This window comes from Drosophila nasuta, unplaced genomic scaffold, assembly GCF_023558535.2.
Source record: "Drosophila nasuta strain 15112-1781.00 unplaced genomic scaffold, ASM2355853v1 ctg28_pilon, whole genome shotgun sequence".
NCBI classification, from domain to species: Eukaryota; Metazoa; Arthropoda; class Insecta; order Diptera; family Drosophilidae; genus Drosophila; species Drosophila nasuta.
The window spans coordinates 5,302-70,517 of record NW_026869488.1 but is presented as its reverse complement, the minus strand read 5'-3'; the positions used below and the strand labels follow the sequence as shown (position 1 = coordinate 70,517).

General features: G+C 38.5%; 2 long non-coding RNA genes and 1 pseudogene across 6 annotated transcripts; 2 read left to right on the top strand and 1 right to left on the bottom strand.

Moving 5' to 3' along the window:
- The first annotated feature begins 7,869 nt into the window (after positions 1–7,869).
- Positions 7,870–42,079, top strand: LOC132797858 (uncharacterized). 3 transcript variants are annotated; one of them, XR_009633803.1, is made up of 5 exons: positions 7,870–7,905; positions 35,126–35,258; positions 35,320–35,742; positions 35,802–36,021; positions 41,724–42,079. It is a non-coding gene; the product is annotated as an uncharacterized LOC132797858 (long non-coding RNA). The 3 variants fall into 3 exon arrangements; XR_009633804.1 differs by lacking the exon at positions 7,870–7,905 and having other exon boundaries at positions 34,047–35,258; positions 35,320–35,388; positions 35,454–35,742; XR_009633802.1 differs by lacking the exon at positions 7,870–7,905 and having other exon boundaries at positions 34,047–35,258.
- LOC132797853 (probable ATP-dependent RNA helicase spindle-E) lies at positions 9,843–15,954 on the bottom strand (annotated as a pseudogene).
- LOC132797855 (uncharacterized) lies at positions 16,365–18,164 on the top strand. 3 transcript variants are annotated; one of them, XR_009633797.1, is made up of 5 exons: positions 16,371–16,602; positions 16,697–17,232; positions 17,295–17,439; positions 17,539–17,893; positions 17,963–18,164. It is a non-coding gene; the product is annotated as an uncharacterized LOC132797855 (long non-coding RNA). The 3 variants fall into 3 exon arrangements; XR_009633796.1 differs by having other exon boundaries at positions 16,365–16,472; positions 17,295–17,893; XR_009633795.1 differs by having other exon boundaries at positions 16,372–16,602; positions 17,295–17,893; positions 17,963–18,163.
- Positions 42,080–65,216: the final 23,137 nt, after the last annotated feature.

Below are 65,216 nucleotides of genomic sequence, written 5' to 3'. Positions count from 1 at the left end.
TTTCCTTTTTGCTTCGGACGACCTTTTCTGCGTTTATCCTATATACATTCATTTATAATAAAATATTATTATATTTTTGTTCCGCCAATCGCGTACGTATGTATGCATGTGTGTTTATTTTTTGTAAGCGCAAGTGCATATTAGTGAAAAGTAAAAATTATTAAGAGAGCTACTAAAGTGCAAATATTATATATTGTATATTCCATACATATATAAACATACATAATAACTAAAATCCAAGCTGTGTGTACAAGCATTTCGTATTGCTTTTAATTCTTGTCCGTTTTATGTTTTGTATGTCGCGATAATCGCCGACATACATACATACACACATACTTTGTGCACTCTCTTGTCCGCAAGCGCTCCGGCTTGCAGCCGCGCTTGCTCTCGCTCTCTTCACACACGCACATACCTTTGTGCACTCTCTCTTGTTCGCAAGCGCACCGGCTTGCAGCAGCACTTGCTCTCTCTCTCCGAATACAAACATACGTGCACTTCGTCTGCTCAAACGTTTGACAGCGCAGTGCAGACATACATACATACTGCAAGTACTTCTGCGAGTGAAGTAATAGATTGGCAGGGCAGCGGTAGTCGCACTCGACATACCCTACCCTTTCCTTGATTTTTTTTGCCAAGTGATATATTTAGTGTGTGTATTTGAGAGCAACTCCCAGCTCAAGTGTCGGTGTATAGGCTACCTCCAGCCAGTGTCCCACATACATAGACATACACACACACATATACACACCTACATATAATCACAATTATACTTCCACCACATTTCCATATTTAAATATATAAATAATTTTTTTTGTTGTTTTTTTGTGACAATTATTTATTGTTTTTTCCATCCAGCACATTTTTAACCACATTTGTGTTTTTTCCAGCAAATTGTGTTTTTTGGTATTTTTCCGTGTTTTTTTTGTTCTTGTTTTCGACAATCATTTGCTTGATTGTCGCGGGAGTTTCCCCGGCCCCCTTTGCGTTCGTTGCCTGTGTCCGCAGTCCGTACCCATTTGGGTACAAAATACCTCAGCACTACCTGTGGTATTTTTTCTAGTATTTTTTGGTATATTTTCTACTAGTTACATCCATTCCTTCCGTCCCGATCCACAAGATGGCACAAAACAAAGTAGACACAGCGTTGATTTAGGCTTCATCGCCGCGACTGATCGTATCAGTCACTTTGCGGCGAGAGTCAACAATCTTTCGGCTGATAGCCCATCCCTATATACGTGCCAAGTCCGAAGGGACCAGATGCGTTCCTTATGGGAAAAGGTCGAGAATGAGTATGAGGCTTGCTCTTGCGTCATGTCTGAGGAGATGACCACAGAAGAGCTCCCTACTGTTCAGGCCAAGTACGAGTACTGCTATGCTGCCTACGAGCAGTGTGCAGCTCTGTTAGGTGAGCAAATAGCCAACGCATCCCAGGCGCTCACCCCCCGTACACCCGTACAACCACAAGCTGTGCAATCCATGCCCACAGGGTGTCGATTACCTCCGTGCGACACCGAAGTTTTCGGAGGCGATTACACTCGCTGGCCCACCTTCCGGGATTTATTCACAGCCCTCTATATACAGAACCCGAGACTGTCGGAAGTTGAGAAACTTTTCTATCTCAACTCCAAGACCAGCGGTGAAGCCCATGCCATTGTGTCAAAATCTCCTTTGACAAATGAAGGGTTCCAGTCGGCGTGGTCCAGCTTGACTGAGCGTTTCGAGAACAAACGGTTGCTCGTAAACAGTCATCTGAGAATTTTGTTCAATTTGCCCGTCATTGGGCAAGAGTCGGGTTCCTCTATTCAAGAGTTGCAGGGTGTCTGACAGCCTTAGAGCACTCGAAAATCGACACAGAGAATTGGGATTGCATCCTGGTTTTCTTGTGTTCTTCGAGGCTCCCAAGTTGACCCTTTCTCTTTGGGAACAGTCAATCCAAAACAAGAGCGATATTCCAACGTGGGTTGACATGAACGCTTTTCTTCTAGAGCGGCTTCGCACCCTAGAAGCGATAGCGGAGGTGTCATCCAGCACGAACGCTCCGACGGTTCCAAGAGCCTCACCCAAGAAGGCCCCCGTCTCCAGGCAGGTCAACTCTTTTGAGAGTAGGGTGACCATTAAGACCCAGACCTGCAATTTCTGTTCCCGGGAGAATCATCCGATTCGATTGTGCCCTCGCTTCCTCCAGATGGGTGTCAATGAAAGGGTCAACCATATTAAGCAGCAGAAGCTGTGCTTAAATTGTTTCGCACGAGGTCATGTACTGGCCGAGTGCACAAGTGCGCACAGCTGTTTTACGTGCAAGGGTCGTCATCATACACTCTTGCATCGAGTCAACCCGACGCCGACAGTCACTAATCCCACTTCTAATATACAGTCCACTCCTTCCCAGTCAGCTAATGTGCAATCATTTCTGGCAGTTAACACACAAGGTGTTCTGCTGAGTACAGCTGTTGTACATATTTGCCATCACGGCGTTCGGCACACAGCACGGGCTCTGATCGATTCCGGATCAGAGGCTACCTTCATTTCTGAACGATTGTTCAAGCGCTTGAGGATGCCAAGCCCACGTCTCTGGGCTGACTCAAGTTGTAGCAGCCCAGCCCCGAAAGCATTGCCAATTCCTAATTGGCTCCCCGTTGCGACCAGATCTGCAGATTGAGGCATCGGCTTTCGTCCTTCCTCAATTGGCAGGAAAACTGCCCTCATGCTCTGTCCCACAAACCATCCTCGACAATCTGCCAAGCATTCCGCTGGCCGACCCCAAGTTCTATGAGAGTTCGCAGATAGACGTGCTTTTAGGCGCGGATATCCTCCCATCCGTTCTTCTCGGCGGCTCTCGTCCGAACGTTTGTGGGACCCTCATTGGTCAAGAGACCATTTTCGGTTGATCCTGACCGGCCCAGTGTCGGGATCCACTTCTAACTCCATCTCGTCCTTTTCGACTCGACTGTCCGTCGATCGAACTCCTACGATCGGTCCTGTGACAGGACCCCCCTCCAAATCTATTTCAGTTTTTTCGACTCGACTGTCCGTCGAACGAATCCTTAAGAATGGTCCTGTGATAGGACCCTCCTCTACATATATTTCAGCTTTGAATGGTCCTGTGACGGGACCCCACTCTGATCCTTCTCCGGTTCGACTGTCCGTCGAACGATCCTCTACACGCAAGCCTGTGTTAGGCCCCAACTCAAAATCTGTTTCAACATCTTCGGCTCGACTGTCCGTCGACCGAACCTTTACAATTGGTCCTGTGACAGGACCCCATTCGAGACCTCTTTCAGCTCGACTTTCAGCTCGGGTTTCCGTGCCTCCCGGCACAACCTCGCGCCAGCTCAGGAGCCGACGCGACCACCCGGCACCCTCCAGAGAAGAACCACCAAAGACGTCCCGTGTCCACGTTTCCCAGGCCGGCATCCACAGGCCCACTCACCCACGCACCAGGCCCGTGCCTAGCTCCCCCAGACGGCACTTTCCAGTGCAAAGGAGTGAGCGTACTCCCTACCGCGGCGGTCGGGCTACACATGGGGACAGCGGCTTTCGAAGCGCGAGTTGGTTCCGTGTTGTCCCGTAAGCCGCATCAGCGAGTCGATGCCAGGGGTCTTGGGCCTCTCCATCACTCGCATGGGCGCTGAAGGAGTCTGCACGGCGTCGTTGCGCTCCAAGACACACCCACTCTATCCTGATATTGTCCTGCCGGGTATCCTCCCAAGTTTTATATTTTTTGCAATCCCAATATTGCAAGGGGGGGAGAATGTTGATGCGAGCGCATTGTAGGTGAGGGGCACACCTCCGTCCCGCCGACCGAAAGGCACTCAAAGCCTTTTCGCTCACCAACAATGCGCTCAGTGCGTAAGAATGCACTCAAGCTCCAGTGCTCTCAGCTTCTCTCTCCCACAACTCACCACCGCTGAGCCGCGCTCAGCACAATAGATCGACGAAATGCCGTCGGCATTTTCTCTATTGGGAGTTCTAATTTTCGTCTCTTTTGCTACGGTATAATTACCCCCCAATTGTGCGTTTTCAACAACCCGAAAAGTTTGCAATAAATACATATTTGTTATAAGAAAAAACCGCGAGTGTTTTTATTTCGGAAAAGGAAGAACTTGGATATTTTCAGCGCCCCCACGTAAACATATACCAAATGATATGTTTGGTATATCGATATAGTACACCATTCAAAATATACCATAGGCGGCCCAATGTACCAGATTGTCAGCCAAAGCAACTCAGACCCATAGTAAGTAGGCGTTTTTGCCCATACAAAAGTATTTCTTTAATATCTTCCACAATTTTTATTCGATGGCAACCAAATTTTCAGGAATCATAACTACTATAGATATTATTGTATATACCAAAATTCGTAACTCTAACTTTAAAATTAGGCTTGTTATTCAATTTTTTTGATTTGTTGGGCGGACGTGGGCGTGGCAAAAATTTGAAACAAACTTGATCTGCGTGCAAACATAACAAATGCTGTTGGAAAAAAATTATAGCTCTTTCTCTTATAGTCTCTGAGATCCAGTGTTTCATACGGACGAACGGACAGACACACAGACACACAGACACACAGACACACAGACGGACAGACGGACATGGCTATATCGTCACGGCTGTTGACGCTGATCAAGAATAAATATACTTTATAGGGTCGGAGATGCCTCCTTCTACCTGTTACATACATTTCCTGCCGGCACAAAGTTACAATACCCTTCTACCCTATGGGTAGCGGGTATAAAAACGGAATTGGCGTGTGTGAAAAATTTTCGCTGATCTTCGCTTTGCCAATGCATATACACAAAGCAAAAAAAGTCTGCGTACAAACTCAACGCGCAACTTTGATATTAAATAAAAATAGTTGTATTGAAGATATTGGCTTCATTTTGTTTTAAATTAACAACATATGTATCTATTATGAAACAAGTAAGAAAGCTACAGTCGAGTGTGCTCGACTGTGAGATACCCGCTACCCATTTTTAATAAAGGCAAAATATTGCGGTATCATTTTCAAAATATACCGAATATATTGCAAAAATACTAAAAATATACCAAATGGTATATTTGGTATATCGATATAGTACACCATTCAAAATATACCATAGACGGCACAGTGTACCAGATTGTCGGCCAAAGCAACTCAGACCCTAGTAAGTAGGCGCTTTTGCCCATACAAAAGTATTTCTTTAATAACTTCCACAATTTTTATCTGATCGTAACCAAATTTTCAGGAATCATAACTACTATAGTAATTATTGTATACACCTGTGTTGCGCTGAAGAAGATTCTCGTATCACCCGTCAGTAAAGCGAAGCGCTTTGAAATGCATCCAAGAGCCTTTAGCCTTTTGGAACAAAGTTCTTTTCAATTATTGGAGCAATTTGACATAAAAGGTCGAAAATTTGAGTGGCGCAAACCTGGCACAGCCCTTGATGTGCATAACCTTGCGCCAACAGTTAAGTACGGCGGTGGCAGCGTGAGCAACACAGGCATGAAAGTCCTACTTTTTGGAAATTTTTCGGATTGTTTTATCATGTAAATCCTTCTTATAGTTCTCCTTTATGTCCTGACCAATTTTTGCGGCAGTTGACCCAGGATTACGCCTCACCGACATCAAAATCTCCCGCTCTTCTCGATCGGTCAGCTTTGGAGGCCTACCAGAATGTGGCTTTGATTGAACTGTGCCGGTTTGATTCCATTTTTTTTGGACTTTTTTAATCATAGAATGCGTTTTAAAAACAAATTCGACAATTTCCCGCTGAGATTTCCCTTTTTGGTCCAGTTTGACGAACGGTTTCCTCCCTCGGGAGCAATTTTGGATGAGTGGATCGAAATACCACCAGAATTCACCAAAAATTGGTTTAATCAATGCCAAAACGCTTGATTGGCACAATAAACCTTCCTATTTATCCTACCTCGTACTAATTTTTGTAATGTTTTATTAATAAATGGCTTTTTTTTAAACTAATTTAAGTTTGTACGCAGACTTTTTCTGATTCGAAAACAGGTGTATTTTTTGTTTTTTGATTTTAATTAAAAAAGTTGCTGATGGAAATAATTGGAGACTGGTTATATTTTTTCATAATAGATATGTTGTTAATTTAAAAAAAAAAATGAAGCCAATATCTTCAATACAACTATTTTTATTTAACATCAAAGTTGCGCGTTAAGTTTGTACGCAGACTTTTTTTGCTTAGTGTATATGCATTTGCAAAGTGAAGATCAGCGAAAATTTTTCGCACACGCCAATTCCGTTATTTCTAGTACATTGAATAAATTTCTATAAATATATTGCCGCTGAACTGAATAGGATCATCATATGTGTGGTTGAAATGTATCTATAATTCCTAATCCAGTTTTCAGATTTACATAATTTTTTTTTCTTTAATTCTTAAATCATATCAAAATTAAAATTTGAAAAGGTTTTTTTCAAAAACATATTATTTATTCCTTATTTATTTTTTTTTTAAAGCTTAACAAAATCAATGATTTATTTTTTTTTTAAAGCTTAACAAAATCAATGATTTATTTTCGTTCATCTGAATGGGTTCAACCTGAAAAAATTCAAATTATATTTTCATATTTTTGGCACTAGGCTTATGCTTAAGTACATTTCTAATGTAATTTTTAATAAGTTTAATAATGAGTGAAACCGCCGTTTTTCGATATAACTTCATATAAACGATCGGGAAGCGAGCTATACAAATTTTGCAGTATTTGCAGCGAAATTGTTGTCCAGGCCGTTTGATTGCCGCAACTAAAGTTGTTTTGCTATCAAATTGCCTGCCTCCATCATATACCTTGCGCGATAGCAACCCCCATACGTTTTCCATTATATAATATTAAGGTCAGGTGAATATGGGGGCCATTCGAGCAAGTCCACATTTTGATCCTTAATCCATTCTTTTACCACCTTAGTTTATGAATAGGAGCGTTATCTTGCTGGTAAGTCCATTAAATAACTTGAAAAATATTGGAGTAATAAGGAAACGCTATCTGTATTATAGATTTGTAGGTTTCTGCCCTCATTTTGGAAGTAACAAATTGCAGGTCACAAGTGCTAAAGACTGCCCCCAAACCATTACGCCTCCTTCACAGCTAAGGCGACGGTTCAGGAAATGCTCTTCCTTTCGAAGATCGTGATAGTAATAATTGTATCCATCGGGGCCGTTCAAATTAATTTTTTCGTCGGAAAAACTTTCTGCCATTCGCTCGTCTAGCTCATGTGCTCACGCGCAAAGAGCAGTCGTGAAGCTTTATGTGCATCATTTAACGGTGTTTTTTTTAAGTTTCACTCGTTTTAGATGATCAGCCGACAAAATCATGCTTTTAACTGTTGACACACTAGCTTTAATTTTGGGTGCTGAGAGATGCGAGTTGGTCGCAGCTCGCACAATATGCCTCCTGTCTGCCGCAGAGGCGTGTTTGACTCCGCCTTTCATGTTTTTGCCATATTCTAATTTGTTTCTCAAAAAATTACTCACAACATTTTGGCTTCGTCCAATTTGTTGAGCGATTTTGCGATGGCTAATACCACTTTCATGAGAGGCTTCGATTTGGCTTCTTTCATATTCCGATAATTGTTCTCCGCGTCCCATTTTAAGAAATATATTAATTTAAAGAAAATATTGTTATTTACTCCAAGTGACCCACAAATTTACTTAAAAAATAAACAATTAAAATGATGAATGAATGATATTGCATATGTGTGCCATTTAAAGGATTGTAAAGCACGGGTTTATTTAAGTGCAGATAAGGCTCGCGGTTTTTCCAATCCTGAGAAAATAAATCATATTCATGGACCACAAGGCCATGAAATGGAAAAAATCGATGTGCTGTCGGAAATAAAAAATAAAATTGTTAAACTAATTCCGACGACACCAAAAAAATATTTAATGATGTTCTCGCGAGGTAAGTACACATACACGTTCGCATACATACAAGAATTAGTATTCATATGTATATGTGGTATGTTTTATGTATGTATGTACATTTATTCAAAAACATGACGGTGTGTGTGTATGTTTTATTCAGGAATTGATATACATATTTCAATTTAATATTTTTTGTTTCGTTTTATAATAATTAAAAAAAAAAAAACAAACGGTGAAACGCACTCTACAAAGAAAAACACAACCCTTTCTTCCAAAATCACCAATTACTCCAGAGGATGTGCGCGATGCTTTTAATGATGAAAATATCATGAACCGTTAGATTAGTAAGAATAATTCTGTCAGAGAATTGTCCATATGTATAATATAATATAAGTTGAATTGATTTATATACAAATTAATAAAAATAATAATACATATGGGTAATTCCATGACGAAATTTTTGTCCCGTGCGAGACTCTTTACATTGAAAATAACATAAACTGAAACAATTTTAAAAATAATAAGAAAAGGTTACTCTTATAGCTCTAGATTAGTACTTTAATTAGAGCTAAGAATGGTTTTTGAATTTTCTTTCTGTTTTGTTTTCTTTTCTGATAATTGCATAACGAATTTATATATTTTATCGTAAGACAGAACAAGTACCTCAAATCAATCTTAGCTCTAAATATAGTGCTTATCTAATACTTTAAGAATAACATTCACTTATTTTTAAAATTGTTTCAACTTATGTTATTTTCACTGCAGTGCACTGTAAAGAGTCTCGCACGGGACAAATTCCGTCATGGAATTACCCATATACTAAATAAAGACTTGTGGGAAACTGCGTTTTTAAGGAATTGATTATATTATCGTTAAGTTATTAAGATTTTCCATTCAACTTTCAGTATGAAATTAATTTAAAACAAGTAAGAAAGTTACAGTCGAGTGTGCTCGACTGTGAGATACCCGCTACCCATTTTTAATAAAGGCAAAATATTGCGGTATCATTTTGAAAATATACCGAAAATACTTAAAAAATACTAAAAATATACCAAATGGTATATTTGGTATACCAATATAGTACCGCATTCAAAATATACCATAGACGGCTCAATATACCAGATTGTCAGCCAAAGTAACTAAGACCCTTATAAGTAGGCGTTTTTGCCCATACAAAAGTATTTCTTTTATAACTTCGACAATTTTTATCTGATCGCAACCAAATTTTCAGGAATCATAACTACTATAGTTATTATTATATATACCAAACTCTAGCTATAAAATTACGCTTGTTATTCGATTTTTTGATTTGCGGGGCGGACGTGGGCGTGGCAAAATTTGAAACAAACTTGATCTGCGTGCAAACATAACAAATGCTGTCGAAAAAAAAATATAGCTCTATCTCGTAGTCTTTGAGATCTAGGTGTTCATACGGTTAGACGGACGGACACACAGACACACAGACGGACAGACGGACATGGCTAGATCGTCTCGGCTGTTGACGCTGATCATGAATATATATACTCCTTTTACCTGTTACATACATTTCCTGTCGGCACAAAGTTATAATACCCTTCTACCCTATGGGTAGCGGGTATAAACACATTAAATTTATTCTATTGGAAGGTGGAAGATCGGCGGAGATGTAACTTTTCATAGAGACATACATAACTCCGCGCGGAGTTATGGCGCTTTTAAAACGACATATCTCCGCCGAACAAAAAAAAACGACATATCTCCGCAAAAAAAAAACGACATAACTCCGCTCGAAAATTTTAGCCAGCGGAGATATATCGATATGCCATTGCTGATCTTATTTGCAGCGGGAGACATATCATTAAATGTTAGTTTTAAGAATTTGGTGAAGTTGAGAAAACACAATAACATTAACTAACACATAGGCATATTAAATCAACGCTGGCTAGTACTAGTACTATAGAACTCTTGGTGTCCCAATGAAAGTTTAAGATTCAGATTTTCTTGCATACTCAAAATGTGTTTATTAATTGTAGTTGTTTTACATCACTAAAGAATTTTTGTAAAACTCAAATGACCTTACATACTCAAATGACCTACATATGCAAATAAAAATAATGATTATATAATTAAAGCACATATTTTGCAATAAAACTGCTTTAATTCTAGAAGGCACATTTTTAGATCAGATCGTAATTTAAATTATACAAAGGTCCATAATGGATGAACCTCAAATTAAATTTAATAAACTGCATTTTACAGAGGTTTCCATCCGATCTGCTTTTCCCGATCGCGATGTAGTTGGTAAGCAAGTGCAAGCGCAATTGAGTGACGCTTTCTAACATTACGTTACACAATTTGCATTGCAGCATTGACATATCTCTTCGACTACAAAATAATAATAAATAATAATAATAATTAATATGTTATATAATTATATAAATATTCAAGGCGTATAAATACTTACAAGTTGCGCCACTCGTAAAGTTGTTTGCAATTCGCTTGTAAGGCCAACAAGTTACTCATATTCTCGATTTCGAGTTCGTAATAGCAATGTATAGGCAATATGGCTCGCTTGCCAAACGGTTCGGCGGCAGGTTCCAAATCAGACATGTCCTCCCAAACATAATCAGAATTTGACAGGTTACGTTCAATAAAACTCCGATCTTTGTTCAGAAGCCTACAAAATAAAGAAATTAAAAAGAATCGCAACAATTGATAGTTATTTATAAAGACCGTGTAAGCAAAGATTGCAGTTGATTAAAAATAGTAGCACGACCCTCATCTCTAGCGGTGGGCAGTTGATTAGGGTCGCTGTGGAAGAACAACATGTCGATATTGTAACGCATTTGATTGATCTAAAATATAAGTTTCAAAATTTTAAAATTAAATCAATTATATTGCAAAATAATATTTACAATACGAATATCGTCCTCAAGAACTGCGACATCCAAATTAACGATCATGTCGTGCTCTTCAAAATGAGATTGCATAGTTTTTGGATTAAAGCCAAGTCCAGCTAAAATACACACGTATTTCGTACGTTCCTTATTGCATTTGATTTGCATGGAGGGACAAAAGAGCATAGTCATCAATGCAGAAAAGCCGTGAATATTTGGCATAAGAGTAGTGCCTCGAGCAGTCAACTTATCACCATCGGTTTCACTGACAGACGCTGCCACCACCATTTGATTATGGCGATCTTGTGGGTCGGAATCTAGAAGAACACCATTAACTGATTCTCGCTCAATAACCACAGTCTTAAATAAGCCGACGCGTAGCATTGAACACATAGATGTTTCAAGTGGACTGTATGGCCCTTTAAGCATTATAGTTTGATTGCATTTATCCAGAGGCGGTGGCTTCAAGTTTTGGTCAGTTGGGTTCTGAGCAGAACGTAAATAATCCTCGTTGATGTGATGTTTTTCCTCATGGCTTACATGGCACTCAACCTCTTGCTTGCGTATGCGAAAGTCATGATCCTTACGCGACATATAATCTTCATCTGCTCGACGAGCCAATTGTCGTTCCACAAGTTTGTCATTGAGTAGTCCATCACGCATATGCAGTAATACAGCAGCGACGTTGTTGACCAATGAGTATATCTCCAATTCAATAGTTCCGCACTTTGATACTGTAGTCAACATTTCGACTGCCTCATTATCCCAACGGTTATAGTTGCTAACCAATGACGATGGCTGTATCAAAGCCAGCCGGCATTCAAGCATACGCGGTGGCAGTTGATCTAATTTATATTTCAGCTCATATGGCATCATTCGCAGCTGATCTATAGCCAATAATGCTGTATTACCGTAATCAATGAAGCGCACACTAAACTTTGGATTCCCATTTGCTTGAGTTTCGACCCTGATGACAGTTGCGCGCTGAAAGTGTTGCTTATGCATTGCCAGAAGCTCCAGGCCCGTTGTAATAAGGCTTGGATTCTTCACATGACAGCTAAGGTGCTGTGGTGAATTAATTAGTTCAGTCATGCTGTCGATGCGATCCAACAATTCATTTGGTTGAAAGTAAAACTTGCTACAATTTACAATCTACAAAAACAAAAATGATTCATATTTATTAGTTAAAAACTGTGTCGTTTATTTATATATCGGGATTTTGCACTTACATGCGATATTTTGCCTGCCACAATCTTGTCAAAAACAGATGGTAGAGGAAGTAGCTCAACATTCCATTTCTTGCATGGTGGCACCCAGGTGCTGTCACTGACAACTCCAATCCCGTGTTGTTCAACATACTTAAGAGCACTGGTTTTTCTGAAAAAAAAATCATCAAAAATTTAATGATTAAAGAATCGAAACCTTAGAAATATAGCTAACATTTTCATGAAAAATGGACATTCCATTTAGAAAATATTATCAATTAAAGCGAATTGTACTGTTATCTTACTCTATAACGTGAAGAGGGCGATATGCATTATTTAGACGCATTCGAACAGCCTTGTAAACCTCGGTCGCGACGCGTCCCGGCACATGAATGGGATTCATGTAATTATATTCATCGTCATCCTCTTTGAATGTTACAAATATCTTTTCAGAACCATGCGAAAATGTAACATCCATTTTCTTGGCCGGAATTTTTGCCTCTAAAAATAATTCCTTAATCCGTCGAGTATATAATTCACCCATATACCGTGGCTCAAATTTAGTAAAGTAGACAGTGCGACAAGGATCGTTGCCATTAATAGCTCGGTATATGTTGCTATCGTAGTCCTCGTTTGCTTTATCGGCACGCATGAAATAATTGGGATAAAATGCGCCGGCAATGATTACTTTCAAAACTATGGATTTTTTGACGATCATTCCAAGACTTGCAAGCACTAGATGGCATGTTTTGTAGATACATAGAAGTACAGCGTTGCTGCAGGTCTTGTACCATCAAATGCATCTCTCGAAGAGAACGCAAACAAACACAAAACCGCCGAGCCCATTGGTGTTCCGAATCTTTTTGCATTCTGTCCTGACATATGTTCAGATACATCTAAAAAGATCCCAGTCAAATACTTTGAGTGTATATTAAGAGACTTTACTAACTTTGTACATGCGATATACAGCAATCATGTCCGACCCAGAACCATCGGAGAAAGCGTAGCGCATCCAAAAAGCTTCATTTTGTCCTCGTCTTTCAGTGAGAAACAATCCACGAACAGACATGCCAGCAGCTATGGGACAAATTCGGACAAGACCTTGTTTCTCAAATCTTCAATAAAATGTGACCTTTCGTGACTTACCCATGATAATAGCCTCGTCGAGGCAATTAAATACGTAACCAAGTATAATAAGGCGGCTCAAACGCACGTCTAGGGGGAGACGTGTCATAATGCGACCCCAATGGGTGATATCGCCGTCGAGATCCTCGTAAACTCCATCAACCGTTGTAAAAAAGGGCTCCAACTTCCTTCAGCAAGAGGACCGTGTTGTGTATGTCGAATAGATTTGGTGGCGACATCGCTAGGGCCAGAATTTCAGTTGGGCTACCCATGTCAAGTTCCTTGGCTTTTAGTATCGAATTCTCAAGTGGCGATCGAAGCATCTCGGGGACTCCAAACTCTTTCATTTCATTTAAATAAAAGTCCTTTGTGACCATACGATAAACACGACCACTTCGTAAACGTCCAACACGTCCAGCTCGTTGGCGACAATTCACTTTGGAGGCCCACTCCAAGCGAAGGCTTTTAAAATTCGATGCAGAGTTGGTATGTAGCACTTTGGTTAGGCAAAAGTCAATGACATAGGATACATCTGGCACGGTTATAGAGCTCTCCGAAATATTTGTAGTCAGTATCACCTTGCGATGGCCAACGGGAGGTGGTTGAAAGACTTCTGCTTGAGCCTCGGGCGACAACAACGAATGGCATCGCACAATTGTAATTTCAGTACTGGGACTGTGAATGTGAAATCAATCAGTTAACGGATAATAAAATATTAAGTTAATTTATTTACTTTTCTCCCATTACTTGTTTAATATGCTCGGCCATAGTATCAATCTCATGGATGCCTGGCAAAAAAAATGAGCACTGCTCCTGTGCGCTTCGACTCCTCATAGGTTTGTCGGGATGTCCCAACCGCCTTGCGTTCCATGTTGTCAATCACCAAAAGTATTTTAATGGCATCGCCATAGCGATCTGGTGATATACCTGGTTCCCGCTGTTGGGGCTCATCCTTGCAATGAATATTCTTGAACTGATCTCTATAGAATTTAACTAGCGGATATTTGCGGCCATGACTAGCAGTAACCACGGGTGGTATCCACGAAGTGCTAGCAAAATACTTGCAGAACTCGTTAGCATCAATAGTGGCAGACATCAGGATGACTTTGACATGACGTGAATTCAGTGCCAGCAGTCGGCGTACAACAATCATCAAAAAAGTCCATGTCCTCATCCCGCTCATGTACCTCATCCAAGATAATGTGAGTGTAGTGTGTGAGTGTCTTTTGATTAATGAGATTATTCAACAATACACCTGTGGTACAATACAATAAGCGAGTGTCCTCCATATTAGCGGGACGGTGTAGGCCAACTTGATATCCACACACAGTTCCTGGTTGCCATTGCCGTTCCTGACAAACACGATTGGCAATCGATATGGCAGCGATACGTCGTGGCTGTGTTACAACAATTTTACAGAATTCGCGCCTCTTGAAAGCTTCATCCAATATGTACTGCGGCACCTGTTGGAAAAAAAAACAAATTAAACTCCCGACACCTATTATTAATACAAGCAAAACACTGCAATATATATACTTAATACGGTTACACACATTTTCTGTATAAACGAAGATACTCTACAGTATGTAATGGTTAAAAAAATCTTAGAAATTTAAAATAAAAATTCATGAAATTAATGTCAGTTGTTGCAAGTTCCAACGTCTTGGACGGTACCAATGACAAGTTGAAGCTGTTCTGAAGCTGTAAAAAAAAACAATCAAAACACATGTACTCAGTGCAGACCAACCACATCGAGATGATTGAGACAACATTGGCGGTGTTGCATCTTACGGAAGAGAGTTGCCTGCTGATGGCGAGCTAACGGTGAAGGAAACTCAACGAATTGCATGCATATAATTTATTCCATTCATCTCAAACTTGGGACCCGCTTGTCTGTTTTGTCAAGAAACTATGTATATCACGCACCCTTTGAGTAGCACAACTCTCAAAGAAGCTTTTACTTTTAGCAATTCGTACAAGACAATGCATTTCTTGGTGCTTGTGAAATTTTGGAAAACCCTGAAGACAGCAAAAGCAATGGACTCCAATAACATCAATTGAAGCCAAAGAGAGTCAATCTCAACGAAGAGCTTAACTGCCTAGCGATTTATAAGCAACTCTGCCGACTTGAGGAATCTTACGACACGCATATGATACGGCATACGCACTTCATTTGCGCCCACAAAGATCTTTATTGATATTCAGATTATTTTCGTTAAAATCAGAGGTCTGCATAGAATATTTAATCCATATATAAATTAAAAAGCATACCTGTGTAGTTTTACCACAGCCCGTCTCTCCTATTAATATAACCACCGGATTATCATTAATGGCGGCCATAATTTCTCCACAATGTGCATATATGGGCAAATTCTTGTCCCGATTTAAATCGAAGTGGTATTTCTCATAGTAGGCTTCATCAGAGCGCACGCGAGGCTGCTCTTCCATTTCGCCGTCATCGTCGTCACTATCCAAATCATTAAGTGTTTTATTGCGCACTGAATAGTTGTTCTTGTCATCATCCATCTGTAAAGTCAACATACATATATATAAATGTACATATATTCTTGAAAGATGTCTCAAATTCCCATTCATTTACTTCGCCGTACCCACACTCATTCAATTTTAACATACATACATACACACATCGTGTATAAACTTTTTTTCTTACTTTCTTCATGAGTTCTTTTTCTTTCTCGACGATTTCATTCACATAATCCGTGCCAACCATTTTGCGTTTGATCGGATTGGAGTCTTTAGTCTCCACGGCTAGAATTTTGGGATCGCCAGTTATACACCCTTGTAAAGCGGTTCCTCGCTTGAATTCCTTTGAAAAATCGAAAAGTCCATTATATCGGAGTCCATGCTGACATTAAGTTTCAGCGTTCACTTCAAATAAAACTAGTATGCAACAGAGCGGTTAAGCGGTAAATGAAAAAAGCACCTCAAAATATCGATATATTCATTAGTTAGACAGCGTTTACCAACACAGACTAAAATATTCGCAGTAAACGGACTAGCTGTCTACAAACTATCGATTTTTTTCGCTCCAATATCTAAATATTTTTAATTCTATTAAAATTAATTTAAATTTTGACGATATATTTAAAAAATGTGTAACGCTTTTGCTACTGAAAATACTATTTTTATAATTTGAAACTATTTTGTAAATGGAAACTTATCGCTGTTAATAACAGCTGGCAAAATGTTAATTCGTTGGATGGCAAACACAGCATAACATACAAATTCATTGAACGTGACAGTACTCAATTCAGAATTATTTTTCCATTTGATGTTAACAAATAAATAAAAATACAAAATCTAGAATTGATGTTCTCATTCATTCTATTGTTGTACAGTGAGGATTCTGTCAATGTAGTTTTGCTTTTGGAATCAAAGTAAACATTCCAATATTTATATAATTTCATTAGTATTTTATATTTTTCAATATAAATCGGTTAAAAATACTAGCAACTAGTTATGTGTATATGTATGTGGTGCGCTTCTAACCTATACCCTCGTTTCGATGTTAGTAAATGCATTGCTGCATGTACACATGTACACATGCTTGCATATAAAAATCGAAAGTTTATTTCAACCTTTATTAATTTATTACTTTCAGGCGGAAATCAACGTGACCTGGCACGAGATAAAAATCAAAAGAAGCAGGCTGAACAGACAAAGACCAAATTAACTGATGGAATGGCAGTGGAACAATTTAAATCCAAGAAAAAGGGATATCACAAGAACTGCAAAAAATGTATAATGTCATCTGATAATTTAGGGACGTTGAATTATGCCAGAAAAACAGAAGAAAAAGGATAAATAGTCTGTTGATACTGCTGGACGGAGCAAATAAAAACGCTTACATGTAGAGACGGCAGAGATTAACGTACTGTCTTGCTTGGAGAGAAAACATATGAGATCAAGCGTAAAACTTGGAGCAAAAATCACAATCTGGGAGTGGTATCTATTCTTCTGGATATTAAATTTTTAATCACAAATAAGTAGCTAATAAGCTGCCAAATAGCAACATCTAAACACTCATCTCACAAGAATCCTGACAGAGCCGCTCGTCTTCACCATGCTTGGCATGCTTTCCTAGGACAGTAAAAGCCGGAGAGCGGTCCCAAAGTCAAATTTGCAGCAAGCGTTTGCGTAAGTAATGACATGGAACAAACTATAATCCATTACGTTTCTTCTTTTTTGTTTTGCATCAGCCATAGGAACATGCCTTTACTCTTTCAATAAGAATTGGCTTGACCTCGGACATTGGCTTTTGTCCAAGTACTGTATACGCAGAAACGCAGAGACATGGATTTTAAATAATGTAATGGAAAATACATTATCAGATTGGAAATTAACGTATGTTCAATAAAAATAGTCCTTTTTGGGTGTACACCTGGTTCGAGTTCCGGTCAACGCGTTTACATCATTTGGTTTTCACTCTTTCTACTCATAAAGGTGACAGCTTGCCATTATATTGATGTAACAATAAATACATACTCTGCATAATAACTGTTGGTTGAATTCGGATGTTCTTGTACAAGTTGGACTCTAAGTTTGATATGAATTTGCATTCGATTCTGGGCGTTCATGGTCGGGGATTTATGGTTAATTCATTCAATCGTTAATCTCGGCAAGTTTATTACAAAACCGGATTGCCTGACTACTGGATTGCTCGTCCGTTCCTAAAATGAACGGCGGTCGCCTGGCCAGTAACCAGCATATTGATGAGGTCCCCATACTTTCTTGAATCGTTCTCAGACGCATCATGATGTGCGCCAATATCGATGATAGATAGTGATTATGTATTCCGGTGAGTAAGCAATGCAATTCCACGTGAGTTGTTCGCTTCATAATCTATCCATGGCTCCTTCTACTTCAGTGTTAAACTTAACGAGCAAAATCAATTGATCATCGAATGCACTAAACAAAGACTCAAAACTTTGTTCGACAAAATTCAAATTTAAGGACTTTTTAGTAAGCCCCTAAATCGCATGCCCTACTACACGTTATGTGAGTCGGAAATGAGAATGTTGAACTAGTTGAACTACGACAATGGTTGTAGATAACTTATCTAACATATGTAGGCGTAAATAAAAATAATATACGTTAACCGAATACAATAACAAAAAAGTAAAATTAACTTGAAAACTTAGTTCTGAGTACATGTAGTTTACCGGTCAACCTCCAACACAACATAACCCAAAGAAGAGGCTATCTATCTATAAATTAAAGTTTCATTAAATTTGAATATTGAAAATAAATATATACATATATATTTTCATTTTGTCAGCAAAGTTTCCATTGATGGTCATGTTGAGGAAGACCACGAAACGCCTTTCCAGCAGTTTTGTGTTTGGTATTTCAATGGCTTGATATTTGTAACTGCGTCAAAGTCGGCATGTAGTGAATGTAGATGAGATGCTGACCCCTCATTTTTGCCTTTGGTTGTTGAAGTAATTTGTTAGTAATAAACTCACATATGGGCATATACAGGATCGCATGTGTGATATTCAAACATCTTTAAACGAACAAAATTATGTTAAAAATATACATTCTGCAAAATGTATGTACATTGCAAAAATTTTTGAAAATAAGACTAGCCTCCAATAGTTGTCGTTTTCGAATTATTAATAAAAACACAAGACATTTGACTTTGTCTTGAAAAATGTGTAAGTCGGCGAAATGAAGTAATGTATCCGATAGCAAAAATCTTATAAAACAACATTTTAACCTTAAACAAACAAGAAAAAGACCAAATCTAATTAGAAACGCTGCCGTGCATTGTTTTTAGCAACTATTTCCTGGAAATGACGATATATAATGCTCTTTGTTCTGCCTGGTGACTAGCTTAAAAAGGAGCCCCGAGAAAGTTATTTCTTTCAAACTAAATTTAAAAAAAATGCATAAGTCCACAATTAGAAGCGGTCTTTTCAGTTCAGTTTATTAACACTTCCATTTTCCAATATGCATGTTTGCTTTTGTTTTGCAGACTTCAAACATCAATTAACTTGCGTTGCATTCGTTGAAATGAGAGTTCTACGTTAATATTGCTTCGGGGTAGCAACATATCTCCGCGCGACATAATTCCGCCAAACAAAAAAACGACATAACTCCGCGCGGAGATATGTTCTGTTTATGTTATGTTTTGTTCGGTGGAGATTTGTCGTTTTAAAACCGCCATAACTCCGCGAGGAGCTATGACGTTACGAAAACGACATATCTTCGCCGATTTATTAGCGACTCATCTTACACTTGAATGAATTATGTATTATGTATAATAGATAATATATATGTACATATACATATGTTATTAACATATGTTAGTATATATATATGTACATACGTAGTAACATACACAATGTGTATATTTTTGTTCAAATTAACAACGCGCTTTAACCATTAGCACTAACCATACAATACATAGATGCGTCACTTCATACAACCAAAAGGCATCATTAAAAAACAGTATTATTGCCGCCCCAGTCGGGCCGTGCGCTGCGATTCGAACACCGAGCCTCTTCGGCTCATTCGAAAATTCGAAGTTCTAACGCAGCGCGCAGCGTTAAGTTCAGTCGCAGATCAAATGCGGAGCGATGAGCACGGGCGCATTTCGTTGCGCTCTGCTTTCGTTTCTATGTATGCGTGTATGTATCTACATCCTCGGTTATATCAGTATGTGTATGCATGTGAAGTTTTGCAACGTGCAGTTGCCTCACTGGCAAGCAGCTAGCGCACGTCAATTTTGTTTTGCCGCGACGAAAGTCTCGAAGAAGAGGACAACAACAATTGCTCGCGTTCTATATGTTTGCAGTTAAATGGCACTTGCACAAGGGCCGCGTTGGCTCTGCTGGTGGTTTGCAAGCCAAACGTGTTGTGGGTCCGGGTTTCCCGATCGAGAATATGTGCATATTTTGTTTTTTTTAGTGCGACTTAAATTTTTTCATTCCCTTTCAAGTTTACTGACAGAAGTAAAATCTAGTCGCGCATTAATTTTTAATGACTTACAGTTTTGTAATTTTAAATAATAAAATAAAGTCGTAATTCTTTTTGCAAGCAATATTTAAAACTCAATTTTAAAAAGTTTGAACTTTAAAATTTTGTTTTTACATTTTAAGATAACAATAACATTTCAGAAAATTAGAGAAATTATTATTATTATAAGTTTAATTTTTTGTTGTTTTAATAAATACATTTTTGTAAATCATATAATAATACAATTTAACAATACAAAAAATTACAGAAAAATATTAAAAACATAATTACAATAAAATATTAATTACATATGTTTTCAATACTTATATTTAATATTTTTACCATTTTTAATTTTAATTCATTAGAAAATTTTCTAGCGAAAATTAAAATTAAAACTAAATTACAAAAATGTATTTATCTTTTAAAAAAAGATTGAACTTTTAATAATAATAATTGTATTATTTATATTTTCTTTTATTTTCTGAAATGTTTATGTTATCTGAATAATGTAAAAAACAAAATTTTAAAGTTCAAACTTTTTAAAATTTAGTTTTAAAAAGTGTTTGCAAAAAGGAATTTGAAAATCATCAAAAATCAATGCGCGATTAGTTCTTATTCTGTCAGTAAACTTGAAATGGAATAAAAAAAATGTAAATCGCATTAAAAAAAACAAAATACACACATATTCTCGATCGGGAGTTGAACCCGGACCCACAACACGTTTGGCTTGCAAACCACCAGCAGAGCCAACGCGGCCCTTGTGCAAGTGCCATTTAACTGCAAACATATAGAACGCGAGCAATTGTTGTTGTCCTCTTCTTCGAGACTTTCGTCGCGGCAAAACAAAATTGACGTGCGCTAGCTGCTTGTTTGCGAGGCAACCGCACGTTGCAAAACTTCACATGCATACACATACTGATATAAGCGAGGATGTAGATACATACACGCATACATAGAAACGAAAGCAGAGCGCAACGAAATGCGCCCGTGCTCATCGCTCCGCATTTGATCTGCGACTGAACTCAACCAGTGTTGCCAACTTGGCTATTTTCTAGCCAGATTTGGCTATTTTGCATGACCTAAAACTAGAAACCACTCAATTTTGCTAGAGCCTGTTATGTTGGCTATTTCACAAAAAAAATTTGCTATTTTTTAGCTATTTTAAATTATTTCTAATATTTGATTATATTTATTTATTTAAAGTCGACTAAAAAAAAGTGGACCTTCAAATTTAATTTTCGGAAATCGTATATTGGCAATAGAGACGTTGTTTGTGGCTATCGATATATACACACCACGCTTACCGCCCAGCGTGACCGAAATGTGTATTTTAAATACTAAAATATTATTTACCCCTTTGTAGCTTTTGGGTACTTGGTATTTTCTCAACATCGTTTCGCGCTCGCAATGCTACCATCTCTAATTCAAATTCACTGATTATTGTGTTTGTGCGGTTGTTTCTTAAATTGTATAGACAAATAGTTCGCGATGCTTAGTTGGAGGATCTCCAACTTAAGGACTGTATTGCAAAAGATTTAACTAACAAATCAAAAGCATTTTGCAAATATTGCAAATGCACATTAAATGCAAAGTTGTGGGACTTGAAATCGCCCGTTGAAACTAAAAAACACAAGGCAAACCTTGAAGTACGGCGAGGTAACCAAACAATAGAGTTTCCCAAAACATCTACAGAGACATTCTCAAAGGAATCTCTGCTTGTTTGTGGCTCAACACTGTTCAATCAGTTCGGTTGACCACCTTAATAATTTGTGCGCGCAAATCTTTAAGAAACGCCAGATAAAAATTCATCGAACAATGTGCATGGCAGTTATAAACAAGTAAGAAAGCTACAGTCGAGTGTACTCGACTGTGAGATACCCGCTACCCATTTTGAATAAAAGAAACATATTTTGCGGTATTTTCTCAAAATATACCAAATATACTGCAAAAATACTAAAAAATACCAAATGGTATATTTGGTTTATCGACATAGTACCGCATTCAAAATATACCATAGACGGCACAATATACCAGATTGTCAGCCAAAGCAACTAAGACCCCTTGTAAGTAGGCGTTTTTGCCCAAACAAAAGTATTTCTTTAATAACTTCGACAATTTTTATCTGATCGCAACCAAATTTTCAGGAATCATAACTACTATAGTAAATATTGTATATACCAAAATTCGCAACTCTAGCTTTAAAATTACGCTTGTTATTCAATTTTTTTGATTTGCGAGGGCGGAAGTGGGCGTGGCAAAAATTTGAAACAAACTTGATCTGCGTGCAAACATAACAAATGCTGTCGAAAAAAAATTATAGCTCTATCTCTTATAGTCTCTGAGATCCAGTGTTTCATACGGACAGACGGACAGACACACAGACGGACAGACGGACATGGCTAGATCGTCTCGGCTGTTGACGCTGATCAAGAATATATATACTTTATAGGGTCGGAGATGCCTCCTTCTACATGTTACATACATTTCCTGCCGGCACAAAGTTATAATACCCTTCTACCCTATGGGTAGCGGGTATAAAAATGTGCTGTCGCCACATTTCCAGGAATGTCTGCAAAACGCCATGCAAATTCAAAATTTAGCTTATTGATTGATGAATCGACAGATATAAGCTTTACAAAAATACTTGATGAGTTTACCGCATTTTTCTAATATATTGGTTCCGAGGAGGTGGAAATTGCGCAAGTTTTAAACAATTTGCTTATCGAGGAAGAATCATTAGATTTGTACACTGAATGTACAAAAATATAAGATTTTGTTATTGAAAACTAACGGCTATTTTAATTTACTATTTTTTAAGAAATCTTGCTATTTTTGGCTATTTTTTTATGCTTTCACTGCTATAAACGACCACTAAGAGTTGGCAACACTGAACTCAACGCTGCGCGCTGCGTTAGAACTTTGAATTTTCGAATGAGCCGAAGAGGCTCGGTGTTCGAATCGCAGCGCACGGCCCGACTGGGGCGGCAATAATACAGTTTTTAATGATGCCTTTTGGTTGTATGAAGTGACGCATCTATGTATTGTATGGTTAGTGCCATTAGGCTTGTTTCCAAGCTCGATTACCGATATACGTTCTGATTTCGCCTCTTGTTAACGAGTTTAGCCTATTTCCACTGCGACTCAGTTCTTTTACGTTCGAACCGACATTTGTTTCTTATGAGAAACGAAAAAAACCGAGGTTTTTTAGTGCAGTGGAAATAGGCTATTACTCTATTATTGCTTACTCTGGTCACATCTGGTGGCAGCACTGATGAGTACATATGAGTGGGAACGCCCAAAATTGCAAAATTCTTGGTATCCCATTATTCGCTAGTATGTGAGGTACACTTTTAAAAAATTTGGGGAATATACATATGGGCACGGGACATTCGTACGCGTTCAAAGTAAAAACACGGTAAAAAGGAAACATTTTTTTCAAATGAAAAGCTTAATGTATAGCATTTTATTAGCTCTTCATTGGTGCAAAGATTGATGTGGGGTATTTTTTCATTTAGAAGATAATTGCAGAAGTCAAGCGATTCGCACGGGACACAAAACGGAAGTGGTTTAAGAGGTCCACCAATTCAAACGCAAATTTCAGCGAATCCAGAGGCAATATTTTAATGCAACTAATTTTAAACTTTTGTGCATTGATGCCTCTTTAAGAAGGTTATAATTTTTTCAAAAACGACTTGTATTTTTTTTAATTAAATTTGAAGTAAATTCGCACGGGACATCGCGCACGGGACATTTTTTACCGCCACTATTTTTATGTTCTTGTCATTGCTGTTGTTGAGAAATATTTGAAAAATACATCGAAAAAACATTTTTAAATTAACAAAAATAGTGAATTTATTTATTTTTACAAAAGAAGAAACTTAAGAAATACTTTAATAAATTGTTGTGTTTTTTTAAATCGAAAAAGTTTAACTTCAATGATATTTACATTAAATTAATTGTAATATAGATTGTTGTATTAATTTATTATTTATGTTATTTTAATATTATAAATTTATTTAATACAAAGAATAGTATCTTGCAAGGAATAAGCAGTCCTCGCTGCTTTTACCTCGTTATAAGACGACGAAAAAAAGTGGAACTTAGATATACCAGGTATATTTCTTACCTCTTTCCATTTTTCGTCTAAGTTGTATTTCAAAATATCTTTGTTAATTTCATCTGTTGACAAAAAAATTAGTTGTACACCTTTAACATATTGGAGTGCACACTGATAAAAAGAGAATGCATCAGGTAAAACCATACTTTTTGATTTTGTCATTTGCCAAACTTTTCGTTTTACTACTGCTCCAACACCATCAACAGCTCCTTTCCCATGAGAGCTAGCAAAAAAATTCCTCTCCAATGTTGAACATTCTATTAATGCTGCTATATCATCTAGGCTTGACAATATGAATTTATTTTTAAACTGCGAACAGCAGCCATCAGAAAAATTAATATTTTTGAAAAACTTCCATATGTCTTAATATTTTTCAAAATCTCCACCAAAAAAACGAAAACATCGAGCTTATTGTGCGTTAACTTGTCACTGATAACAGCAAACGACTTTTAACGCCTCGCAGCCAAGCTACACAAGTAAAAATGGTTACCTGCCGATAATTAAAATGAGCACTTTGTATCTCATTTTGACTTGTGAGCCTATAATTTTCGGCAAAATCAATTTGAATCACCAATTCAGTTGAAGTTGATGTGTTTTCTTTTGCTTCATCAAAATATTTTTGCTGGGCTCTTTTGTCAAAAAAATGAGTTTTAAAAGAGGGCAATGCCATTTCCAACTCAACAATAAGATCCGATAGAGTTGCATCGGTTGTTGAAAGGGCCATGGTGTTATTAATTTTGCGTTAATGCTGCCAACTTACTTCATCATTCATATTGTGTAAATATGAGAGAGGAATAAGTTGGTATCTTAAATCGTTTAAGCACTTCTTACAATTGCTTGTCATGCAATTTTCACTAAGTATATTGCAGCAAACAGTTTTAAGAAAGCTTTCGAAATTGCTGGGGAAAAATGGCATAATTTTTGCACAGCTTTTCAGCAAATAACCGAAGTTAGCATGGTACATGCAAACACACATATTGTGCGGCGTTTTATTTATTAATTGCACATGACGTGGCCGCATCTTAAAAATAGGACTTACAAATTTTACGGTGGGATTGTCTTTTTTGAAGAGCTCATATGCTTCACGCACTGTCGTCATCATGAAGCGTTTGGCAACTACCTCGCCTGCTGTCAAAATTGTGTCCCTTTTTCCTGAGGCCTGGACACTAATATTGTCATTAGTATAAAACTCTTTAATTGAGCTAACTAAGCTCTCTGGTAGGGTCTTTTCGAATTCAGTTTTCGTAATCTTTTTTGGGGAATTTCTTTAAATTTGTTTAACAAAATTTCAAGTACTCTTACTTTTTTTTCTATGTCTCTTGGCAGAGCATTCTCAACCTTTTTTACTGCTTTCCTCAAGGTTTGCTTGCATTTGTAGGGATTTTTCTTTTTTGCAGCATCGTTTTCTGCTTCTATTTTTCTGCATCTCTCTTTTCTGCTAGCCTTTGCCGATATTGGCTCTTTCGTATTCGCTCAATCTGTCTCCTGTTGTCCACTACTTCATTAATTCCATTTGTCGCCGTTTTGCAGTTTAGCCTAGTGTTCCGCATTCTTTCCTTGTTCTTTAATTTATAATTTTCCCATTTTATTGGGTCTTCCTTCAACTTTTCTCTCCACCGTTTACAAGTTTCTCTTCTTTTTTGGCAACTCGTTACACTCATCTACATTTAAATAATTTAAAATTTTATATAGTTTACAAAAAGTTTGCGAGGGCGGAAGTGGGCGTGGCAAAAATTTGAAACAAACTTGATCTGCGTGCAAACATAACAAATGCTGTCGAAAAAAAATTATAGCTCTATCTCTTATAGTCTCTGAGATCCAGTGTTTCATACGGACAGACGGACAGACACACAGACGGACAGACGGACATGGCTAGATCGTCTCGGCTGTTGACGCTGATCAAGAATATATATACTTTATAGGGTCGGAGATGCCTCCTTCTACATGTTACATACATTTCCTGCCGGCACAAAGTTATAATACCCTTCTACCCTATGGGTAGCGGGTATAAAAATGTGCTGTCGCCACATTTCCAGGAATGTCTGCAAAACGCCATGCAAATGATGAATCGACAGATATAAGCTTTACAAAAATACTTGATGAGTTTACCGCATTTTTCTAATATATTGGTTCCGAGGAGGTGGAAATTGCGCAAGTTTTAAACAATTTGCTTATCGAGGAAGAATCATTAGATTTGTACACTGAATGTACAAAAATATAAGATTTTGTTATTGAAAACTAACGGCTATTTTAATTTACTATTTTTTAAGAAATCTTGCTATTTTTGGCTATTTTTTTATGCTTTCACTGCTATAAACGACCACTAAGAGTTGGCAACACTGAACTCAACGCTGCGCGCTGCGTTAGAACTTTGAATTTTCGAATGAGCCGAAGAGGCTCGGTGTTCGAATCGCAGCGCACGGCCCGACTGGGGCGGCAATAATACAGTTTTTAATGATGCCTTTTGGTTGTATGAAGTGACGCATCTATGTATTGTATGGTTAGTGCCATTAGGCTTGTTTCCAAGCTCGATTACCGATATACGTTCTGATTTCGCCTCTTGTTAACGAGTTTAGCCTATTTCCACTGCGACTCAGTTCTTTTACGTTCGAACCGACATTTGTTTCTTATGAGAAACGAAAAAAACCGAGGTTTTTTAGTGCAGTGGAAATAGGCTATTACTCTATTATTGCTTACTCTGGTCACATCTGGTGGCAGCACTGATGAGTACATATGAGTGGGAACGCCCAAAATTGCAAAATTCTTGGTATCCCATTATTCGCTAGTATGTGAGGTACACTTTTAAAAAATTTGGGGAATATACATATGGGCACGGGACATTCGTACGCGTTCAAAGTAAAAACACGGTAAAAAGGAAACATTTTTTTTTCAAATGAAAAGCTTAATGTATAGCATTTTATTAGCTCTTCATTGGTGCAAAGATTGATGTGGGGTATTTTTTCATTTAGAAGATAATTGCAGAAGTCAAGCGATTCGCACGGGACACAAAACGGAAGTGGTTTAAGAGGTCCACCAATTCAAACGCAAATTTCAGCGAATCCAGAGGCAATATTTTAATGCAACTAATTTTAAACTTTTGTGCATTGATGCCTCTTTAAGAAGGTTATAATTTTTTTCAAAAACGACTTGTATTTTTTTTTTAATTAAATTTGAAGTAAATTCGCACGGGACATCGCGCACGGGACATTTTTTACCGCCACTATTTTTATGTTCTTGTCATTGCTGTTGTTGAGAAATATTTGAAAAATACATCGAAAAACATTTTTAAATTAACAAAATAGTGAATTTATTTATTTTTACAAAAGAAGAAACTTAAGAAATACTTTAATAAATTGTTGTGTTTTTAAATCGAAAAAGTTTAACTTCAATGATATTTACATTAAATTAATTGTAATATAGATTGTTGTATTAATTTATTATTTATGTTATTTTAATATTATAAATTTATTTAATACAAAGAATAGTATCTTGCAAGGAATAAGCAGTCCTCGCTGCTTTTACCTCGTTATAAGACGACGAAAAAAAGTGGAACTTAGATATACCAGGTATATTTCTTACCTCTTTCCATTTTTCGTCTAAGTTGTATTTCAAAATATCTTTGTTAATTTCATCTGTTGACAAAAAAATTAGTTGTACACCTTTAACATATTGGAGTGCACACTGATAAAAGAGAATGCATCAGGTAAAACCATACTTTTTGATTTTGTCATTTGCCAAACTTTTCGTTTTACTACTGCTCCAACACCATCAACAGCTCCTTTCCCATGAGAGCTAGCAAAAAAATTCCTCTCCAATGTTGAACATTCTATTAATGCTGCTATATCATCTAGGCTTGACAATATGAATTTATTTTTAAACTGCGAACAGCAGCCATCAGAAAAAATTAATATTTTTGAAAAACTTCCATATGTCTTAATATTTTTCAAAATCTCCACCAAAAAAACGAAAACATCGAGCTTATTGTGCGTTAACTTGTCACTGATAACAGCAAACGACTTTTTAACGCCTCGCAGCCAAGCTACACAAGTAAAAATGGTTACCTGCCGATAATTAAAATGAGCACTTTGTATCTCATTTTGACTTGTGAGCCTATAATTTTCGGCAAAATCAATTTGAATCACCAATTCAGTTGAAGTTGATGTGTTTTCTTTTGCTTCATCAAAATATTTTTGCTGGGCTCTTTTGTCAAAAAAATGAGTTTTAAAAGAGGGCAATGCCATTTCCAACTCAACAATAAGATCCGATAGAGTTGCATCGGTTGTTGAAAGGGCCATGGTGTTATTAATTTTGCGCCAATGCTGCCAACTTACTTCATCATTCATATTGTGTAAATATGAGAGAGGAATAAGTTGGTATCTTAAATCGTTTAAGCACTTCTTACAATTGCTTGTCATGCAATTTTCACTAAGTATATTGCAGCAAACAGTTTTAAGAAAGCTTTCGAAATTGCTGGGGAAAAATGGCATAATTTTTGCACAGCTTTTCAGCAAATAACCGAAGTTAGCATGGTACATGCAAACACACATATTGTGCGGCGTTTTATTTATTAATTGCACATGACGTGGCCGCATCTTAAAAAATAGGACTTACAAATTTTTACGGTGGGATTGTCTTTTTTGAAGAGCTCATATGCTTCACGCACTGTCGTCATCATGAAGCGTTTGGCAACTACCTCGCCTGCTGTCAAAATTGTGTTCCTTTTTCCTGAGGCCTGGACACTAATATTGTCATTAGTATAAAACTCTTTAATTGAGCTAACTAAGCTCTCTGGTAGGGTCTTTTCGAATTCAGTTTTCGTAATCTTTTTTTGGGGAATTTCTTTAAATTTGTTTAACAAAATTTCAAGTACTCTTACTTTTTTTTCTATGTCTCTTGGCAGAGCATTCTCAACCTTTTTTACTGCTTTCCTCAAGGTTTGCTTGCATTTGTAGGGATTTTTCTTTTTTGCAGCATCGTTTTCTGCTTCTATTTTTCTGCATCTCTCTTTTCTGCTAGCCTTTGCCGATATTGGCTCTTTCGTATTCGCTCAATCTGTCTCCTGTTGTCCACTACTTCATTAATTCCATTTGTCGCCGTTTTGCAGTTTAGCCTAGTGTTCCGCATTCTTTCCTTGTTCTTTAATTTATAATTTTCCCATTTTATTGGGTCTTCCTTCAACTTTTCTCTCCACCGTTTACAAGTTTCTCTTCTTTTTTGGCAACTCGTTACACTCATCTACATTTAAATAATTTAAAATTTTATATAGTTTACAAAAAGTTTGCGAGGGCGGAAGTGGGCGTGGCAAAAATTTGAAACAAACTTGATCTGCGTGCAAACATAACAAATGCTGTCGAAAAAAAATTATAGCTCTATCTCTTATAGTCTCTGAGATCCAGTGTTTCATACGGACAGACGGACAGACACACAGACGGACAGACGGACATGGCTAGATCGTCTCGGCTGTTGACGCTGATCAAGAATATATATACTTTATAGGGTCGGAGATGCCTCCTTCTACATGTTACATACATTTCCTGCCGGCACAAAGTTATAATACCCTTCTACCCTATGGGTAGCGGGTATAAAAATGTGCTGTCGCCACATTTCCAGGAATGTCTGCAAAACGCCATGCAAATGATGAATCGACAGATATAAGCTTTACAAAAATACTTGATGAGTTTACCGCATTTTTCTAATATATTGGTTCCGAGGAGGTGGAAATTGCGCAAGTTTTAAACAATTTGCTTATCGAGGAAGAATCATTAGATTTGTACACTGAATGTACAAAAATATAAGATTTTGTTATTGAAAACTAACGGCTATTTTAATTTACTATTTTTTAAGAAATCTTGCTATTTTTGGCTATTTTTTTATGCTTTCACTGCTATAAACGACCACTAAGAGTTGGCAACACTGAACTCAACGCTGCGCGCTGCGTTAGAACTTCGAATTTTCGAATGAGCCGAAGAGGCTCGGTGTTCGAATCGCAGCGCACGGCCCGACTGGGGCGGCAATAATACAGTTTTAATGATGCCTTTTGGTTGTATGAAGTGACGCATCTATGTATTGTATGGTTAGTGCCATTAGGCTTGTTTCCAAGCTCGATTACCGATATACGTTCTGATTTCGCCTCTTGTTAACGAGTTTAGCCTATTTCCACTGCGACTCAGTTCTTTTACGTTCGAACCGACATTTGTTTCTTATGAGAAACGAAAAAAACCGAGGTTTTTTAGTGCAGTGGAAATAGGCTATTACTCTATTATTGCTTACTCTGGTCACATCTGGTGGCAGCACTGATGAGTACATATGAGTGGGAACGCCCAAAATTGCAAAATTCTTGGTATCCCATTATTCGCTAGTATGTGAGGTACACTTTTAAAAATTTGGGGAATATACATATGGGCACGGGACATTCGTACGCGTTCAAAGTAAAAACACGGTAAAAAGGAAACATTTTTTTTTCAAATGAAAAGCTTAATGTATAGCATTTTATTAGCTCTTCATTGGTGCAAAGATTGATGTGGGGTATTTTTTCATTTAGAAGATAATTGCAGAAGTCAAGCGATTCGCACGGGACACAAAACGGAAGTGGTTTAAGAGGTCAACCAATTCAAACGCAAATTTCAGCGAATCCAGAGGCAATATTTTAATGCAACTAATTTTAAACTTTTGTGCATTGATGCCTCTTTAAGAAGGTTATAATTTTTTTCAAAAACGACTTGTATTTTTTTTTTAATTAAATTTGAAGTAAATTCGCACGGGACATCGCGCACGGGACATTTTTTACCGCCACTATTTTTATGTTCTTGTCATTGCTGTTGTTGAGAAATATTTGAAAAATACATCGAAAAAACATTTTTAAATTAACAAAAATAGTGAATTTATTTATTTTTACAAAAGAAGAAACTTAAGAAATACTTTAATAAATTGTTGTGTTTTTTTAAATCGAAAAAGTTTAACTTCAATGATATTTACATTAAATTAATTGTAATATAGATTGTTGTATTAATTTATTATTTATGTTATTTTAATATTATAAATTTATTTAATACAAAGAATAGTATCTTGCAAGGAATAAGCAGTCCTCGCTGCTTTTACCTCGTTATAAGACGACGAAAAAAAGTGGAACTTAGATATACCAGGTATATTTCTTACCTCTTTCCATTTTTCGTCTAAGTTGTATTTCAAAATATCTTTGTTAATTTCATCTGTTGACAAAAAAATTAGTTGTACACCTTTAACATATTGGAGTGCACACTGATAAAAAGAGAATGCATCAGGTAAAACCATACTTTTTGATTTTGTCATTTGCCAAACTTTTCGTTTTACTACTGCTCCAACACCATCAACAGCTCCTTTCCCATGAGAGCTAGCAAAAAAATTCCTCTCCAATGTTGAACATTCTATTAATGCTGCTATATCATCTAGGCTTGACAATATGAATTTATTTTTAAACTGCGAACAGCAGCCATCAGAAAAAATTAATATTTTTGAAAAACTTCCATATGTCTTAATATTTTTCAAAATCTCCACCAAAAAAAACGAAAACATCGAGCTTATTGTGCGTTAACTTGTCACTGATAACAGCAAACGACTTTTTAACGCCTCGCAGCCAAGCTACACAAGTAAAAATGGTTACCTGCCGATAATTAAAATGAGCACTTTGTATCTCATTTTGACTTGTGAGCCTATAATTTTCGGCAAAATCAATTTGAATCACCAATTCAGTTGAAGTTGATGTGTTTTCTTTTGCTTCATCAAAATATTTTTGCTGGGCTCTTTTGTCAAAAAAATGAGTTTTAAAAGAGGGCAATGCCATTTCCAACTCAACAATAAGATCCGATAGAGTTGCATCGGTTGTTGAAAGGGCCATGGTGTTATTAATTTTGCGCCAATGCTGCCAACTTACTTCATCATTCATATTGTGTAAATATGAGAGAGGAATAAGTTGGTATCTTAAATCGTTTAAGCACTTCTTACAATTGCTTGTCATGCAATTTTCACTAAGTATATTGCAGCAAACAGTTTTAAGAAAGCTTTCGAAATTGCTGGGGAAAAATGGCATAATTTTTGCACAGCTTTTCAGCAAATAACCGAAGTTAGCATGGTACATGCAAACACACATATTGTGCGGCGTTTTATTTATTAATTGCACATGACGTGGCCGCATCTTAAAAAATAGGACTTACAAATTTTTACGGTGGGATTGTCTTTTTTGAAGAGCTCATATGCTTCACGCACTGTCGTCATCATGAAGCGTTTGGCAACTACCTCGCCTGCTGTCAAAATTGTGTCCCTTTTCCTGAGGCCTGGACACTAATATTGTCATTAGTATAAAACTCTTTAATTGAGCTAACTAAGCTCTCTGGTAGGGTCTTTTCGAATTCAGTTTTCGTAATCTTTTTTTGGGGAATTTCTTTAAATTTGTTTAACAAAATTTCAAGTACTCTTACTTTTTTTTCTATGTCTCTTGGCAGAGCATTCTCAACCTTTTTTACTGCTTTCCTCAAGGTTTGCTTGCATTTGTAGGGATTTTTCTTTTTTGCAGCATCGTTTTCTGCTTCTATTTTTCTGCATCTCTCTTTTCTGCTAGCCTTTGCCGATATTGGCTCTTTCGTATTCGCTCAATCTGTCTCCTGTTGTCCACTACTTCATTAATTCCATTTGTCGCCGTTTTGCAGTTTAGCCTAGTGTTCCGCATTCTTTCCTTGTTCTTTAATTTATAATTTTCCCATTTTATTGGGTCTTCCTTCAACTTTTCTCTCCACCGTTTACAAGTTTCTCTTCTTTTTTGGCAACTCGTTACACTCATCTACATTTAAATAATTTAAAATTTTATATAGTTTACAAAAAATATACAAAAATTATTTATATAATTATGTTGTGTACTTACGGTCGCGCACGGGACAAACTTTAAACGATTACCAAAAATCCAAATATTTTTTTTTTTCCAAATTTGTTTTATATATTCACTGCACGCACAAACTCTGTTTGCAAAAAAAATTTGATGCAATTCGAGCAAGTGATTTGGATCTTCTGATAAGAAATGTTGTTTTTCGGTCGCGCACGGGACATTAAAATAAGTGATAAAGCAAATCAAAATTTTTACCGTTATTGGTGATCGCATGTTACTTTTTGCGTTCTCTTTCGTTTCTTGCAATCTCCAAATGATTTTACAAAGCAAAAGACAAAGCATAATTAATTTATTTTAGAAGTTGTTATCAAAACAAAATATGCCCTACAAACATCATAATCACAAGAGGTGCGTTTGCGCGACTTTGCATTCGCATATTTTGAAATCTATAAATGATAAATGCAAAATTCTTTCAAGTTTATTAAACTTGAATATTTCTTTATGTAAAATATATATATATATATATATATATATATATATATATATATATATATATATATAAATATATATATATATATGCATTTGCAAAGTGAAGATCAGCGAAAATTTTTCGCAAACGCCAATTCCGTTATTTCTATTACATTGAAAAAATTTATATAAATATATTGCCGCTGAACTGAATAGGTTCATCATGTGAGTGGTATCTATAATGTATCTATAATTCCTAATCAACTTTTCCGATTTACATAATTTTTTTTTCTTTAATTCTTAAATCATATCAAAATTAAAATTTGAAAAAGTTTTTTTTCAAAAACATATTATTTATTCCTTATTTATTTTTTTTTTTAAGCTTAACAAAATCAATGATTTATTTTCGTTCATCTGAATAGGTTCAACCTGAAAAAATTCAAATTATATTTTCATATTTTTGGCACTAGGCTTATGCTTAAGTACATTTCTAATGTAATTTTTAATAATTTTAATAATGAGTGAAACCGCCGTTTTTCGATATAACTTCATATAAACGATCGGGAAGCGAGCTATACAAATTTTGCAGTATTTGCAGCGAAATTGTTGTCCAGGCCGTTTGATTGCCGCAACTAAAGTTGTTTTGCTATCAAATTGCCTGCCTCCTTCATATACCTTGCGCGATAGCAACCCCCATACGTTTTCCATTATATAATATTAAGGTCAGGTGAATATGGGGGCCATTCGAGCAAGTCCACATTTTGATCCTTAATCCATTCTTTTACCACCTTAGTTTATGAATAGGAGCGTTATCTTGCTGGTAAGTCCATTTAATAACGTGAAAAATATTGGAGTAATAAGGAAACGCTGTCTGTATTATAGATTTGTAGGTTTCTCCCCTCATTTTGGAAGTAACAAATTGCAGGTCACAAGTGCCAAGGACTGATACCGACCCCCAAACCATTACGCCTCCTTCACAGCTATGGCCACGGTTCAGGAAATGCTCTTCCTTTCGACGATCGTGATAGTAATAATTGTATCCAAATGTCCAAATTACATTTTTTTTCGTCGGATTCTGATTTTTTGATTTGTTTCTCAAAAAATTACTCACAACATTTTGGCTTCGTAAAATTTTCGAGAGATTTTGCATTGACTAAGACCACTTTCACGATAGGCTTCAATTTAGCCTCTTTCATACTCCGATAATTGTTCTCCGCGTCCCATTTTTCAAATAATTTAAAGAAAATATTGTTATTTTCTCCAAGTGATCAACAAATTTACATAAAAAATAAACAATTAAAATCGAATGATATTGCATATGTGTGCCGTTTAAAGGATTGTAAAGCACGGGTTTATTTAAGTGCAGATAAGGCTCGCGTTTTTTTCCAATCCTGAGAAAATAAAGCATATTCATGGACCATGTTCCATGTCCCATGATGTTCTCGCAAGGTAAGTACAGATACACGTACGCATACATACAATCATTAGTATACATATGTATGTATATATGATACATATGTATATTTATTCAAAAACATGACGGTGTGTGTGTATGTATTATTCAGAAATTTATATACATACATATTTCAATTTAATATTTTTTGTTTCGTTTTATATTTGCTTCTGACAAGGTCATCACTTTGATGCAAGGCAATATTGAGGAGCAGAATAGGCATTTTTTAATAGATGCCACATTTAAAGTTTGCCCTTTCGGGGACTTTAAGCAACTGCTTAATATTTACATATGTTAAACTCATGCAAAAGGTGATTATTTTATTGTTTGTTTAATTTTATATTTTATTTGACATTATTATTTATTTTTTAGATAACACCTTTCCTATTTGTTTTGATGACACGTAAAACGGAGCTCTGTTACCAACACCTGTTTACGTATGTATGTTGACTCAAACATTTGCTGTCTTAATGGTACATCATTTATGTATATCCGATTTTGAGAAGGCGATGCGCAACGCTTTGAAAAATTTGCATCCAAATATGAATTTTTTATGCTTGCTGTTTCTATTTTACACAAGCATGTAAAAGAAATGCAATCAAAACTATTGGTTTGGATAAAATGCTTTCGTGCAGTAAACATGCGTATATGCTGTTTATGAAATTTACCTCTTTTACCGGAATGCAAGCATTTGTTGTTGAAGCATTTAGTCTTCTTGAAGCTCAAGCCACAGCCTCAGATAAGAAGATGTTTTCGCCCTTTTTAAAATATTTTAAGAAGCAGTGGCTTAAGAAGGTATCTATTTCATCATTTTAAATGTATTCTCTCATTCATTTATCTTTTAATTTTAATAGGAAGGACCTAAAAATATATCGGTATACAAACGATCCACAAGAACCACGGGCTCAGTTGAAGCATATACTTTATATTTGGGCAATAAAATTCGAGCAAAGGGACACTTTTTCAAATTTGTGGAATGTATCATTGATTGCGGAGTATGAAAAAAGTCGAGAATTCGCTCTTCTCTTTCAAAATGGTGGGATAGGTAATTCAACACAACCAAAACCTATATGTGTAAGTATATACGAAATTTAATTAAAGCCATTAAAATATAATAAGAGTTTAATTTGTTTGACAAGGGAGAAATTGACATACAGGGTTTTTGACACGTACTGTTTCGCTAACATTTTTTTTTCATTTTATTAAGTGAAGAATCTGTACAGCAAATTTAAAGTACTTGAACATCACAGGAGTATCAAATATAAAAATAAACCAAACCTCAACACAAATATGAGGATTACATACATATGTATCAGAGTTATTGGCACCTAATTGTTTTGGCAAAGCCTTGCCGTTTAAGACGCCTCAATGGTCTCGCAGGAAGTAACTTCCTGGCTAGTAGGCTGCGATGTCTTCTAAGTTTATCGCTATAGCGGCTTGTGTGTCTCCCAATCTGCTCTTCCACAGTATGTAGCTTCAAGTCTCTATGAAGCGTTATGCCACGCACGAACCAGTGACACTCTGTTATGTTTCATAGTATCCGATTCTGCAACACCTGAATCCGTTTGAAATTGGATTTGACTGCGATCTTCCAGATCTGAATACCATAAAGCTAAATTGGCTGGATGCAATGCGCATACACTGCCCTTTTGTATCTTAGCGGCAAAGTGCTTCGTCTTTGTATAAGCGAACGTAGTTGCTGGATCCTTAGGTTACATTTCTTAACTGTTGCTTTGAAATGTGGCCCATATGTAAGGCGCTTGTCCAATGTTATTCCAAGATACTTGGCTTGGGATGGCTGCTCCAGAGTAACTCCTTCTAGTTGGATTTCAGGGGTATTCATTATAAGCCTCTTCAGTGTGAAACAGGGGTTCGTTGTTTTAAGCGGAGATACTTTCAAGTTTCACCGTTTACACCAAGCAGCAAGAGCTTTGAGATATTCTTGTATTCCATTAGCTGCTTCTCTACGGCAACTGGAGTTATAGTCCCTGCAGTTCTGAGCGCTAGTTCGTTGCTGGTGAAATAAGCGCTTACCAGGAGCCAGTCACTACTTACAAAGTGGCGTCTAGCCATGCGTTTTTTAATTTCCGTTTTTGTATGAAATGTCCGCAAATAGGGTCAATCGCCACCGCCTCGATTACCACGAACTAGTGAAATAGTGCAACATATTAGGGTCAGTAAAATAAGTGCTTACATTAGACCCCATGGAACGGCCGGTAAAATAAGTGCTTACATGGGACCCCATGGAACGGCCGGTAAAATAAGTGCTTACATGGGACCCCATTGAAGGGTCAGTAAAATAAGTGCTTACATCGGACCCCATAGAGGAGTAGGCCATTATAAATTTAAAAAAAATTTACAATTACAATTACAGTTTTTGTTTAATTTTATTTTTTCTTTATTTCAATAATAATACTTTTATTACTTTAAGGCACCTTGAGTTTTAAAATATAGTTTTTTTTGTTTTGGAGCTGCAAGGCCTTTCTCAACTGGTACTCAGTTATTGAATCTGGAAATAAAAAGGATTCAAAAAGTTTTAATAGATTGAAGTGGATAATGATTATTATATAATTATCTTTTAAAATACTCACCGATCATAACACCAAAGAAATTGTCTTCTTTTTTTAGGGCTGCAAACGCCTGTCATTATTTCCATAACGTAGATTTTCTGTCATAATTTCCAATTCCACTTCTTTAGGCACATTGTAGTTTTCCACTGTAAAACTATACATTATTCTAACTGCTTGTCGTACTTTTATTATCTGTTTATTTAATATTTTACACATTAAACATATAATACATGAATTTACATCTAATTTTTTAAGTAACTCACCTAATAATTGATTGATTGATCCGCTTTGCACTTCTCTACTCAAATGCTTGCAAAATTTCGTCAGCCAGCAAACAGCTGCGTTTGAGCAAAAGAGTAGCACAAAATAAAACAAAGACGCGTAAACAAACAGCGATGTAAAGCGTAATCGAAGTTTTGTCTTTAATCTTGTGTATGCTTTTTCCACAAAATAACAAAAACAAAAGCAATGCTTGCCGTTATTTTGTACTTATGCTTTAATGCGCATAATTTTATTAACTAGGAGGTTCGACGTTCGATTACTATAGGGTTAATCTAGTAAGTACCCATGTAGTGATCGACGAGGTAAGCACTTATCCAGGGCCAATCGCAAACTCGAGTCGACTAGGTGGTTCGACGTTCGATTACTATAGGGTTAATCTAGTAAGTACCCATGTAGTGATCGACGAGGTAAGCACTTATCCATGTCCAATCGACACCTCCAGTTCTGCAGGGAGATGACTGCAATGTCATCTGCATAGGTCGCAGTAAGTGCTTTGGAAGGAGCTTGGTATATCAGCAGTGTACAATGAACCCTGTGGTACTCCTGCACTCATACGATAGTTATTAGAGTATGTATCCTTAACTTTGACCTTAAACTCACGTCCATCTAGATATGACCTTAAAATTCCATAGTAGGGAGCAGGTAGGAGGTTTTTAATTTTGAACAATAAGTCATCATGCCACACCTTATCGAAAGCTTGCTCCATATCTATAAAGACTGCGTTGGAATACTCCAGGTCGTCAAAGGCCTGTAATATATGCTTTACCAGTCTGTGGACTTGTTCTACAGTACCGTGTCCTCCTCGAAAGCCAAATTGATGGTCTGGCAAGATATTGCTTTCAGTCAAAATCACTATAATTCTGTTGGCGATGAGTCTCTCCCACAAGCATTGGCCTGCTCCACTTCATTTTTTGCAGGTTCACCACCAGGACATCGAATAGAAATCTGTCTAAGAGGTTGTCGTTCAAGTGATTTTGTGCACTTCCAAAGTGAATAATTTGCGTCAACTGTGTAGTCCATGGAGGACAATTTTTGCTCGAGAAAATCGCTTCGGAGTTCCCTCAAAAGGGTTCGTAGTTATTTCGTTGCCCTGTTCCACAAAAGACGGTTCTCAGGATCTTGAGAACGAATAGCTCTTCTTCGAAGACGTCTTTTCCTTTTTATTAGCTCTCTTGCTTCCCTTGTGAGAGCAATACCTTAGCTTATGGGCCGAAAATCAGGATCAGGTGGCGTTGAAGCAGAAGCAGCTTCTATGTATATTATCTGTTAGAATTTCGACTGCATTCTCAATGTCTTCTTTAGTGTCCAGAATTGAATTTAGTTGGAAAGAGTTATTAAGAAATTGTTTAAAGTTGATCAGTACGACTTGTGATTAACCGAGGACTTGGTCTGACATTAGTACCATTTGTTAGCAGATTAACAATAAGGGCTAAGTGATCAGACTCCAGGTCCCAGCTTTGACATATATTTATTTGAGAATCCAGTATTCCATGGTATAATGCGAAATCAACGCAAGTAGCCCTGTGACTAGGTACATATGGGTATCTTGTTGGTGAACAAGTGGCAAGTATTTTAGCTCTGCTAACTGAAATGGATTCGACTAGCTCACGCCCTCTCGGTGAATTATATGTGTCGCCCCACATCCAATGTCGAGAATTCCAGTCACCTCTAACCAGAAACCTCTGGCCACAAGAAGCAAATATTTCAGTAAAATGTCTTTCTTCAATTTTGTGCCTTGGAGGACAGTATATTGCGCTTACTTCCATATATCCCAAGTCTGTCGCAACTTTAATGGAAGATATTTGAATGGTTTGTGTTTCAATAACACGTTGTGGGAAATAACTGAGAGAGCTCCTCACCAATACCGCAGCTCCTCCATGACCGTGATTATGCCGTGATGGTTTATACGCTTCGCCTCGATTGAGCCTTATTTCACTTAAAAGTGGGATATCGACACCATTGTTGCGCGCAAAGAATTCAACTTCTCTGGCTTTTCCTGAAATGCCATTGACATTCCAGATGACGATCTTTAGTGTGTTAATTTTAAGGCGGAAACATTGTTGTGGACCTGGAGAACTAATTTATCCCCAGCCAATTGCTTGATAGAGTTGGCCGTTTCAAAAACCATATTTTCGAGCCGTTCAAATCGTAGACTGGTCTGCTTGTTTTGCGTTTGTTGTTCCTGCTGCTGTTGCTGTAGCCACAAAAAGAATTGCTGCTGCTGCTGTTGCTGGAGTTGTTGCTGCCATTTCAAAAATTGCTGTTGCTGTTGCTCCAATATTGACTGAACGTCAAGAGAATTTTGTTGTTGGCGTTGTGCAGTAATTTCCTTCGAGTTATGTACGGCGCTGAGCCTGTCCATTTCCATTTTTTGCAATTGAGGCATAAGATAAGCCTATACTATTGCAGACAGAAGGGTTAGGCATTTGCTGAATTGGTTGCTGTCGAGCTGACTGTTCTTGCTGTTGTTGTTGTTGTGGTTGTAGTCGCGTTGGTTGCTTCTTCGAACCCATAGATCGTCTTAGGTAATCTTGATACCACTGGCAACCCTTGTAACTTGCCGTATGTTTCCCTCCACAGTGCATACATGTAGGCGGTTGATGTTGTGGACGTGCACACTGCTTTGTAAAGTGATCTTCACCACAACGAGCACAATTGGGATGACGACGGCAGTATTTCGCTGTGTGGCCAAATTCTAGGCATCATATACATTGAGCGATTTCCGATGTTTTCCGCATCCTTTCTATCCTTACTTGTTGTCGCTGCTATATCATATACATACAACATTAATTTTAGCATAATTTTAATAAAAAATATGTTAAGTTTCTCATCTCGGTTAGATCTTGATCTTGGGTTATGCACCTGAAGAGCTTCAAAGCCTAAAGCTTTAAAATTGGCAACAATTTCGCTACTTAATGTGCTATAATGAAGCCCCTTAACTACTATTCTGTGAGGCTTCTCTTCCTTCAATTGGCACGTATGGAATTCAATTTCCATTTTATCAAAATGATCAACAATGACTCTATAAGTTTGAGAGTTCTTGGGAAAAATTCTGGCTGTTACTCCTTGGATAACTTTGACTAGTACGTTATCTAAACTAGTGACCTCCGATATGACATCAAATAGATCGTTAAGGTTGGTAATACTTAAAACTATTTGCGGTGGTTTTGAAGTAATTAGCATTAATATTAGTATCACAATTAATAGGTTGAGATCTGAGTCATGTGTTTCCATATTATCATTTGATAAATTTTGTTTGGGTAGCTGCCATAGAGCTAGTAGGGCATTCCTCTGCAGCACTACTGCCATCTTCAACATGTCTGTCACTGTTTAAGTCGACTTCCATGTCTAGTAAGGCAAACCTATTTCTAGAGCTTGCCTTGCTGGTTGATGCTGTGATGCTGTGTGTCCAAATGACAATTCTCTGTGCACCTTCTTAGAGTTACCAAATGGTGAGAGTGTTTTCTTCCTCTTACTCGACAGATGTTTTTGGCTAACCTTCAACTTGGTAGCAGCATCATTAAATGGAGGAGACGAAAATCCAGAAGTGTTATTGACCGTTGGAGAGACAATTGTAGCACCTCCACTGAGAGATTCGCATAATTATTATCCATGCTCACTGCAGAGCAAACACTGCTGATTGTCGTAGTTGATGCAGTTGCCATAGTGAAAATTGTATTACTAGTAGCACTAGTAAATGTAAGCGTTGTGGTTATGGTGCTAATATTTTGAATTACAGAACACAAAGGGATAATACACAAAATCACTAATAATTTCTGACTTTATCTCCAAAGGCGATTTACCGGCAACTTGTTGCATTTTTTTTTTATAATCAAACTGCTTATTGCTTAGCTGACTGTTAGAAAGAATATTTCCATCCATTACCAAATATTTTACTAATCAAATGTAACTTATTTGTTTCAGTTTGGCTTCAAATAGCAAAAGTTCCTGCTAAGTTTTGTCAAGGACTTAAGAAGGTCAGATCGCTTGACAGATAAGCGCAGCCCAATTGTGTTTTAGTAGCAGACAATATACAAGATATCTTCCAGTCACGTCTTGTGTAGACACAAGATGAGAAAAGAATTTATCCTTTCAGTTTGCCGTATACGCGGAACTGATTTTCTACAAGAAACGTCGAGTATAAATTCTGCCAAAGGGAAATTTAAATTTCCCTCGGCTGCGCTGGCAGAATTTGTACTCGACGTTTCTTGTAGAAAATATGTGGTCCAGCTTTTGCGGAAAATCTGTGCTTAGATTCTAGTGCGTAGTTCGGAATATGCAAAATAAAAATACGCTCAAAAATATATGCAGTAAATAAAATGTTTATTGTACTTCAAATTAAATGTATTTAAACTAAAACAATGAGTACTTAAAATTATATATTATCTAAACACTTAAAAAACTTATAACTAAATAATCTAGCTAAAAGAAAAAATTAATTTATTTCGCCGTTTTCTATATTCTTCGCCCTGGACAACACATTGTAGTTTCTATTTTTATACCCGCTACCCATAGGGTAGAAGGGTATTATAACTTTGTGCCGGCAGGAAATGTATGTAACAGGTAGAAGGAGGCATCTCCGACCCAATAAAGTATATATATTCTTGATCAGCGTCAACAGCCGAGACGATATAGCCATGTCCGTCTGTCCGTCTGTGTGTCCGTCCGTCTGTCCGTATGAACACCTAGATCTCAGAGACTATAAGAGATAGAGCTATAATTTTTTTTTTCGACAGCATTTGTTATGTTTGCACGCAGATCAAGTTTGTTTCAAATTTTTGCCACGCCCACTTCCGCCCCTGCAAATCAAAAAAATCGAATAACAAGCGTAATTTTAAAGCTAGAGAATTTTGGTATTACTGTATATACTATAACTATAACTATAGTAGTTATGATCCTTGAAAATTTGGTTGCGATCAGAAAAAAATTGTGGAAGTAATTAAGGAAATACTTTTGTATGGGCAAAAACGCCTACTTACTAGGATCTGAGTTGCTTTGGCTGACAATCTCGTATATTGTGCCGTCTATGGTATATTTTGAATGCGGTACTATATCGATATACCACATATACCATTTGGTATATTTTTAGTATTTTTGTAGTATATTCGGTATATTTTGAGAATAATACCGCAAAATATATTGCTTTTATTCAAAATGGGTAGCGGGTATCTCACAGTCGATTACACCCGACTGTAGCTTTCTTACTTGTTATCATCCAACATAGCTCTTTCGTGGTCCTCAAAACTGTAAACATAAATACAAATATATTCTTAATTTAAATAAGATTAGAATAGCAGTTTAAAAATATTAACAACTTAGCTCTGATTGTTTTATAAAAGACGCGCAGGAAAAAAATCAACTTTCTCGTACAGCACTCACAAATCAAATGACGTATGATACACAAAATTGCACTTGTTTACGTAAGTTTGCAGAGTTTTTTGAGAAAAGAAATTAAATTTTGCGATCAGGTAAAAATTGTTTAAGTTATTAAAGAAATAGTTTTATATGGGCAAAAACGGCTTCTATGTATGTGTTGTATGTATGCGTATACGTATATACATGCTCGCCTCTATATTTGTATCTGCATGCATAGAGGCACTGCGATAGTTCTATTGGTAGAGTGCAAGCATATTTGTGTTGTGGTACTCGGGTTCGTGCCCGCTAGGGGTACAAACTTTTTTTTTTAATTTTAATTGTATTTACAACAATTATAAATAAAAATTGTGATTGATTTTATTAATGAAATACTTTTGTATGAGCAAAATTGCCTGCTATGTATGTATTGTATGTATGCGTATACGTATATATATGCTCGTCTATATTAGTATCTGTATGCATAGAGGGTTCATAAGCAATGCGATAGCTCAGGTGGTAGAGTGCAAGCCGATCATGTTGTGGTGGTCGGGTTCGAGCCCGCTCGAGGTGCAAACGTTATTATTTTTTTTTAACCACCCGGTCGGTGGTGCTCGAGTTCAAATCCCGATCGAGAATGCATGCATATTTATTTTTAATAATATATTTTGAGATTATTACCGTAATATTTTGCTTTTAATCAAAATGGGTAGCGGGTATATCACTTGTTTCACTGTAAAGACGATCGCACAAATTCTGTCAGAGAATTTTCCACATATATAATATATAAGTTGAACCGATTTATATAAAAATTAATAAAATATTAATACATATATTTAGATGGAAAGTTGAGTCCTCTTCGTCTCAGCTATGAAATGATCGATGCCTTTAGCCACGACTTTTTAATCGGTTATAGGCTGATAGTAACGGTATTCGATGTAATACCTCTTTCGACTTCTTTGTCGAGTAAAAAAGGTTTCACAAAAAAAGACTTCAGTTTAGTCTTACAATTAATTTATTTGTACATGCGTACTGTTCCAAGTCTGCTTAATTACTAATCTCAGCATAAGCTAGGCTTCAAACTTTTTAGTGAAAGCTTAGCTGCCGTGTACATACTGTACATACATAATGAGGTTAAGGTTAGGGTATGTGTACATGACTCCCCCAGCACGAGTTTCGACAATATTGTTGAAATTTTCAGTGGATTAAATATTGAATAGGTGATACAAAAAAGGTTCTTAATTTGTATCATTTTCATTTTGGTATTTATATCTTCTTTTTAGCTGATCTTTATAAATTTTTTTTGTTGGGTTTTCATTAGATACCATGTAGTTATTAGCTTGATTATGGTTACTTATTTCTTTATAAATTGGATTGGATTTTCCTACTTGGTAATTCTTAACGTATACATTTGCGAAGTTTGGCTCGCATTTAGATTCTGCTTATTTTTCAATAATTTTTCAGACAATTTTACAATATCTTCATGACAAAGTATGTTATTAAATAAATCTATTGGTATAGTGTTTGTAATTGAATGTATTGTGTTATTGTAACAAATAATTGCTTTATGGACATTTTCTTGAACTGTGTCAGTATTGTTTGTATCCGCGTTATACAGTCTTATCTTCATTTAGTGTTAGATGTAATCGTTCCACGTCCGAGTTTCCGGTTTTCTTGTAAGGAGTTGTAAAGTGCACATCTATGTTATTTTCCAGGAGAAATTGCTTAATTACAACTATGTTAAATTAATGTATTATTTTTCTATTATATGTATATGCAAATATTTCGTTAATACCTCTTTGATTATTTTTTATGTGTTCGTTTATCTTTAGAATTTTTTCTTTATCATTTATATCTTCAAATAGTATACACGACTTGAGAATTCTTAAATTTCTATTATTTTAAAAAAACTGTCTATCAATTTCTTGAAATTTTACAAATAAACTTAAGTTTTCTGAGAATAAAGCAACTAGGCCTTTTTCAGGCAATTTTTCTTGCATGAACTTTAGCATATTTTCCTCATCGCCACTTGTTTTAAAAGAGTGTTTTTTTGTTTATACAAAATTTTGAATGTACTTGAATCACTTTCTGCCTCTTTAATTTTTATTTGAATTTTAAAGACGTTTAGACATTTTTCAGTAACACTTATAAAATCGTCAAATCGCCAAATCGTCAGTTTCGTTAGTAAATAATTGAATCAAACTTTTAGAGAAATCGTCATCTTCTATGTTTGTGTTATGTATAATGTCTGGTAAACTGTTATTGATCTCTAGCGTGAATATATCAGTGTTATGTATATCTACTTTTGTTTGTACGTTTTTGTCAAATTCCTCTGATGATGATTCAACAATTCTGCTAAGTCTGTCTGCCAAAGCGTTTTCCTTGCCTTTTATAAATGTTATGTCAAAATCGAACTCGTTTAATTGCACTTTCCAGCGTTGTTGATTTAAGTTAGGTTCTTTTAGATTGTTAAGCCAAACTAGGGGCCTATGGTCGGTTTTAATTATGAAATTTCTTCCGTAAATGTAATATTTGAAGTATTTTGTTGACCAATAAATGGCAAGAAGCTCTTTCTCTATTGTGCTATAGTTAAGTTCATGATTTACTTTATTTCCTTGCATGAGCACGGCGCCTAAAGCATAATTTTAGGATTTTTAGTTTTTGAAAAGCTTCTGTGTATTCTTGATCATTTTAGCATTTTTCTTTAAGTATTTTATCAAGGGCTGTGCAATTTTTGAGTAGTCTTTTATGTACCCCTTAAATACCCTGTGATTCCTAAGAAACTTTTAATTTGTTTCTGGTTTGTTAGTAATTTTATTTTAAAGATTGCGTCGACTTTCTTTTGACTTGGCTTAAGACCTTCTGAATCGATCTCCTCTCTGATAATTTCACATTTGTTTGATTGGAGCTTTAAATTTGCTTTAGATAGGCAGCTGAATACAGAATTAAGATGATTGACGTATTCTTCTATATTTTTAAAAAATATAAGGATGTCATCCATGGAGACGATGCAAAATTGCCCAATAAAGGGACTAAGAATGTTGTTCATTAGTCTTTGAAACGTCGAGAGAGCGTTCCGCAGTCCAAAAGGCATACGAAGAAACTCTATGGAGAGGATGCAAAATTGTCCAATAAAGGGACTAAGAATGTTGTTCATTAGTCTTTGAAACGTCGAGGGAGCGTTCCGCAGTCCAAAAGGCATATGAAGAAACTCGTAATGTCCACTTGTTGTTGAAAACGCTGTTTTGTGTATATCTTTAATGTCCATTTCTATTTGATAAAAACCTTTCGCGAGATCTAGGCTTGAAAATATTTTGCAGCCTCCTAATCTCATCTATATTTGGGATGGGGAAGCGATCTTCGATAGTTTCCTTATTTAGTTTACTGTAGTCTACAACGAGCCGCCACTTTTGCTTATTAGACTGGTTCATTTTCTTTTAAACTACCCATAAAGGGCTATTGTATGGGCTTTTTGAATGTCTGATAATACCTTGACTTAACATTTCTTCTATTTGCCGATTGACTTCGTCTTTATGTATTTCGGGGTATTTGTATGTCTTTGAATAAATTGCAAGATCATTCTTTGTAACTGGAGTTGGTTGTTGTGTTATTATTTAACTGATTGTGATACCCCTGCTTTCTATTATTTGCGCTAAATCCACCTTCAGATCTTCGATTTTCAGTTTTTGTAGCATTATCTTGTTGGACACCGCTAGCATCACTAGAACTACTTTGTGTTACTATCAATTCGTTTACATTTTTATTATCGTTACTAAAATTGGTTCTAAAGTTTGGTTTATTGTATTTATTATTCTTTCGAGTCGGCCCATATAATGTGTAGCTTTGATATCTAGCATCTTCAATGATTTTGTAAGCATCATCTAAGGACTGCGGATTTCTCACGAATATCATTGTTTTAGTAGGTTCAGGTAAGTTGTCTCTAAAAACGGGGAGTGCAAGTCGGTTTACTTCGGAAGTAGTGTATGTATCATCGTTGTTGATGCGAGCGCATTGCTAAGTGAGAGGCACACCTCCGCTCCGCCGACCGAAAAGCACTCAAAGCTTTTTCGCTCACTAGCAATGCGCTCAGTGCGTAAGAATGCACTCAAGCTCCAGTGCTCTCAGCTTCTCTCTCCCACAACTCACCACCGCTGAGCCGCGCTCAGCATAGATCAACGAAATGCCGTCGGCATTTCTCTAAAGGGCAGTTCTAATTTTCGCCTCTTTCGCTACGGTATAATTACCCCCCAATTGTGCGTTTTCAACAACCCGAAAAGTTTGCAATAAATACATATTTGTTATAAGAAAAAACCGCGAGTGTTTTTATTTCGGAAAAGGAAAAACTCTTGGAACTTTTCAGCGCCCCCACGAACATTTGGTCCTTCGAGCCGGATCCCATTATCATCGGCATTCCAGCATACTACGCTGATAAGTATCACAAGTTTTTTCCATTTGTCCTATCACTTCTCCCACGGTCGTCCGCCCCTCAATTTCCGACATATTGTGCAAAAGATTCCAACATCTTTTGCCAAGTTGCTTTCCTTTTTGCTTCGGACGACCTTTTCTGCGTTTATCCTATATACATTCATTTATAATAAAATATTATTATATTTTTGTTCCGCCAATCGCGTACGTATGTATGCATGTGTGTTTATTTTTTGTAAGTGCAAGTGCATATTAGTGAAAAGTGTAAATTATTAAGAGAGCTACTAAAGTGAAAATATTATATATTGTATATTCCATACATATATAAACATACATAATAACTAAAATCCAAGCTGTGTGTACAAGCATTTCGTATTGCTTTTAATTCTTGTCCGTTTTATGTTTTGTATGTCGCGATAATCGCCGACATACATACACACATACTTTGTGCACTCTCTCTTGTCCGCAAGCGCTCCGGCTTGCAGCCGCGCTTGCTCTCGCTCTCTCTTCACACACGCACATACCTTTGTGCACTCTCTCTTGTTCGCAAGCGCACCGGCTTGCAGCAGCACTTGCTCTCTCTCTCCGAATACAAACATACGTGCACTTCGTCTGCTCAAACGTTTGACAGCGCAGTGCAGACATACATACGTACATACGTACATACTGCAAGTACTTCTGCGCGTGAAGTAATAGATTGGCAGGGCAGCGGTAGTCGCACTCGACATACCCTACCCTTTCCTTGATTTTTTTTCCAAGTGATATATTTAGTGTGTGTATTTGAGAGCAACTCCCAGCTCAAGTGTCGGTGTATAGGCTACCTCCAGCCAGTGTCCCACACACATAGACATACCCACACACATATACACACCTACGTATAAATACACTTCTCCTTCCAACACATATCCATATACAAATATATAAATAATCTTTTGTTTTTTTTTCGTGACAATTTATTTATTATTTGTTCCATCCAGCGCATCTTTAACCACAATTGTGTTTTTTTCCAGCATATTGTGTTTTTGTGGTATTTTTCCGTGCTTTTTTTTGTTCTTGTTTTCGACAATCATTTGCTTGATTGTCGCGGGAAACTTCCCCGGCCCCCTTTGCGTTCGTTGCCTGTGTCCGCAGTCCGTACCCATTTGGGTGTAAAATACCTCAGCACTGCCTGTGGTATTTTTTCTAGTATTTTCTGGTATATTTTCTACTAGTTGCTACGTTTCCTTCCGTCCCGATGGCACAAAACAAAGTAGACACAGCGTTGACGAAATTCATCGCCGCGACTGATCGTATCAGTCACTTCGCGGCGAGAGTCAACAATCTTTCGGCTGATAGCCCATCCCTATATACGTGCCAAGTCCGAAGGGACCAGATGCGTTCCTTATGGGAAAAGGTCGAGAATGAGTATGAGGCTTGCTCTTGCGTCATGTCTGAGGAGACGACCACAGAAGAGCTCCCTACTGTTCAGGCCAAGTACGAGTACTGCTATGCTGCCTACGAGCAGTGTGCAGCTCTGTTAGGTGAGCAAATAGCCAACGCATCCCAGGCGCTCACCCCCCGTACACCCGTACAACCACAAGCTGTGCAATCCATGCCCACAGGGTGTCGATTACCTCCGTGCGACACTGAAGTTTTCGGAGGCGATTACACTCGCTGGCCCACCTTCCGGGATTTATTCACAGCCCTCTATATACAGAACCCGAGACTGTCGGAAGTTGAGAAACTTTTCTATCTCAACTCCAAGACCAGCGGTGAAGCCCATGCCATTGTGTCAAAATCTCCTTTGACAAATGAAGGGTTCCAGTCGGCGTGGTCCAGCTTGACTGAGCGTTTCGAGAACAAACGGTTGCTCGTAAACAGTCAGCTGAGAATTTTGTTCAATTTGCCCGCCATTGGGCAAGAGTCGAGTTCCTCTATTCAGGAGTTGCAGAGCACCATTCAAGGGTGTCTGACAGCCTTAGAGCACTCGAAAATCGACACAGAGAATTGGGATTGCATCCTGGTTTTCTTGTGTTCCTCGAGGCTCCCCAAGTTGACCCTTTCTCTTTGGGAACAGTCAATCCAAAACAAGAGCGATATTCCAACGTGGGTTGACATGAACGCTTTTCTTCTAGAGCGGCATCGCACCCTAGAAGCGATAGCGGAGGTGTCATCCAGCACGAACGCTCCGACGGTTCCAAGAGCCTCACCCAAGAAGGCCCCCGTCTCCAGGCAGGTCAACTCTTTTGAGAGTAGGGTGATCATTAAGACCCAGACCTGCAATTTCTGTTCCCGGGAGAACCATCCGATTCGATTGTGCCCTCGATTTCTTCAGATGGGTGTCAATGAAAGGGTCAATCATATCAAGCAACAGAAGCTGTGCTTGAACTGTTTCGCACGAGGCCATGTCCTGGCCGACTGCACAAGTGCGCACAACTGTTTTACGTGCAAGGGTCGTCATCATACACTCTTGCATCGAGTCAACCCGACGCCGACAGTCACTAATCCCACTCCTAATATACAGTTCACTCCTTCCCAGTCAGCTAATGTGCAATCATTCCTGGCAGTTAACACACAAGGTGTTCTGCTGAGTACAGCTGTTGTACACATTTGCCATCACGGCGTTCGGCACACAGCACGGGCTCTGATCGATTCCGGATCAGAGGCTACCTTCATTTCTGAACGATTGTTCAAGCGCTTGAGGATGCCATACACATCCGTTCAAGCCCACGTCTCTGGGCTGACTCAAGTTGTAGCAGCCCAGCCCCGAAAGCATTGCCAATTCCTAATTGGCTCCCCGTTGCGACCAGATCTGCAGATTGAGGCATCGGCTTTCGTCCTTCCTCAATTAGCAGGAAAACTGCCCTCATGCTCTGTCCCACAAACCATCCTCGACAATCTGCCAAGCATTCCGCTGGCCGACCCCAAGTTCTATGAGAGTTCGCAGATAGACGTGCTTTTAGGCGCGGATATCCTCCCATCCGTTCTTCTCGGCGGCTCTCGTCCGAACGTTTGTGGGACCCTCATTGGTCAAGAGACCATTTTCGGTTGGATCCTGACCGGCCCAGCGTCGGGATCCACTTCTAACTCCATCTCGTCCTTTTCGACTCGACTGTCCGTCGATCGAACTCCTACGATCGGTCCTGTGACGGGACCCCACTCTGATCCTTCTTCGGTTCGACTGTCCGACGAACGATCCTCTAAACGCAAGCCTTTGTTAGACCCCCATTCAAAATCGGTTCCAACACCTTCGGCTCGACTGTCCGTCGAGCGAACCTATACGATTGATCCTGTGACAGGACCTCCCTTAGAACCTCTTTCAGCTCGACTGTCCGTCGAACGATCCCGGACGGAGACGCAGTCTTCCTCTGCACCGATGGCACCGGTCACTCCGCGTGGGGTCTCCGTGCCTCCCGGCACAACCTCGCGCCAGCCCAGGAGCCGACGCGACCACCCGGCACCCTCCAGAGAAGAACCACCAAGGACGTCCCGTGTCCACGTTTCCCAGGCCGGCATCCACCAGGCCGGCATCCACAGGCCCACTCACCCACGCACCCGGCCCGTGCCTAGCTCCCGCAGACGGCACTTTCCAGTGCAAAGGAGTGAGCATACTCCCCACCGCGGCGAGTTGGATCCGTGTTGTCCAGTAAGCCGCATCAGCGAGTCGTTGCCAGGGGCCTTGGGCCTCTCCATCACTCGCATGGGCGCTGAAGGAGTCTGCACGGCGTCGTTGCGCTCCAAGACACACCCACTCTATCTATCCTGATATTGTCATGCCGGGTATCCTCCCAAATTTGTTATTTTTTGCAATCCCAATATTGCAAGGGGGGGAGAATGTTGATGCGAGCGCATTGCTAAGTGAGAGGCACACCTCCGCTCCGCCGACCGAAAAGCACTCAAAGCTTTTTCGCTCACTAGCAATGCGCTCAGTGCGTAAGAATGCACTCAAGCTCCAGTGCTCTCAGCTTCTCTCTCCCACAACTCACCACCGCTGAGCCGCGCTCAGCATAGATCAACGAAATGCCGTCGGCATTTCTCTAAAGGGCAGTTCTAATTTTCGCCTCTTTCGCTACGGTATAATTACCCCCCAATTGTGCGTTTTCAACAACCCGAAAAGTTTGCAATAAATACATATTTGTTATAAGAAAAAACCGCGAGTGTTTTTATTTCGGAAAAGGAAAAACTCTTGGAACTTTTCAGCGCCCCCACGAACAATCGTTTTGGATTAGTATTCGATTGTGTACTCTATTAGACACTTCATTAATTTTACTATAATATTCTTCTATGGTTGATTCAACTCGACACGGTTTTAACATATCCATTAAAACGTCGCTAGTTTCTTTTTCACCAAAATCTGCTTTAACCGCTCCCAATCTATCTATTTGTGCTATTAGTTCACTTGTATCCGTACCATCAAAATTTTGTATTTATTTTATGCAATTCGTGGTTGAGTTAATCGTGGCTAAGCTATTCTCATTCATTTTAATTTTTTTTTTTTTTTGTTTTGATTTAAATATTATGAGTAATTGCCTGCTTCTTATTTTAACAATGTTCTTTCATCAATGAAAGCTTTTTCAAAAAAAAGTTGATAAGCTCCTCTGTTTAGCTATCTGCTTTACGCTTGTCATAGCAGAATTTAGCTAAGCCTAAAAGTAAGCAAAGTTTTTTTTTGATAATGTAAAACGTGCGCACCACGACTACATATGTGTAGAAAAAGTAGTTAATGTAATATATTTATTAAAGTTATGTTTATATATGTTAATAATCCAAATTTTTGTTAGTTAAATGTTAGATGTATAATAATTGTTTAGTGTTAGTATAAACTTGTAGTTACATATGTTACTATATGTATGTATTTTGTTAGGAAATATTAATTAGCGCCCTCTGTGTGTGGGGCTTTGATATCTAGCATCTTCAATGATTTTGTAAGCATCATCTAAGGACTGCGGATTTCTCACGAATATCATTGTTTTAGTAGGTTCAGGTAAGTTGTCTCTAAAAACGGGGAGTGCAAGTCGGTTTACTTCGGAAGTAGTGTATGTATCATCGTTTTGGATTAGTATTCGATTGTGTACTCTATTAGACACTTCATTAATTTTACTATAATATTCTTCTATGGTTGATTCAACTCGACACGGTTTTAACATATCCATTAAAACGTCGCTAGTTTCTTTTTCACCAAAATGTTTTAAATGATCTGCTTTAACCGCTCCCAATCTATCTATTTGTGCTATTAGTTCACTTGTATCCGTACCATCAAAATTTTGTATTTATTTTATGCAATTCATGGTTGAGTTAATCGTGGCTAAGCTATTCTCATTCATTTTAATTTTTTGTTTTGATTTAAATATGAGTAATTGCCTGCTTCTTATTTTAACGATGTTCTTTCATCAATAAAAGCTTTCTCAAAAAAAAAAGTTGATAAGCTCCTCTGTTTAGCTATCTGCTTTACCTTGTGTAATAGGCCGCTTGTCGTAGCAGAATTTAGCTAAGCCTAAAAGTAAGCAAAGTTTTTTTGGATAATGTAAAACGTGCACACCACGACTACATATGTGTAGAAAATGTAGTTAATGTAATATATTTATTAAAGTTATGTTTATATATGTTAATAATCCAATTTTTGTTAGTTAAATGTTAGATGTATAATAATTGTTTAGTGTTAGTATAAACTTGTAGTTACATATGTTACTATATGTATGTATTTTGTTAGGAAATATTAATTAGCGCCCTCTGTGTGTGGGGCTTAGCAACATTGCAGAAAGATTTTCGCGATAGATGCATCTTAAGGCAGCGAATGGCAAAGAATGGGAAGATAAGAATGCATCAAAGTTTAATGTCCGTTTGACAAGGCTTAGATTTTTCATTCGTGCTGGTCATTCATTCTCGCAAGTCATCTGTGCATTTTGTCATGGCAGTTCTCACAAAGTAGAGAAAAAAATATATTATATACATATATCGCCAAGTAAAAGACAAAAGTGACATATTTATATGGTGCCGTTCAATAAGGCAGGGTAAATATTCTTCACCCCAGTTGTAAAAGTTTCATATATTAATGCTCTGATTTTTCTTTAAAAAATCAGACGGCACGCAGTGTTAAAATTTTCTTTTGGATGTTGTTGGTGTAGGCGTTAAGTTAAGCCACCCAAACAAAGTACATCCACGCCGCATCGTCACCCGGCAGCCAAAAGCTTGTGCGAAAGCTTCGAAAGCTTTCGCACGCTCGCTTCGCAAGCTGCAGCCGATCAGCTGATAGCAGCAATCGAAAGGCAAGCTCTGCGATCTGGCAGAAATTAGGAGGAGCGATTTGCAGCGAATCGCGAATGGCGCAGCCGCCACCTTATATTTCGTTGAGATTTGTCCCTGAGAGGACTAGCAAGGAGGACGCCAACATTACCGCGGATGTTGGATATGTGCTAGTGACCGTGCGACCACCTGCAAAAGTGTCTTAGTACCACTCAGAGAGTTGGCGCAGCTGATGTCCGCGCCTTTAGATGTTTTTTGTTAGTTAATGTATACCTGCGTTATATCTTTTGGGCCTTCTGCCATTTAATTAGTGCGTTTTTGTATTATATTTTATTCATTTAATGTATTGTTTGCGTACATGTATATATGTATGTTGAATGACAAACTGTGTTGTAAATTTACATATGATTACGTGGTGTAATATACTATGTATCAGAGGTAAATAAACTTCATTAGTTACAATAAGTTGTCCTACATATATCTTGTCCGTCAATATTTATGTTTTCTGTCAAGATTTGCAATTTTAAAATTTAATTTATATTTGTTTACCAAAACAATGGAACATAAAAGCTCAGATCACCATGCTAGCATAAAGCTTTTGTCAGGGCTTTAAACTTTTGCTCCACAGCTGAATCAACAACAACAAAACAACACACACGCACATATCACCGGCTGTGAAAGATCTTTCGTCGCTGGAGAATGATGTAAGTGAGCTTTTCTTATAGATAACTTTTTATTTACATATTGTACGCAACAGAGCTTTTTTTTTTTTGCATTGGATCTGTTGAATGCAAAGTTTTTTTTTTGTTTTGCTGGCAACTTAATTTCATTGCACCTGAGAAACCTTAAGTTTCTTTATTTAGTTTTTTAAGTATTTATGAAATAGCTATAATTTTTTTTTATTACTGTATGTTTTATATTTTGAATCTTCTCTTACGAGACTAACAAAATGTGTTTAAATCTTAAAAATACTACATTATTCTAACAGGCGGGAACGGCTGCTTACTAATGTTAGTGCTCTATCAAGGTGATTTGGATGGTTCGACAGCTTGATGTAGTAATTTTCCATGTGTTGTGCTATTTCATCTCGGACGGGAAGTATATTCAAGTCTCTCTGAATGTTTTCACTCCGAACGTACCACGGTGCCCCGGTGATAGTTCTAAGGATCTTTGCTTGGGCTCTCTGCACGATCTCTACGTTGCTGTTGCTGGCGCTCCCCCCACAACTGAGAGCCATAAGTCCAGATTGGTTTCAGAACGGAGTTATAGAGCAGGACCTTGTAATCCAGACTAAGGGGGGGGAGCGGGAGTTTATAAGCCAATGCAGACTGTTTGCCTTCAGCCTTAGGTGAGTTCTTTTAGCTTCAATGTGCGTGCGCCAGGTGAGCCGTCTGTCGAGATGTACGCCAAGATACGTTACTTCATCTGATTGGGGAAGCACGGTGTTGTTTAGTGTAAGGTTGGGGCAATTTCGTCTATTTAAGGTAAAAGTTACGTGTTTACATTTTTGCTCATTTACTTTTATACGCCAGTCTGAGAGCCATTTCTCTACAGCGTCTAGATGGGTCGCAAGTTGCGCTGAAGCTTGTTGTGGAAATTTAGATCGGCTAAGGATCTCGGTGTCGTCGGCAAACGTAGACATACAGGCATGCTCCGGTTTTCACTTTTCGTTTTCGTTTTCGTTTTGAAATCGAAAACGAAAAAATTGGTGCTCCCGTTTTCACTTTCACAAGATTTTTTCGAATTTCAAAACGAGAAAATTTGACTTGCCGAAATGAAAAGTAAATGCCTTTTTCTATATTAAATCGGATCTTATTTGCAAAAGGAAAAAAAGTGGTTGACTCATTGGTTTATTGTCGTTCTTTTAAGACCGCCAGCAGATCAATTAGGCTTGTAATTATTTTTAAAACGACTAATTTCTGACCCCACCTCAAATTTGGATATCAAATTTTGCCGTCGGCAACAACAATTTTCGTTTTGGTGAGCGACCGATAAGTCGGACACTATGAGTTATCGCCTAAGCTGCCATACTTTTGATAGAATGAAAAAGCAAGTTAAAAATACTTGTATAATCAAACGGATGGCGATAAATTTGTTGAAGTTGGGTAAAATATGTTTTTTAAAAATTAATTTATTTAATTTAATTACTTATGCGTTAAAATTTTATAAAAAAAATTGTTGGAATAACCGGAATGAAATGCATTAAAAAGGTGGCATCCCCATTTTTTGTGGGAAACAGCTGATTGCCGTTCAACTGATTTTTTTAAAGAAAGTTTCAAATCGTTCTTTGCAAAAAAGACAAAAGGCAAATATATTTCATTCAGGGGAAGCATAAATAAACTATGCAGCATAAAAAAATCCTGAGTGAGTTCAATCCACGCACGAAATTTGACATACAAAAGACATTTTTTCGCGTTGTTTACTTTTAACCAAAACACAAGTCAGCTGTTTTAGCAGTAAAAAATGAAACGTTCCGATAGCAAAACGATGACCAAAAACGTGTGAAAACCGGAGCACCTAAAAACGAAAATCTCGGTTTTGGTCCCAAAACGAAAACGAAAACGAAAAGTGAAAACCGGAGCATGCCTGATAGTCAGTTGTCTACTCGTAGGGATATCAGAAGTGTAGAGTAGATATAAAGTCGGCCCGAGAACGCTGCCTTGAGGAACACCAGCTTCGATATTATGTTCAGCTGACATGACGGTATTGCATCTCACTACAAATATCCTGTTGTAAAGATATGACTTCAAGAGTTTATGCGTGCTATTAGGGAGCATTATTTTGATTTTGTGCATTAGGCCGTCAAGCCATACTCTGTCGAATGCTTGAGAGACGTCCAAAAATACCGCAGTGCAGTACTCCCTATTCTCGAATGCTGTTCGAATTTCTGATATTATGCGGTTCACCTGTTCGATAGTTCCATGCTTTTTGCGAAAACCGAATTGATGTGCTGGGATACTATTATGTCTTCTTAAGTATGGTATGATACGGGTTGAAAGGCATTTCTCAAAGAGTTTTGATAGACACGAAAGTAGGCTTATTGGTCTGTATGAGGAGGTGAGAGTGTGGTCTTTTCCTGGCTTTGGTATCATTATGATGATTGACTTTTTCCACCTCTTCGGGAAGCAGCCGATTCTTGTCATCGCGTTGAAGAGTTGGCACATGGTACCAACAGCACATAGTGGGAGTTCAATAAGCATTTTTGGTGTTATTAGATCGCAGCCCGGAGATTTTCGCGGTTGCAGCTGTTTTTTTTATAATTTTTATGACTTCGCATACTCGAAATACAATAGGTTCGGCAATAGGGAAGTCTACATCTGTTTGTAAACGTATATTAGGCAGGTTTGTTACTGGATTTGGCTGGAAAACATTTTGAAGGTGGGCAGCGAATGTGTCGGCTCGGTCTTTGTCGCTTCGGGCCCAGCAACCTGCAGGGTCCGTATTGGCGTAACCGTTACTGTTGGTGCGCTCAGTGTAGAGTGAGCTTTCCAAAGTGGAAATTTTGAGCTGGTTGGAGATAGTTGCTCTATATAGCGCTGTATGGATCTGTCTTCTTCTTGTCGTAGAGCCTGGGTGAGTCGACGTGAAGCTTCTTTTAACTGTTGTTTTGCAGATGGCGATCGAGATAATTGCCATTCGCGCCGGGAGCGACGCTTTGCCAGAACTAACTGCTCTATTTCTGCATTCGTGTGCTTGGTGTTATGTGTTATATTTTGCCTACGTGGTGTTGCGATTCGAGCCGCTGAAGCCAAAACTGTCTCGATATTGTTTACGGTTCTGTTGATGTCATCTTCGTCGGTTAGCCGTGGAGTAAGTTCAATGTGTGAACTTATGTATTTTTTGAATTTGAGCCAGTTTGTGCTGTTAGAGGTTAGCATGACGGGGTTGTCATTTCTAACTGGCTGTTGGTTTAGGCCAAAGAGTACAGGCGAGTGGTCTGATGATAGATCCGGTAGAGAACAGGCGCTAATCAGATTACGTGGGATGTTTTTTTGTAACTGCGAAGTCAATCAAGTCTGTCAATTTTCTTGGATCACTAGGCCAGTAAGTTGGTAAACCAGGGGAAACGCAGTCAAGCTTGTTGCTAGGTTTTATAATTGCTTGATACAGCTGTCTTCCTTTCGGGGACACGAGGCGAGATCCCCAGTGCGTGTGCTTAGCGTTATAGTCTCCTGCTGCTATAAAGTAGTTGCCTAGCGAGTTGAAGTAGTCAATAAATTGGGCTTCGGATATCGTAAAGCGAGGAGGACAGTATACCGCGGCTAGTGTTATATTGTGACAATCCAACTGTATAATGATAGATGTGGCTTGCAGATAGCTAGTTGCAAACGCATTGTGGAAGTGGTGTTTAATGCGGTTTTTAATCAGTATTCCAGTGCCTCCATGGGCCTTTCCATCAGGATGATTTGTACTGTAGAACAAATACCTTCGGATTTGGAAATTATATTTGTTGGTAAGGTGGGTTTCTGCTAGTAGCATTACGTCGATTTCATTGTCATTCATGAACTCAATATTTTGTGAAGTGGAACGCCGTTGGCATTCCACAGTGCAATGCGTAGGGGAGCCATTGATTATTTTGATAGAGTGTTTTGGAGCATCTGAATCAAAATATTTTGATTTCTCATAAAAGCAATGAATTCCTCCATGCTTTGTTGCAGTCTGAGTATCATCGTTTCCATTTTATATTCTTGTGCTCTACGGGTTGGTAAGGGACTGTAGGTGGTGATTGGTCATTGCAAGCAGGGCTCGCCTGATTCGATTTTATAACGCTTTTGTTACGTTGGAACTACCGAGTGATGACCTGGCTGCTGACGAAAAGAAAAAAAGAGTTTGGAGGGTATTAATGGTGCGTTGTGGGATCGCGTTGTTAAGACTTTATGGTTGATACGACTTTTTAGCTCCTTGTATACTGGGCAGCCTCATAGCTATAATTTAGCTATAATATTTCCACATATGTAATTCTGTTGCTTTTCCGTTCATGTTTTCTTTGATTGATTTATTTGCCGTTTCTTTATGTATTTTATTTTAATTAAATTGTTTATAATGTTTATTATGTGCTAGTTGCGTTTTCTAATTTGGAACCATGCCTCACCAGGCAGGAGTAGGTTAGCCGAACCACTTTCTTTTAGGGATCCTGCAACTTTTTAGTTTTTGGCAATGAATGCAGGATCACGGTAGGGTGGGCGTCTGCACCCAATAACAGCTGTGTTGCATTACCTTCCTCTCCTTCCCTTTCTCGTCTCTTTCATAATTGTTTAATGTAACCTTTCCATTACACTCCTTCTTCTCTGTCTACCCAATATGTACGCGAATTTTAAATGTACTATTGTTATAAGTGGTGCGTCTTATTAGTTGGCCTTTTCTTTAACCCCATGCTACCTGAGAAAAGCCCGGAGAAGCCAGCGCGTACGCCACACTAATAATCCTTTCACCAGCACCAGACGAATACATCCTTGGTGATTCGTTACAGATATAATTATAATTTAATAATATATTTTGGCGCCCAATTTTGTGTAGAATCTAAACATGGCATATAAAAAAAATTATGCTCTAGAATCAATACCATCTAGTGATTCAAGTCTTTTTTGTTTTTTGTCTTTATGCATATTTGTGTACTAGGTTAGTCTCTTTGTGTCTATAGTTTAGCGAGAAAGTAAAATCATAAAATCAGAACCAAAATACTTAACCAAGACGGTAGTGGTTGACGTTTTCGAAAATAATATCTTCAAAATGGCTTTATACTCAAACGGTCAAACTGGCTACTGTCGTTTATGTGCTGTCGTATTTCTTAAGGTGTAGAGCTTACTTTGAAAAAAGTTCGTGGACCAGATCTGCCTCTTGCGGTAAGCAAAACACCTAATGAAAACGATGGAAATAAATTAGTACAACAAAATTAATTTAGCAATTGACAACTAAACTCATTGACTGGGGTTGCATAGTCCCGTGGTGGCACAAGTCAGCTTAGTGTGTTTAGTATTGTTTATTGTCCGTCTTTAGCAATCATAGGAGTTTAAAGTGTAGTAATACTAATTAGGCGATATATTATCGACTGAGTATGGTTTGCATGCGCTATTATGCTATACTTAGTTTTGAAATAATTGCTCTTAAAGGTGGTATTATTAACATAAAGGAGTTTTATGAGTGCTTATATTTTCCCCAATTTATTTTTCTGTCCTGTTAGTAGTTGTTAAGGCATTAACATTTCAAGTAGTGCACTATGGGCAAAAAGTCGCAAAGTGCGGCATTTTTACATTTTTTTATTGTGTTCGGTATCATTAAATTGACTTTATTTTTTGAATTAGAATACTTCAAGAATACTGAAACATATTTTTAAAAAATTTTAGACTTCGTTGGTAATTTGTTATTCGCTTAAATATGGAATTTAATTGTCAAGGTATGTAATTTTAATTATTGGCACTAAATATTTAGAACATGTGATATATTGTCCAATCATGCAATGTGTTGTTGGTATATTTTAAGGTCCCTGGTAACAAATGTATTTGTGTTTCTGTTGAGTGTAACTAGTGCGTCTAGGCCGGTCGAGGCAATATTAAAGCTGAATGTTATTAACCAAACTGTTTACAATCAAATAGTGGTTAACATTTTTGCCCGTTTTTGCCCGATTTACGGCAAAACTCAATGTTGCAGTTGTATTTACGTCTTGTTTTGCAACGTTGTTTGATTTTTGGGGCAACAACAACCGCCAACAAACTGCTGTGAAGCAGTTTGATTTAATTTTGCATGGATCCAAATCAAATTTAAAATGCGAATTTGCTAAAAATATATTAATTTAATAAATATAGTTTAATTTTATTAAATATATTACATTAAAATATTTTAAAACAAATTTTTAGAATAAAATCGAAAATTATAACCTCATGGTAAGGTGGGCGGGAAGGAAGGCGTGGTCCAATTGAAAAAGGAAAAAATCCGAAATTCGATCTTTATTTTTTAGGTATATGTACAAAGTTTCATGTTTCTATCTTCAAAAATGGTAAAAATGCCGCAATTCGGGACTTTTTGCCCATAGTGCATTCGGACAGCAGCTGCTGGTCGAGAGGAAAAAAAACCACCAGCTAATTGCATTGAGTGGACAGGCAACGCCTCCACGCCTACCCGCCTTCGTCGCCGTCGCATCGCATCGCATCGCCTAATCGCAGTGACCTATTGTAGTGGACATTATTTGATTGCCTCGCTTGTGTTTGTCGCTCTCTCTCTCTCTCTCTATCGGGAGGTTAATCTAAAACGTTTGCCTTGTCCGCGTTACACTTTTCATCTTTACAAGTGTGTGTGTGCGAGTGTGTGTGTGTGTGTTTTTTTAAATTACAAGGACGTTGACGCACCGCAGTACGTACAAGTGGCCCCTGCGAAACCAGGACTATGCCTGTTTAAACTCCTGTCTACTTCTCCGCCGGAACGACCGTTAAGTATTACTTCGGCGGAGAGTATGGCCTTATCGGCCGTCTTCCGTTCTCCGGGATCTTTCTTCCCGCCGTAGCTCCTTCATGACTGCGTTCGCCATTTCATCTGCAGCCTCCCAATTGTCCATGTTTGCCAGCATGTGGTATACAAGATTCGATGGCGTCACCGGTTCCCCATACTTCCGTTCCACTCTTTCTCGTTCTCTTCTGAATCTCGGACAGTTAAAAAACACGTGCTCGGCGTCTTCCGGGTATCCTATCCCGCATCTGGGACAGAGTGGGTCTGCCTCATGCCCAAAACGGAAGAGGTAGTCTTTAAAACAGCCGTGTCCGCTCAAAAGTTGCGTCAGGTAGTAGTTCACCTGTCCGTGTTTCCTATTTACCCATTCACTCACTCCCGGGATGAGGGTACGCGTCCATGCGCCTTTGTTGGATGAACTCCACCTGCGCTGCCACTCGCTTAGGAAATCTGCCTGTTCGCTGCTCTGCTTCCGCTGTGGGTGTTACTGTTCAGCACGAGTTCTCGGACGTGGATATCAAAAGGCTTCAGACCTGCCAGTACTTCGGCGGCTTCACCCGACACAGTGCGAAACGCACTTGTGATTCTGAGCGCGCACGTCCTGTATACCGCTTGTATATCCTCGTGTACGTCCTGCATTCGATTGCACCTACCCAGATTGATGCTGCGTATGTGGTTATCGAACGCACTACACCACTGATGAGTCTGCGGCGCAACTCCTTCGGACCTCTGGTATTTGGCATTATGCGGGCCAATGCAGAGCATGCCACTGATGCCTTGTCGGCTACTAGCTTCAGATGTACCTTGAAGGACAATCTGTGGTCTAGTATAACCCCCAGGTACTTGATGTACGGTCGGGAAGTTATGACTGTACGACCTACCGTCAGGTTCGCGGTTTCCACGGTCTTCCTCGAGCTTATGAGTACCGCCTCCGTTTTGTGCTCTGCTAGGCTCAATCCTGCATTGGTTAGCCATTCTTGGGCCTGTACGATTGCCCTGTTGGTGGCTATCTCCAGTTCACGTAGGTGTTTGCCACATCGTCCGCAAACCCGATCATTTTCACGCCTGGTGGAAGTCTCAGCCGTAGAATGCCATCGTACATGAGATTCCAGAGGGTCGGGCCGAGGACCGATCCCTGTGGGACTCCTCCTGTGACTTCGTACGTTTTCGTTCCTTCACTGGTTTGGTAGCGAAGAATTCTGCCATTTAGGTAGCTTCCTATTATGCCTATCAGGTGTGGGTTTATGCTCAGGTTGTTCAGACTTTGCATAATCTTGTCCCAGTTCGCTGAATTGAACGCATTCCTGACGTCTAGGGTTACTACCAGGCAGTACTCTTTTTCACCCCACAGCCAGCGTTTGCCTTCTATGGCCTTTTTTGCCAGGTCTGTCACCTCCTGGATTGCGTGCCTTGTTGATCGGGCCTTCCGGAAGCCAAACTGCGACTCAGAGAGACCCCCGACTCTGTCAATCTCTGCATTGAGTCGCGTGCAGATTACTCTCTCGAGAGCCTTGCCTACCGAATCGAGCAGACAAATGGGTCTGTACCCGGAAGGGTCTTCAGGTGGCTTGTTCCCTTTTGGTATTAGGACCAGGTCTTGTATCTTCCAGACATTAGGAAACACTCCTTCCAGCATGCATTTGCTAAAGGTGGAGGCGAAGCACCTTGGTTGGATCTCGAGGGCCTTTCTAGCAACTGCACTCGGTATTCCGTCTGGGCCTGGAGCTTTCCCTGGCTTGATCAATCGTGCTGCCGACAGGACTTCATCCTCTGTCACTTGGGCGAACGTCGAAGTATCGGTAGCCATCCCATATGCCGATCTCGGCTGGCTCGGGAATAGGTGTGCTACTGTTTTCGCCAATAATTCTGGGCATGTTGGGCAAGCTGGTCTGAATGCGTGGAGTTTTTTCATAGCCAGTTTGTAGGCTGAACCCCAGGGGTCGGCGTCGGCTTCGTCGCAAAGCTCTAGGAACAGCTTCCTCTTGCTGCTTTTAATCAGCGATTTCAATATGCGCCTTTTTTCCCTCAGTGCCTGGTGATGGGCGTCTGCTCTGTGGGATCCAAGTGTAAGGGTCCTCTGGTACCTTCGTCGTGCCTGAAAGCAATCCTTGCGGGCCTTGGCGATATCCTGGTTCCACCAGTATACAGGTTGGTGCTTTGTACCTCGTCCTGCTTTACGCATTGATGCATCGCATGCCTGGGTTAGCTTGGGCATGAGCTGCCTCGTGCTGTTTGCTGCCGAGCCGTTGATCTCCAGTCCATGGAGCATGGATTCGAAAATCTCTTTATCGAAAGTTTCTGCTCTGTATCGGATTGGCCTGTTGGGTACCGAGGGGGAGGAGTGTCTGTGAATTTCCGTAATTACAGCTTGGTGGTCACTATGGGTGTATTCACTGCTAAGACTCCAGGAGGCTCTCGGGGCTAGTGAGCTACTCACAAAAGTCAGATCAATCACTGAACCTGCCGTTCCTCTACTAAATATGTTTGCACCCCCCGATTTAGGAGTACTACATCTAGTAGAGCAACAGAGTCCAGGACTGCCCTACCTCTTGAGTTGGTGCATGTGCTTCCCCATTCGGTCGCCCAAGCATTGAAGTCTCCAGCAATGAGGCACGGGGTTTTACTTCTCGCATCGTTGACCAGCTTGTCGAGTATGCTGTTGTAGTCCGCCTGACTGAGTGACGGGGCCAGATAGCAACTGTATATGTACAGACCCTGTACCTTGGCACGGATAAAGCCGTTTTGGGCCATGACCTCGGTAGCTGGTGGGGCCTGCTGCCCACAACTCCAGACGGCTGCCTTACGCGATTTATCTCCAACCCAAGTGTTGGAGGATTTAATGCGATAGGGTTCGCTCAATATAGCCACGTCTGTCCTTGTCTCTAACTTTTTGCATAAGCAGGTCCTGTGCTGCCTCGCAGTGGTTCAGGTTCAGTTGGTAGAACCGTGTCATCTTCCGCTTGTTTTGCTGAGCGCTTTTTTGAGGTATGGGCACCTACTGCTATTCGCCGGGTGGTCTACTGCCTTCTCTCCTTTTCTGCTGCAGAGTATACATTTTGGGGCCTTGTTGCATAGCTTCGCCTTGTGGCCTGTTTCCCCACAACTGAAGCATGTGTCCTTGTACTCAACTGTTTCGGTGCATCTACTTGCTACGTGACCGAAATCCATGCATTTAAAGCAGCGGACTAGCTGAACCTTCCTTCTTATGCGACAGATAACCCAGCCTACTCGCACTTTGCCAGTTTCTACCATCTTATTGGCCGAATCGACTGGGAGTCTCAGCGTTGCTATCTGCGTTCCTCCGTAGGCCTTCCGGAATGAGACAATGCAGGATTTTGTGATCCTCACCTCTCCGAACTGTGTTAACAGTGCCTCCAGAAGTTCCTCCTCAGATGTCACTTCGTCTATGTCCTTCACCTCTATGACTGAGGACTCCGTCAGCGCTATCACCTCTACACTAGGGCCCAGGAAGTCTTGGACTGCCTCGTGTATACCCTTCGTGATTGGGTCTGCTGACTTTTCGAGCTCGAAGAGAAGTTCACCCTTTGCTGTTTTCCGTATGCCTCTGACATGGTTGGCAAGCTCCTTCAGCTTTGGCTCGGCTTTCACGGATCGCAGTATGTCAGCATACGATACGTCGTTGGACCCTCTCACTATTATTGCGTCCGGCTTAGCTGATTTGGTCCTTCTGGCCCGCTTTGGCACCTTCTTCCACTCCTTGCTCTTTTTGGTATCGACGCCTGGTTGGTGGGTTTGCGGCCTCTCTTGAGGAGCTGCCGCCGGTTTGGGTTTGTGAACCTGCCCTCTTGGTTTTTTGGGTGTAGGCGGCGGTGACACCTTGTCGCCTCTCTCCTCTCTGGTTCTCTTGCCTTCTGCAGCCCTTGGCTCCGGAGATGTTTTCGCTGCCCTCTCTTCATCCACTGCCGCGTAAAGCTCCATGATGTTATCGATCAGGTTCCTCATTGGTTGGTGGATTGT